This window comes from Pseudophryne corroboree, chromosome 5, assembly GCF_028390025.1.
Source record: "Pseudophryne corroboree isolate aPseCor3 chromosome 5, aPseCor3.hap2, whole genome shotgun sequence".
Taxonomy (NCBI): Eukaryota; Metazoa; Chordata; class Amphibia; order Anura; family Myobatrachidae; genus Pseudophryne; species Pseudophryne corroboree.
The window spans coordinates 642473972-642546060 of NC_086448.1; the positions used below are offsets into that span (position 1 = coordinate 642473972).

At 40.4% G+C, this 72089-nt stretch overlaps 1 protein-coding gene and 1 long non-coding RNA gene across 3 annotated transcripts; one reads left to right on the forward strand and one right to left on the reverse strand.

The window, feature by feature from the left end:
- Positions 1–10917: 10917 nt before the first annotated feature.
- Positions 10918–14659, forward strand: LOC134928188 (uncharacterized). The gene is made up of 3 exons (XR_010177849.1): positions 10918–11008; positions 13432–13524; positions 14285–14659. It is a non-coding gene; the product is annotated as an uncharacterized LOC134928188 (long non-coding RNA).
- On the reverse strand, positions 13249–17566 carry LOC134928187 (serine-rich adhesin for platelets-like). 2 transcript variants are annotated; one of them, XM_063923641.1, is made up of 4 exons: positions 17153–17566; positions 16862–17050; positions 14771–16698; positions 13249–13504 (listed from the first exon to the last, which is right to left on the reverse strand). In XM_063923641.1, the coding sequence occupies exons 1-3, from the start codon at positions 17562–17564 to the stop codon at positions 14780–14782; spliced, it is 2520 nt and encodes an 839-aa protein (XP_063779711.1). In that variant the 5' UTR covers positions 17565–17566; the 3' UTR covers positions 13249–13504; positions 14771–14779. The 2 variants fall into 2 exon arrangements, with proteins under 2 accessions (XP_063779711.1, XP_063779710.1); XM_063923640.1 differs by lacking the exon at positions 13249–13504 and having other exon boundaries at positions 14709–16698.
- Between the last annotated feature and the right edge of the window lie 54523 nt (positions 17567–72089).

Consider the following 72089-nt stretch of genomic DNA (forward strand, 5'->3'; position numbering starts at 1 on the left):
GGGGGTGGCCAGTCTGTGTGTGTGTAATCAGTGTGTGTGGGATGTACTAATGGCCATTTACCGAAGAGAGATATGTATTAAACCACGGGCACTGAGATGCCCTTCTCACTCACCATCCAGCTGGGTGGGCGAGCCGGGCGGGTGGAAAGCCAGCAGGGTATCCGGACGGCTTATCGAACCAGCAAAGACCGACAACCAAGAGATCGACAACCTAAAATCGAACTTAACTTGATCGACAACACTTAAAGGTCGACAAACATTACATCGACAACAACAATAGGTCGACAACAGCATGTCCGACAACAAAACAACACCGACAAACACAACATAGACACATGACAACATCGACAACATGTTCACAGACAAAAGAAAACATAGAACGGAAATATCACAGACATCACAATCATCGACAACAAACATATAGACATTCAAACTGATCGACACTAAACATATATACAAACCAATAGTTCGATAATACACTCATCGACAAACACAAACCTAGACAACAAGAAACATAGACAACAAATAGATCGACAAAAAAAACATCGACACAACAACAATAGACCTCACGTGAATCAGACACAACGTAAGATAGACAAACATAAAGGTCGACAACATTAAAACAGACAACAAACAGATCGACACAACATTAATAGACATCACATGGATCAGACACACCGTAAGATAGACAAACATAAAGGTCGACAACATTAAAACAGACAACAAACAGATCGACACAACATTAATAGACATCACATGGATCAGACACACCGTAAGATAGACAAACATAAAGGTCGACAACATTAAACCAGACAACAAACAGATCGACACAACATTAATAGACATCACATGGATCAGACACACCGTAAGATAGACAAACATAAAGGTCGACAACATTAAACCAGACAACAAACAGATCGACACAACATTAATAGACATCACATGGATCAGACACACCGTAAGATAGACAAACATAAAGGTCGACAACATTAAAACAGACAACAAACAGATCGACAAAATATACATCGACATAACAATAATAGACCTACCAATATTTCTACAATACTGTGATGACCCCCCCTGCAACCCTTCCAAATTCCTCCTGAATCAGACGTTACCCCCGCTAATAGATTCAGCCGCCCGACTTTCCTCTTATGCGTGGAACTACAAGTACAAGGCTGCCCGCCAATCTCCCACAAGCCTTTACCCACTGCCGTCAATCATTCCCTGCATGGTACACTAGCCCCCCCCCATCCCTGCGCACCCCTCTATTTCTGGACGTACACTCCTATGTGTTCTCTTCACACCCCACCCCCCTGCACCCCATCAGGCGTCTTGCATTAGACGCTACCCCCGTTGATAGCTTCAGCCGCCCGACTCTCCTCTTATGCCTGGAACTACAAGTCCAAGGCTGACCGCCAAGCTCCCACAAGCCTTTACCCACTGCCGTCAATCATTCCCTGCATGGTACACTAGCCCCCCCCCCATCCCTGCGCACCCCTCTATTTCTGGACGTACACTCCTATGTGTTCTCTTCACACCCCACCCCCCTGCACCCCATCAGGCGTCTTGCATTAGACGCTACCCCCGTTGATAGCTTCAGCCGCCCGACTCTCCTCTTATGCCTGGAACTACAAGTCCAAGGCTGACCGCCAAGCTCCCACAAGCCTTTACCCACTGCCGTCAATCATTCCCTGCATGGTACACTAGCCCCCCCATCCCTGCGCACCCCATCAGGCGTCTTGCATTAGACGCTACTCCCGCTAATAGATTCAGCCGCCCGACTTTCCTCTTATGCGTGGAACTACAAGTCCAAGGCTGACCGCCAATCTCCATCAAGCCTTTACCCACTGCCGTCAATCATTCCCTGCATGGTACACTAGCCCCCCCCCCATCCCTGCGCACCCCTCTATTTCTGGACGTACACTCCTATGTGTTCTCTTCACACCCCACCCCCCTGCACCCCATCAGGCGTCTTGCATTAGACGCTACCCCCGTTGATAGCTTCAGCCGCCCGACTCTCCTCTTATGCCTGGAACTACAAGTCCAAGGCTGACCGCCAAGCTCCCACAAGCCTTTACCCACTGCCGTCAATCATTCCCTGCATGGTACACTAGCCCCCCCCATCCCTGCGCATCCCATCAGGCGTCTTGCATTAGACGCTACTCCCGCTAATAGATTCAGCCGCCCGACTTTCCTCTTATGCGTGGAACTACAAGTCCAAGGCTGACCGCCAATCTCCATCAAGCCTTTACCCACTGCCGTCAATCATTCCCTGCATGGTACACTAGCCCCCCCCATCCCTGCGCACCCCATCAGGCGTCTTGCATTAGACGCTACTCCCGCTAATAGATTCAGCCGCCCGACTTTCCTCTTATGCGTGGAACTACAAGTCCAAGGCTGACCGCCAATCTCCATCAAGCCTTTACCCACTGCCGTCAATCATTCCCTGCATGGTACACTAGCCCCCCCCCCCCATCCCTGCGCACCCCTCTATTTCTGGACGTACACTCCTATGTGTTCTCTTCACACCCCACCCCCCTGCACCCCATCAGGCGTCTTGCATTAGACGCTACCCCCCCGTTGATAGCTTCAGCCGCCCGACTCTCCTCTTATGCCTGGAACTACAAGTCCAAGGCTGACCGCCAAGCTCCCACAAGCCTTTACCCACTGCCGTCAATCATTCCCTGCATGGTACACTAGCCCCCCCCATCCCTGCGCATCCCATCAGGCGTCTTGCATTAGACGCTACTCCCGCTAATAGATTAAGCCGCCCGACTTTCCTCTTATGCGTGGAACTACAAGTCCAAGGCTGACCGCCAATCTCCATCAAGCCTTTACCCACTGCCGTCAATCATTCCCTGCATGGTACACTAGCCCCCCCCATCCCTGCGCACCCCATCAGGCGTCTTGCATTAGACGCTACTCCCGCTAATAGATTCAGCCGCCCGACTTTCCTCTTATGCGTGGAACTACAAGTCCAAGGCTGACCGCCAATCTCCATCAAGCCTTTACCCACTGCCGTCAATCATTCCCTGCATGGTACACTAGCCCCCCCCCCATCCCTGCGCACCCCTCTATTTCTGGACGTACACTCCTATGTGTTCTCTTCACACCCCACCCCCCTGCACCCCATCAGGCATCTTGCATTAGACGCTACCCCCGTTGATAGCTTCAGCCGCCCGACTCTCCTCTTATGCCTGGAACTACAAGTCCAAGGCTGACCGCCAAGCTCCCACAAGCCTTTACCCACTGCCGTCAATCATTCCCTGCATGGTACACTAGCCCCCCCCCCCATCCCTGCGCATCCCATCAGGCGTCTTGCATTAGACGCTACTCCCGCTAATAGATTCAGCCGCCCGACTTTCCTCTTATGCGTGGAACTACAAGTCCAAGGCTGACCGCCAATCTCCATCAAGCCTTTACCCACTGCCGTCAATCATTCCCTGCATGGTACACTAGCCCCCCCCATCCCTGCGCACCCCATCAGGCGTCTTGCATTAGACGCTACTCCCGCTAATAGATTCAGCCGCCCGACTTTCCTCTTATGCGTGGAACTACAAGTCCAAGGCTGACCGCCAATCTCCATCAAGCCTTTACCCACTGCCGTCAATCATTCCCTGCATGGTACACTAGCCCCCCCCATCCCTGCGCACCCCATCAGGCGTCTTGCATTAGACGCTACTCCCGCTAATAGATTCAGCCGCCCGACTTTCCTCTTATGCGTGGAACTACAAGTCCAAGGCTGACCGCCAATCTCCATCAAGCCTTTACCCACTGCCGTCAATCATTCCCTGCATGGTACACTAGCCCCCCCCATCCCTGCGCACCCCATCAGGCGTCTTGCATTAGACGCTACTCCCGCTAATAGATTCAGCCGCCCGACTTTCCTCTTATGCGTGGAACTACAAGTCCAAGGCTGACCGCCAATCTCCATCAAGCCTTTACCCACTGCCGTCAATCATTCCCTGCATGGTACACTAGCCCCCCCCCCCCATCCCTGCGCACCCCTCTATTTCTGGACGTACACTCCTATGTGTTCTCTTCACACCCCACCCCCCTGCACCCCATCAGGCGTCTTGCATTAGACGCTACCCCCGTTGATAGCTTCAGCCGCCCGACTCTCCTCTTATGCCTGGAACTACAAGTCCAAGGCTGACCGCCAAGCTCCCACAAGCCTTTACCCACTGCCGTCAATCATTCCCTGCATGGTACACTAGCCCCCCCCATCCCTGCGCATCCCATCAGGCGTCTTGCATTAGACGCTACCCCCGCTAATAGATTCAGCCGCCCGACTTTCCTCTTATGCGTGGAACTACAAGTACAAGGCTGACCGCCAATCTCCATCAAGCCTTTACCCACTGCCGTCAATCATTCCCTGCATGGTACACTAGCCCCCCCCATCCCTGCGCACCCCATCAGGCGTCTTGCATTAGACGCTACTCCCGCTAATAGATTCAGCCGCCCGACTTTCCTCTTATGCGTGGAACTACAAGTACAAGGCTGCCCGACAATCTCCCACAAGCCTTTACCCACTGCCGTCAATCATTCCCTGCATGGTACACTATCCCCCCCCCCTCCCTGCGCACCCATACTAAACAAATTAAATCATGTTTATGTCTCCCGTACACCCCTATCTGTAGACTCCAAGTCTCTTACATACAAACACCATACTAATCCGAGTCACATAAAGTTCACCACTTATCTTATTGTCTCCTCCAGACCCCATGTCTCTCCTGTCAAAACCTTTGAATGATCACGCACCCAAGAACATGTTGGGTGCGTGTTGTTTTCAAACTCCAAATAATAACCCCCCCCCCCAGACTATTCTATGCACCCTCATTGAAGTCATCACCCTTCCCAAATTTACACCCCCCCCAATCCATCCAAAATGAAAAGCTTCCTCAGCTAATTTCCAAATCAAATACCCTCCTCTAAAGCATTGAACTACAAGTCCAAGGCTGCCCGCCAATCTCCCACAAGCCTTTACCCACTGCCGCCAATCATTCCCTGCATGGTACACTAGCCCCCCCCATCCCTGCGCACCCCATCAGGCGTCTTGCATTAGACGCTACCCCCGCTAATAGATTCAGCCGCCCGACTTTCCTCTTATGCGTGGAACTACAAGTACAAGGCTGCCCGACAATCTCCCACAAGCCTTTACCCACTGCCGTCAATCATTCCCTGCATGGTACACTATCCCCCCCCCCTCCCTGCGCACCCATACTAAACAAATTAAATCATGTTTATGTCTCCCGTACACCCCTATCTGTAGACTCCAAGTCTCTTACATACAAACACCATACTAATCCGAGTCACATAAAGTTCACCACTTATCTTATTGTCTCCTCCAGACCCCATGTCTCTCCTGTCAAAACCTTTGAATGATCACGCACCCAAGAACATGTTGGGTGCGTGTTGTTTTCAAACTCCAAATAATAAACCCCCCCCCCCAGACTATTCTATGCACCCTCATTGAAGTCATCACCCTTCCCAAATTTACACCCCCCCCAATCCATCCAAAATGAAAAGCTTCCTCCGCTAATTTCCAAATCAAATACCCTCCTCTAAAGCATTGAACTACAAGTCCAAGGCTGCCCGCCAATCTCCCACAAGCCTTTACCCACTGCCGCCAATCATTCCCTGCATGGTACACTAGCCCCCCCCATCCCTGCGCACCCCATCAGGCGTCTTGCATTAGACGCTACCCACGCTAATAGATTCAGCCGCCCGACTTTCCTCTTATGCGTGGAACTACAAGTACAAGGCTGCCCGACAATCTCCCACAAGCCTTTACCCACTGCCGTCAATCATTCCCTGCATGGTACACTATCCCCCCCCCCCTCCCTGCGCACCCATACTAAACAAATTAAATCATGTTTATGTCTCCCGTACACCCCTATCTGTAGACTCCAAGTCTCTTACATACAAACACCATACTAATCCGAGTCACATAAAGTTCACCACTTATCTTATTGTCTCCTCCAGACCCCATGTCTCTCCTGTCAAAACCTTTGAATGATCACGCACCCAAGAACATGTTGGGTGCGTGTTGTTTTCAAACTCCAAATAATAAACCCCCCCCCCCAGACTATTCTACGCACCCTCATTGAAGTCATCACCCTTCCCAAATTTACACCCCCCCCAATCCATCCAAAATGAAAAGCTTCCTCCGCTAATTTCCAAATCAAATACCCTCCTCTAAAGCATTGAACTACAAGTCCAAGGCTGCCCGCCAATCTCCCACAAGCCTTTACCCACTGCCGCCAATCATTCCCTGCATGGTACACTAGCCCCCCCCATCCCTGCGCACCCCATCAGGCGTCTTGCATTAGACGCTACCCCCGCTAATAGATTCAGCCGCCCGACTTTCCTCTTATGCGTGGAACTACAAGTCCAAGGCTGACCGCCAATCTCCCACAAGCCTTTACCCACTACCGTCAATCATTCCCTGCATGGTACACTAGCCCCCCCTCCCTGCGCACCCCTCTATTTCTGGACGTACACTCCCATTCTTCTCATACCTCCCCCTGTACCCCTTTATGTGCCTCTAATGAGACTCTGGCACCCACAAAGTTATTTTTATTGCGTGTCGCTACAAGTCTCATTCCAGACCATGAACAATCGTATGACGGCACTCTCCATATATTATTGACAAACCTCTCTAAGTATACATTTTTTATATTTTATACTAGTATAGGTATGTATCCTAATAAAAGTTTTTTATTTAAATCCAATCAATATCCCAACGTTTTACCATAAAAAAATATTTGTTAATTTTAACCCTCCCACTTATTTAAATTTAAAGTTTTGGTCATTGGTTACATTTGAATATATTTTAACTCTCCTCCCTCTTCAAAATGCTATAAAGAGTTACTCTTTGCTCAGGTCTACATAATCGACATTCATCCAGCCTTCTGATCAAGTACTCATTCGTATTTCAACTATGGCTGATGAACCTTCATGTCGTTTGGTTCCTTCTACAAGAGGAATGCTCTTAAACATAGACGGATATCTTTTGGCAAAAAACAAGCAGCGTGGTGATGTCGTCTATTGGCACTGCACAGAGAGGAAGACCGGCCCTTGTTCATGTTTTGCAAAGACGACCATTGTTGCAGGACAGCACCAACTTAATACTCATGGAGAACATACTCATACTCCGAAGGCTGAAAAAACAGATGTTGCCATTGCCAAGGCATCAATAAAGCAACGTGCAAGGGATACCAATGATCCACCATCTGTAATAATTCAAGCGGTTACTGCCCAAATGCCGTCTACCAGTGCTGCCTGTCTTCCTAACAGTGAATCCCTCCGTAAACTTGTGAAAAGGGTAAGGAGAGCGGATTGCCCACCTGAGCCAACCACACTCGATGATATTGATATCCCACATAATTTGGAATACATTGATGGGATAAAATTTCTTGGAAAGGACAGTACTTTCCACAACGAAAGGACACTATTATTCAGTACAGAAGCTAACTTGCGGAAGCTTCATGAGGCACCGTATTGGGTAATGGATGGCACTTTCAAAACGTGTCCAACCCTATTTAGACAAATATACTCAATTCATGCTATGGTTGGCACAGATGACAGTACGCAACGCTTCGTCCCACTGGTCTATGGATTGCTTAGTAGCAAAAGTGAGGTTTGTTATATCCGTTTTTTAGAAGACCTACAGGATTATGCACAGGAATATGATATTCTATTTTCTCCTCTTTACATTTTGACAGATTTTGAGAATGCTGCAATACAAGCAGCTAAACAAGTTTTTCCGAGTAGCACACATAAGTGTTGCTTGTTTCATTTAGGTCAAAATATTTGGCGAAAAATTCAATCATGTGGCTTATCTGTACAATATGGACGTGATCATGCATTTGCTATGAAACTTAGGAACCTTCAGGCACTTTCCTTCCTCCCAGCAGACGAAATCCCAGCTGCATTTGAACAATTAAAATCAGAAATGCCTCCTAATGCTGCTACATTAGTAACTTATTTTGAGGAGACATATATATTGGGCCGGCTTAGAGAACGAACCAGAAGTCAAAACAGATCTCCCCCACTGTTTCCACCATGCATGTGGTCAGTGCATGACAATATGGTTGGTGGGATTCCAAGGACCCAAAATAAGTTGGAAGGATGGCACAGGAGATGGAATATTCTCCTGGGAGAGAAAAAGTTTGGAGTCTACAAACTTATCTCCTATCTTCACAAGGAGCAACAAATGACCACCAAGCTCATTGAAAAAGTAACCTTTAATGTTGCCCGAACACCAACCAAACGTGAAAATACTGCTCGAGAAGATGCACTACAGAAATGTTTTGCCCAACTTGGTTTCATAGATTTGATGGAATTTCTAAATGCCATTGCCTTCCATCTCAAGTTGGAGTAACTTTAAAACTAATTATAAACATTGTTATTTTTTCATTTTAAAGTTAAGTTTCATATTTCCTATGGTTTATTTTTCATTAGTTGACTTTCAATCATTTAAAATACCATAAAAAAAAAAAACACTTTTCACATATTGAATTTTGGGATGCTATCATTACTGGTAAGTAGAATTTTTATAATTATAGAAATTAACTATTATTCAAGTATTTTCTACATTATGTTTTCCATTCTAAAATATACATCAATCAAAAATCTCTAGCTATATTTTAAAGATTTAAAATATAATGGTTTCTCATTTCAGTTTAGCACAGTTGTACCCATGTAATGTTTTTGATAAAGTTTCCCTTCATTAATTTTAACATAAATTTTATTAATATTCTTCAATTAAAACAATTATATTGTTTATCAAACAGATTTACAATATTTTCTATATGAAAACAAATATATATATATATTTGGTTGCACCATTTTGGCAATCCTATTTTTACTGCAACGGTTAGATTTTTTTATTTGCCTAATTCATGGTGGACATGCTGTGGTTCTCCATTTGCTGTTGAAATAAACATCCCAGCATGCACTCTCACAGGTTTGCTTTTATTATATTTAAACATGTTGTCCATGCTTGCTGGGAGGTGTATTTAAAATGCCGAAGGAAACCATGGACTAGGTAATGGTTAGGCAACCTTTGTCTCACCAACTTCTGTGTAACTAAACTACCCAGCATGCACTGCCACAGTGTTGGCATCACTATACTAAAAAAAAAAGTTTAAAGGCATGCTGTATGCTGTGGTTCCATAACTCATTTAGACACATGCTGTGTTATCCTGGCCTTATCCTTATGAAATAACTGTTTTTAACACAATGAGATAAATTCTAATTTATGTATAAACTGTAAAAATGCAAAACACTGATAGGTATTAATTAAATTTTTAATGTTTTCTTGTGCATGTAACATACTAAATATTATGATTGGTTAATAACAATCTTACATTGTTACACCTCATTTCTCAAACAAGCAATACCCCCTTCCCTTAAATTTGATTATTTTTTTAAATTATAAAGAATTTATTAGCACACAAATGTCAATATAGTATAGTAGACACTAACTCTAAATTGATGTAACTGTAATGGTCTGCATGCAGGCTCAATCTAGCAGCAGCGATAGCGATGTTCGTCACCGCGCATCGCTATCGCAGAGGGGGCTACACACGAGTGATATGTGCAGAAAATCTAATCAATCTAGTCAGATTGATTAGATTTTAGCCATGGATCTCTCCATGAGTACCCCCCTTAATATTGCTCTCTAAATTGTATACAATTTCAAAGTGCATATCAACTATTCTAAACATTTGCTAACTTTTCTGCAGTGCTAATATATTTACTCAATTTTTTTAAATTAGTTTACTGTTCTGACCTCCCAATCATCATCTGCAAGCCAAAGAAGATTTTTTCTCCTTATTACTTTCCAGGTAATATGCATTTTCAAACAATTTGATGTAGATAATTTGTCTTCTATTTATGTACCTTAATCATCTGTTCTAATGTAATAGTTTAATATTGACATTGTTAATTATATTTTTTTTTAACCTAAACTAGTTATCTTGTTTGCCCTTCCAATCAACTGCAATCCGCTGATTAGGACTCCTCATTATTTGGTTTTGCGGTAACTATACCTATTGAAACAGTTTTTAGCATTTTTATATTTAGCCTGTTTACGTACTTTAATCAGCTCTTAACAAAACATATTACATACATTAAATAATATTTTTAATTTATTTCTTACATAATCTTGTTAACTGTTATGACCTTTGAAATGTCTGATATCCATATCTTCATTTTTAGATTCATTCCTTTTTTTTTAATTTAATTATAATTCTAAACTAAATTGTATTTCTAACATGAATCCTGGAATCATGTACCTTTAAAAATATTAACATATCTAAAATGAACATATTTGCTTTACCTATACACTAATATATATATTACTACACAGGACCATATCTCTAACTTTGGAAATGCCTAGTAAGGATCCACTCTCTATTGTTAATATTACATAACAATAAAATATTATTCAACTGAATATATTTATTTGAAAAAATATCATATTTAACTATATTGTTATGACAGCAATATATTTAACATTTTCCTATTGAATTATTTGAAACAATAACAAAAATAAAATGTTCTTAATTTTTATCCATCATTAATATAAACACTGTCAGATTCGGATGGCAATAGTATTTCCACATCTTCTTCAGAAACTGTGTATATTTACCAAAATATAGTACAATAAGAAAATTATACAATACGAATGAAACAGTGTAATATCTCTCAATGTTTGGGTATTAAAGTTGACAGATTTTTTCCCTTAATGTAAAATAAAAAACGATTACTCTTAGATTAACAAATATGACAAAAAAAAGTTTTGGTTTTTTTTACATTATTATATAGAAAACACGTAAAAAAAGTTCATTTTTTTAATTTTTTTATTGAATCATCATTGTTTGTGCACACAGTGTATGACTATTTTTTCAATACAGGAAAAGAAACTTGATCCACAATGAATCCACAACAAAGAATATGAAAACCATCTTGATCCTACATAACATAATCTGATGCGGTGATATTATTCTTATTAATCTTTATTATAGAAACATATACAATATATTTTTTTCAAGATTTATTTATAAATCTATTACCAGTTATAATATGTTAACCTGTTCAAAGTTCACACTTTAGAAAATAAAAGTTTTATTCATTGAAAATACTATGTTAACTTATTTTTTTTTTTATTATTCCTCATACTTACAGCACCCTAAAACTTAAATGATGCAATATGTGGGAAATACATACGCGTGTATGTATTTGAGGGAAACATGGGAAATGATGATAGCGTCAATTGGCTAGATGGTTTACGCCATCAAAGAACCATATATATTTGCTAATCTGATCCCATCCTTACCTTCATAATTTTAATTTTGAAATCCAATTTTTTATATATCAATATTAAAAATTTACTATTTTGCGAGTTTGGAAGCAAAATTGTGTAATGTGTACATTAAACACACAAATATGTTCCGATTGGTAATCTATTCAAATATTATTGCAAATACAATTAGAATATATAAATAGTGGGAGCGCAGAATGAATCCAATATATTGTTTTATTTAAAATATTAATATGTCATCCACATAAAAATGCAGTACATAAACTAGCCTAAGAATAAACAATTGATATTATATAAATGTAAACGAGACTGCCATATCTCCTGAACAAATATGAATAAAAAACCTTTAATAAACCCTAGTTAGGGCTGCATTAATGCTTCATGAAAATCAGCCGTGCGTCCACGAGCTGAAATGATTGTAAAAAGGAGACTGATAAAAAGTGCCTCTGTTATAAGTCACTGTCCTCCTTATACACAATAGAATCTCATTGGTAGAGAGTGTCCCAGTACTGGACTTGCGGACAACCGTGCTGTAGTATTATGTGGCAAATGGATAGTGATGGTCAAATTCAATTTGTGGTATATCACCTGATGTAGAAGCCTCTCCGTCAAAGGCGCTGTACTGAGCCGGGTTTGCTGCGGCTCTGTGCAGTGAACGTACAGCTGGTCTCGTCACCGGTGTACCATCCAGATGAACACGGTTGTTTAATTCTGCTGAAGGATGCTGTACCAGTCTGGATATGCAACAGTGTAAAAATACTGGAGCAGCAGATTCTCCGTCCGCTGGTGGAAAAATCTGTATTAATTGCGGCTACGGTCCACTGGATGCATGCGGCTCACAGGGTGTCAGGAGAATATAGCAGTCCAAATGAGGTCCTTCAAAGGAGTACCTTAACGCGTTTCTCGGCCCACAACGCTGGCCGTTTCATCAGAAGGAAATGAATTTCATTTCATTTCAAAGGTACTCCTTTGAAGGACCTCATTTGGACTGCTATATTCTCCTGACACCCTGTGAGCCGCATGCATCGAGTGGACCGTAGCCGCAATTAATACGGATTTTTCCACCAGCGGCCGGAGAATCTGCTGCTCCAGTCTTTTTACACTGTTGCATATCCAGACTGGTACAGCATCCTTCAGCAGAATTAAACAACCGTGTTCATCTGGATGGTACACCGGTGACGAGACCAGCTGTACGTTCACTGCACAGAGCCGCTGCAAACCCGGCTCAGTACAGCGCCTTTGACGGAGAGGCTTCTACATCAGGTGATATACCACAAATTGAATTTGACCATCACTATCCATTTGCCACATAATACTACAGCACGGTTGTCCGCAAGTCCAGTACTGGGACACTCTCTACCAATGAGATTCTATTGTGTATAAGGAGGACAGTGACTTATAACAGAGGCACTTTTTATCAGTCTCCTTTTTACAATCATTTCAGCTCGTGGACGCACGGCTGATTTTCATGAAGCATTAATGCAGCCCTAACTAGGGTTTATTAAAGGTTTTTTATTCATATTTGTTCAGGAGATATGGCAGTCTCGTTTACATTTATATAATATCAATTGTTTGTTCTTAGGCTAGTTCATGTACTGCATTTTTATGTGGATGACATATTAATATTTTAAATAAAACAATATATTGTATTCATTCTGCGCTCCCACTCTTTCTTTTTTCACACTCACTTTGATCCATTGTTGGGGCAGCCCGCCCACAACTGGTGAGCAGCCGCCTGAATCCAACCACATATAGTGTGTGTATTGTAGAGCGCCAATCTTTTGTATATATTTTTAGAATATATAAATGCATTGTTAAGCAAATGCAAATTATTAACAATACAAAACTTGCATTAATTTTTTGGGGATATTATTAGAATATAATATATATATATATGCATGAACAATCACTGTAATATGGAATATGTGTCTGTACATATATTTTCTCTATTTTTATCTTGAACATATTAGTATGTGAACCCCCCCAACATGAACAAACCAAAACAAAACAAAATAAATTTAGAACATTTTCAGGAATGCACGACTTGAAGTATCTCAGAAAGTATATTCCTATTATCGATTTGTCTTTTCAAACAGGACACATGGATGACTCTGTATCCCTCTGTCTTCAGTTCCTTCACCCTGGCTCGCAAGACCGTTTGTGACATATCTAAAAATGAAGTAAAACAGGTAAGTTCTTGAAAGTTAATTTCCATACTTTTGTCCACCTTATCTTTAACTGTAGTCTTCATTTTAAAAGAAATGCAAGGTTTAAAGGTAACAACCCTAATTATAATAAAATATTACAATATATATTTCTCATTGTGACTCTAGATCAGTAGTGCACCGAAGATTTTTCCATCATTGGTATTAACAATGGTTAAGTTAAAGATATACAAGCACTATAGTAATGGGTTCCATCATAAATTATGTTTCACGGCACAGACAAAATTATCATGTCCAAACAACCAACCCCAAAATATTCCAAAAATACCCATTCAATGGAAGCACTACTGACTAATAAAATACATTCTGAAAGAATGCATTTCTTTGACAAAGCAATGCCGTATTTCTGAGTTTAATTTATTAGTCTGCGGTGCCGATGTTTGATGTATGTATATATATATATATATATATATATAGTGTCAGTTTGTACTGTGCTTCAAACAATAAATACAATATGCTGCAGTGACCTCCTCGTCAGCTTGGCATAAGATGACTATGTAGATGAAAGGTAATCGGCTGCACTCACACTGCCGTATTCAATGATGCAAAAAGTGTCCCTTTATTGCCTACATGTTTTGTTAAAAATCCCCTTCTTCAGGGACAGATTTCTGTCCAAATAACTTAAAAATATCTACATATATTTAAAAGTTTATTATATCCTGTTTAACACTCTTCTTCCTTATGTCTTTACTCTTTTTTTATTTGTTTTCCTTTTATATTTCAGGCAACTTTGTCTACATGTGTGTTTCCAGAGCTCTGGTCCTCTACATAAAACAAATATATTTGTATGCTACATGCCAGCATTTTGCTTATACTCCACTCTTGTGATGTCTAAACTTGTAGCCTATAACACTCTGCTAAGACTGTATCCAAAGTAAATCAAATGATGTTTTTTTTTTGAAAAATTTACAAACCATACACAAAATTACAATAGAAAATCAATGTAGGATTAACTTAGTTTCCTATTGAGTTTGGTGATTCAAACTCGCAATTTGAATAAGAAGCCTATGGCTAAAACTAATTAAAAATAATAAATGTTAGTGTTATATGTAGGATTTTTTAAGTGCAGGATGATGATCGTTGAGTAGGGCACATTTGTTATCTTGAAGAAACACATTTTTTAAGTTACGTTTTTCAAAAAAAGCATAGCACATATGTCTCACCATATTTAGTTATCTGATAATGCAATCTATATACATTTATTCATTACCTTTAATATTTAAGCTTCATCCTCATCGTTAGCTTCCTGTCTCTTCCAATGTTGAATTTGAATATTTGCACGCTCTAATCTTACTCGAAGATCCATATTCTCATCATAGCTTGAGCTAGGTCGATAAGCCAATTGCAATCTTGAATGCACTTCTGATGCTACAGCTATGCTTCTCAAATTTGTGTTTTCAGTGCTGTATTCAGAGGGTACAGGTGCAGCGGTGGATTTATACTTTCCTGGTGCAGCGGTGGATTCTGAGGGTCCTGAGTCAGCGGGGGATTCTGAGGCAATTTGTCCAGTAGTGGATTCTGAGTGTCCTGGTTTTGGCTTCAATAAATAGGGCCCTGGTGCAGTGGTGGATACATAGAGGCCTCTATCAGCAGTGGATACATAGTCTCCATGTAAGGTGTTGTATACATAGGGTCCTGGTAAAGTGGAGGATACATAGGGTCCTGTAAAAGTAGTGGATACATAGGGTCTTGGTGCAGGGATGGATACATAGGGTTCTGCTAAAGCTGAGGATACATAGTGTCCTGTTACAGTAGTGGATACATAGGGTTCTGTTGCAGTGGTGGATACATAGGGTCCTGCTAAAGTGGAGGATACATAGGGTCCTGTAAAAGTAGTGGATACATAGGGTCTTGATGCAGGGATGGATACATAGGGTTCTGCTAAAATTGAGGATACATAGTGTCCTGTTACAGTCGTGGATACATAGGGTTCTGTTGCAGTGGTGGATACATAGGGTCTTGCTAAAGTGGAGGATACATAGGGTCCTGTAAAAGTAGTGGATACATAGGGTCTTGATGCAGGGATGGATACATAGGGTTCTGCTAAAGTTGAGGATACATAGTGTCCTGTTACAGTCGTGCATACATAGGGTTCTGTTGCAGTGGTGGATACATAGGGTCTTGGTGCAGGGATGGATGCATAGGGTCCTGCAAAAGTGGAGGATACACAGGGTCCTGTTTCACGTATGGATACATAGGGTCCTGATAATGTCGAGGATACATAGGGTCCTGTTAAAGTAGTGGATACATAGGGTCTTGGTGCAGGGATGGATACATAGGGTCCCGCAAAAGTGGAGGATACACAGGGTCCTGTTGCAGGTATGGATACATAGGGTCCTGATAATGTCGAGGATACATAGGGTCCTGTTAAAGTAGTGGATAGATAGGGTCCTGCTGCAGTGGTGGATACATAGGGTCCTGGTAAAGTGTAGGATACATATGGTCCTGTTAAAGTGGTGGAAACATTGGTACTTGCTGCAGCAGTGGATACAGAGTATACTGGTAAAGTGGTGGATACATAGGTTACTGTTGCAGTGGTGGATACATAGGTTACTGTTGCAGTGGTGGATACATAGGGTCCTGGTAAAGTGGTGGATACATCTGTTCCTGCTGCAGGGGTGGATACAGATTCTCCTGGTAAAGTGGTGTATAGATAGTTTCCAGGTGCAGCGCTCGTTGCATACTCTCTGTGTGTAGAGCTTGTTACATAGTCTCCACGTGTACAGCTGGATACAAAGGTTCCTGCTGTAGCATTGGATATACAATAAGGATTATCTGATCTGGACATTCTTTGTCTTTCTTCTGTCAACAGTTGCATGAAAGTGGAAATCATGCGTGTGATGGTAATAGTCTCATACTGCCATGCTAGCATTTGATTTATACTGTGCTGCATCTGTTGGTAGTTGATTGCTGCCACATTCTGTGATGAAACAAGATGATCGTAAAAATTTGCAAGAGTGACAAGTGCTTGATTCTGTTGTCTTTGTGTTGTGTTGAGAATCTGTATATTATTATTCAGCTGATTTATTTGATGTTCAATTCTTTTCATTTCTTCATTTCTATTCCTCTCAATTAGCTGCATGGCTTCCTTTAAAGAATCCTGTTGGCTAATGGTTTGTGATCTGCTAACTTCACATTCTGTGTGTATAAAAAGTTCTAGGTACAGTTAATACATCAATTTACAGACAATTTATTAAGTATAGTTAGAAGAACCAAAAAATCAAGTTATAAAAAAAACCAGTATCTATTAATGATAGTGGATCTCATTAAAATCTATGTTTTATACATTAAAAAAATTTACCTTGATTTGTAGAGTCCAGGAATTGGTCTTGAAGACCATGGTCAATTACACTAGAATGTGCAGTCTCTGCATTCAATTCCACCTGGTTGGTATCTTCTGTATCAATATTACTTTTCTGGCTGTGCAATACAGGCTCCTCATTAATGTTATCCTGTGTCTGTGTGGCAGTCACCATGTTGCTTTCTATGGCTTAAAACATAATAGATAAATACCATTCATCTTAAACATAGTTTTTAACCATATTGAATATCAATGATAGTAAATTTTATTTATATTGATTAAAATAAATACCTTTATCTAACATTAAAGGGTTTAGCATGGTTGAATTTTCATCCTCCGTGAAAGGATCATCCATTGTTGATTGTTCTTGCCTCATGGATGTTTCATTTACCGTGGAAGTCTCTACCGTAGTGGAACTGTGAACCACAGAAGAATATTCTTGCATCATTGATGTTTGGTCCACCGTGGAATGATCATCCACTCTTGCCGAATGTTTCAGCATTGATGGTTCGGCCACAAAGGAAGTATCATCCACTGTCGAAGTATGTTGCAGCATTGATGGTTGGTCCAACATGGTAGCATGGTCCGCTGTTGCATCATGATGCAGCATTGATGGTTCGTCCACCATGGAAGGATTGTCCAATGTTAAAATATGTGGCATCACTGATGGTTCATCCGCAGTTGAAGGAAAATTGTCTGTCATAACTGTTTTTGTTTCTGAAAAAGAAACTTTCCTTGAAATTGTTGTAAAGGAACCTAAAATAAATAATAGGTATAATTAACATTTCATACATATAAATACATAATATTTTATAGACATTACAATATTTCTAGCATTATAAAACTGTGTAAAGCATACCTCCAAAATGTATTTACTTATATTTTTATAGTAATATTTTTTAATACATATAATATTTTATTATATTTATTATTATTATTTTATTAGAACAGAAAAAAGCCTTTTTGGCTCAATAATATTGCTTATAATCCAATTTTTGAATTATTTCTACAACATAGGGTAAAACATTATAGCTAGCACAATATTATTTTACAGTAGGAGGGCATGTTTATAAAATTAGAATAAGATGCTAGATAGCATGTGTGTATGTTTTTAGGTTCAACGCTAACTCAGGAAAGTAGGTAGCAATTTACAACACACTGTGGAAATATTTGACTAAAAATCTGTAAAAAAATAATGTGATTCTAATACAAAGCTCTAACACTTATCTGTGTGGCCGGTAAGGGGGTGACAGGTAAAAATCATTACTTGTCGGCCTTGCATGGATGAATAGTGACAAGACATAAGTGTATGGAGAAGGGTTGTCGGTAATTAGTTATATAGTAAAAAATTTCAACATGGGTTTTTAATTCTGTTTTTGTTCTCACATTCCTCGTTAAGTGATGTGTTGTGTAAGGTGCCTAGCTCAGCTACCGCTGTATTATTTGCAGGTTCCCATTCCCAATTGTTGTCCAAGTTGATCGTTAAATAGGAAGAAAAATAACTAATTAAATTAAAAAAGGTTGGACTCAGGTCTACTTATTTCTCATGTCAATCTAATGACCATGTCTACATAATAAATGTTGACTTTTAGTAGCCCAATCAATGTTTATCTACCTAATGACCTCCTACATTAAAAAATTAAGTTCGGATATCTTACATATATAACATAGTGAGGGTTGCCTGTAGTCCACACATTTAAAGCATTTAGAAGAGTAGCATCAGCAGCAGGATTGGGCTGATAAAGAATGGCATAATTCTCCTTTGCGCCTGCAATTTTAACCATTGGCGGCAGCAGCGTTCGTAGAATGTCCTTTATAAGTGTAATTATTGATAATCAATTACAAAGTAATCAGTTAACTTTTGGTATATCTCGTTGATAAAACGAGAGACATAAGTAAGAGATTTTAATTTAATTAACTTATTTTGATTATACTAGCATTTACTTAGCAATGAACTATTTTTTCAGCTAATAATTATATATGTATTTAAAAAAAAAAATTACATTGATTTTTAATTATGACCAAAGTATTTATTTTGGCTCAATAGAACAAAGAAATTAACAGTATATGTTTTCATATGCACTATATTTTGAAATATCTTACATAAACTATTTATTATCTAACTCACGATATAACATCATACAATATTGCAAACATCATTTACTGTTTAGTTGTAACGTTTTTACTTTTGTTGTAAATTTTTTACCAGACTGTTGCTCTTCCAAATTCTTCTGCTTTTTCTTATGTGTTTTCTTTTGATTTTTTTCTTGAGCAACCTTAAGTTCTTTATCCAATATAAAAAATAAAATAAAAATATTACAGTTATTAAACATTTTAATATCACACACACACACACACACACACACACACACACACACACACACTGAGTATACCTTATCCTAAATGATGGGTTCAGGTACTATTTTGGATATACAATTTGAAAGTATTTGTACTAACTGCATATCATAATGAGATCGCATGGCGATGGTGTCCAAATTGAAGCACAGAGTGCATTTATGTTTAATATACACATTATACACAAACCCGTAAGGTCATTTTATACAATTTTTTAACATACTTTGTGCATTAAACAAAGTGTGTGTATATTTACACAATTAATTTGTTTCATATACACATTATACAAACAGCCTGAAGGTCAATTTATGTAATTTTCTTTATAATGTTGTGTATTAAAATAAATATTTTCACATTTGCCATCATAAAACAAATTTTTCACTATCTTACTCTCCCATTAAAATATATGGGTTAAAATTTTTTCTTTTATTGATTGATATTGGGATATGGCATACTCCACCTATGTTTGTGTGTATATAGATATAGACACACACACATCTGGTGGATTGATATTTTTCATGGACAATACGCTAATATATCTATCTATCTATCTATCTATCTAGATATAGTTATATACATATTTATAGTTTGTCAAATAGTTACCCTGGGAACCAGTGGTTGGACTCTCGTCATCTTGTACCATTCTAAAGTGCTCTTCTAGTTTTTTCTCCCAAACCTTTTGGAGTTTTCTTCTACACTTTATTTTATGATTTGTCTTCCTCTTACAGTCACGTAGTCTCTTTTTGCAGCTTTCAGGAGTTCGATGTATATCTCGAGCTGTAGACACAGATTTTGCTATTTCTTCCCAAGTATTATTTTTAAATTTCTGGTGTACATTAAAAGCTTCGGGACCAAATAGCTGACATGTATGATGAATAACTTGGTCAATGAGGGTGTCTGTTTCATCATCTGTGAACTTTGGGGCCCTGTGGATGCTTCCTTCATCAGGAGATTCATATTCATCATGAGAAGCATCACTGTGACTCTTCTGACTGTGAGATGTTTCAGCTTCATCTTGAGTAAGTGAGGTTCGTTTTCTGCTACCACCCTCTGCCATTTTTTAAAACTAATACAATATAAATAAAGACAAAGATTTACTAAATAATTCTATATATATGTTCTATAATTTTTTTCAATTAATCATTTATTAATTAAGAATTATGTTTTCAATTTATCTGGAGCCATGCACTGATACTTAGATGCCAAATAATTCACTAGCCTTGAAACATCCATCGATGGTAGTAAACCATCTGTTTCTCCCCATCAATGTTAAAATTATTCAAACCTGATATAGACCTTGAAAAAGGGACAGCATAGTCCAGAAACGCGTTGGTTTGCCATGCTGTGCCTTATTCCATAATCAAGACGGACAATCTCTGCATGCTTTGGGTAACATTTTTGAATCTAAACTCTGGAGCCTACAGCAGGGCTTTTCCCGGGGTAATCTGCTTTCTCAACACCTGCGGCTCACACCAAATATAAGGGTACGATCACTTTCCTGCCTTCATTGTGAATCACAACGTGTTTGAGATTTTTTTTTTCTTTCATATTTTTTTTCTTTTATGAAATATTTTACATTATACATTATACATTATACATAGCAGCGGATTGGTTGCCATGGCCAACTTCTCCACTGGCTCACTTTAACACACTTTTCAATGCTTCATGAATAGATCACTATGGGAGAGACGTCATGAGATCTCTGCCATAGCAGCGCCGTACAGACACTAGAGGTCAGTAATGACCTCTAGTATCTGTCACTGGAGACGGCTACAGCGGACGCCCACACAGTCCACGGCGTCTGCTGCAGACGGGGAGCGTGCAGGCGGCGGTGACTGCGGACACAGGACGCAGCGCACTGGGCGTATGCACTGCTTGAATGCACCAATAACCGCTCATGGCAATACCAAATCAATATCAGCAGCATAACTATTTCTCAGTAAGTGTTTTAAGTGGGATGGCCATGGGTGTGTTCAGCTGCGATGTGAAAAGTGTGAGTGGACAAATATGGTCACTAAAGGGTCTATTCATACAGAAAACGAAAACATAATTGCTACTTATCACTACACATCGCATTGCTTTGATGCGATGTATAGCTGTGATAAGTAGCAATTAATGTATACTTACCCTTAAGACGATGCGCTGCGGTGTCTAGGGCTATTGCGGTGAGGTCTGCTCCAGCGGTCCTTCCCAGCGATGCGCGGGGTACAGCGGAGGGTCACTTTGCGCATGCGCAGGGTGTTTACCTCCCGTCAGCCCGCAGTAGTTGCTGTGAGGTCGGGGGGCAGAGCCAGCGCGAGGTCCAGAGCAGTGATCGGGGAAGCATTGAGCTTCCCTGATGTCTCCGCACTACAGTTCAGGTTACGGCGTCCTGAGATGGCGAACCTGGACTCCATGGAGAAGCGGAAAGCAGAGCTTTCCACACCTTCATGAATCGCACTCACCATACAAAGGTATGGTGATGCGATTCAGGCAGAGAGCGGGGGTACAGCTGGAGAAGTCAGAGACTTCTACACGGTAACCCGCTCTGTGAATTGCAGTAGGCAGAGAAAAGCCCTGTTTACCGCCAAAAAGGGCTTTTCAATGCTACATGAATAGACCCCTAACTGTGCTATGGGAGACCATATATGGTTTCAGTCATAGATGGCCATCCCAGCTTTCCATGAAAGACCCGCTGACCAATCAAAGATCAGGGGTGGTGAGTCACGGGTGCTGTGGTCTAAACTACGATCGTTATAAAAAAAAATATATATATATATATATTTTTATAACATACATAAATATTGGTTTAGGCTGAGACAGTGATGTACAGAAAACATAGGTTCTCCACCATCGCTGGGAAAAGTATTCTACATCGGTCATAAACCTTGAATTAATTTGATTCATAGATGAACGATAGTCATCCCTAGTGTATTTATCTATGTGGGATAGCACAAATGTATGTTGTGACAAGAATCCTTCCTCACATCCAAGACACAGTTGCCACACCCTGCTGGGCTCTGCAATGTGATAAGGGTTGGGTGACATAGCTGTGTATCTGTGCAGTGATGCTAGATGTCTTTAGCATGATGAACAGGCAGCCAAGCATGGAGTTTAATCGGCGCCATTTTGTAATTGGGAACGTACTGTCAGTCACTCTGACTGCAAAACGGCAATAAAACACAGCTATGTTATCACAAAACCAGATAAGTTTACAAAGCCAGATAAAACTGTTCCAGTAACTGTAGTACGATTGTTTGTAATGGATGCAGGGCCGAGGTGTGGTATGGTTAGCAGAGGGTATCTTTAAGATGGATGTAACACATTAATGTAGATTGCTGCATTTGACTGTCAGAAGGAGTTAATCTAAAAAAACCTAGCAGGTAGTGATAGTGAACTCGGTATTATGTAGATCTTGAGGAGGAAACATTTATAAAGAGTGTGTGTGTTTTGTATTTGTCTGAAACGACCTATATTTTGTTCTAACTGCGAAGAATAGAATTAGATGAAAGTTTGAAATTTACCTTAACAGGAAATACAATTATCTTATTGTAAAAAATCAATAGAATACAGCATACCCGGTTTAGTGGTCTCTGACGCAGTGGGTAAATACAGATTACTTACGCTGACACTCATGAGCGCTGTTCTCAAAATGGCGCCTAAGCAAGGGTCGATCTTGGCTTTTATAATCAATGTGAAACAAACCATCCTACTGCCTAATATTCTAAGTTTCTCATTGGTTCAGCTGTGTGGTAAGATAATGCATCATCTGACATATATCATATCCAACCAATTGGATATCGGAAGCTGAATAATGGGTTTGGTTTGAGGGGGTAGGGCGTTGGACTTTTTAATTATTGGCATGAGTTATTTTTTTTTTTTTTGGGAAATATAAACCTTTTGAAAAGTTTAAGGACTAGTGTTAGCTTAACATAAAGCATCCAGCAAGGTCTCATGAATGCCAGGGTGACAAGGGCTGTCATGAATGGCTGTCAAGAGACACACACACACACACACACACACACACACACACACACACACACACACTCACTACCACACACTCACTACTTGTCCAACCCATGCAGCCAGGCAGGGATAGCTTGAAGACCTTGGGGCTGTCAGGGATGTGAGAGGGCAGCCTGGGACATGTAGTGCCATGCCTTGTGGGGGAGGACTAGGAGCGTCCCGTTTAGCGGCTAGCCATGGGCGTCTCATCAGTGAAGGCTTGCCGCTGTGCCTTGATGAGGGCGCCCTGTCATCGCGGGGTGCAGGACACACACACACACACACACAGACACACACACACACACTCACTCACTCACTCCCACACACTCACTACTTGTCCAACCCATGCTGCCAGGCAGGGATAGCTTGAAGACCTTGGGGCTGTCAGGGATGTGAGAGGGCAGCCTGGGACATGTAGTGCCATGCCTTGTGGGGGAGGACTAGGGGCGTCCCGTTTAGCGGCTAGCCATGGGCGTCTCATCAGTGAAGGCTTGCCGCTGTGCCTTGATGAGGGCGCCCTGTCATCGCGGGGTGCAGGACACACACACAGACACACACACACACTCACTCACTCACTCCCACACACTCACTACTTGTCCAACCCATGCAGCCAGGCAGGGATAGCTTGAAGACCTTGGGGCTGTCAGGGATGTGAGAGGGCAGCCTGGGACATGTAGTGCCATGCCTTGTGGGGGAGGACTAGGAGCGTCCCGTTTAGCGGCTAGCCATGGGCGTCTCATCAGTGAAGGCTTGCCGCTGTGCCTTGATGAGGGCGCCCTGTCATCGCGGGGTGCAGGACACACACACACACACACACACACACACAGACACAGACACACACACACACTCACTCACTCACTCCCACACACTCACTACTTGTCCAACCCATGCTGCCAGGCAGGGATAGCTTGAAGACCTTGGGGCTGTCAGGGATGTGAGAGGGCAGCCTGGGACATGTAGTGCCATGCCTTGTGGGGGAGGACTAGGAGCGTCCCGTTTAGCGGCTAGCCATGGGCGTCTCATCAGTGAAGGCTTGTCGCTGTGCCTTGATGAGGGCGCCCTGTCATCGCGGGGTGCAGGACACACACACACAGACACACACACACACACACACACACTCACTCACTCACTCACTCCCACACACTCACTACTTGTCCAACCCATGCAGCCAGGCAGGGATAGCTTGAAGACCTTGGGGCTGTCAGGGATGTGAGAGGGCAGCCTGGGACATGTAGTGCCATGCCTTGTGGGGGAGGACTAGGAGCGTCCCGTTTAGCGGCTAGCCATGGGCGTCTCATCAGTGAAGGCTTGCCGCTGTGCCTTGATGAGGGCGCCCTGTCATCGCGGGGTGCAGGACACACATACACACACACACACACACACAGACACACACACACACACACACACACACACACACACTCACTCACTCCCACACACTCACTACTTGTCCAACCCATGCAGCCAGGCAGGGATAGCTTGAAGACCTTGGGGCTGTCAGGGATGTGAGAGGGCAGCCTGGGACATGTAGTGCCATGCCTTGTGGGGGAGGACTAGGAGCGTCCCGTTTAGCGGCTAGCCATGGGCGTCTCATCAGTGAAGGCTTGCCGCTGTGCCTTGATGAGGGCGCCCTGTCATCGCGGGGTGCAGGACACACACACACACACACACACACACTCACTCACTCACTCACTCACTAGCTTTGTTAATTTCGTCTAGCTTTGTTAATTTCGATATGATAAATTTCTAACATTTACCTGTCGACCTATTAACTGTCTAGCTTAATTTAAGTCGATGTTCTAAGAGTCGACCTTTTATTTGTCGATCTAATATCTGTCTAGCTTTGTTAATTTCGATATGTTAAATTTCTAACATTTACCTGTCGACCTATTAACTGTCTAGCTTAATTTAAGTCGATGTTCTAAGAGTCGACCTTTTATTTGTCGATCTAATATCTGTCTAGCTTTGTTATTTTCGATATGTTAAATTTCTAACATTTACCTGTCGACCTATTAACTGTCTAGCTTAATTTAAGTCGATGTTCTAAGAGTCGACCTTTTATTTGTCGATCTAATATCTGTCTAGCTTTGTTATTTTCGATATGTTAAATTTCTAACATTTACCTGTCGACCTATTAACTGTCTAGCTTAATTTAAGTCGATGCTATAATCGTTCGATCTTTTAGTTGTCATACTATTTATATTGTCGGACTTCTCAATGTCGATATATGTTCCGTCTAGGATGCGTATGCCGAACACAATGGTATGTCTAACTTTATGAATCGATTAGTTACTCGTCGTACTAATGTGTTTGTCGACTAAAATGACATCGACTTTAAACCCAAGTCTATCTTGTACATGTCGACCTAAACAGTCTGTCTATCTAGCGCTGCCGATCAAAGTGCTGTCTGCCAACACTACATCGATACCGCGTCCCAGACCCGCCAGCAGCAGGGGCAGCATGCCGGATATCAGCAGCCGAGGGTGGGGGCTGTAATGCACATGCGGAGCCCAAAGCCGGAGATCAGCAGCATGCTGACCGGCAATACGCAGCTTCTGCTTCCGCGTTCAACATGCTGCTGATCTCCGGCTTTGGGCCTCGCAGGGTTCGGGGGATGGGTGTCCTCTGCCGGTGTACTGCAGCTCCGGGGGTGTGGGCTCCGGAGGCTTTCAGCACTGTTGAATATCCAGCTGCCTCAAGTATGTACAGCCCGCACCCTCTGCTGCTGATATCCGGCATGCTGCTGCTGGCTGTCCCCCCGCCCGGCTCGGCCACACAGCTGTATGGTGAGAAGGGCATCTCAGTTCCTGAGGTTTAACACATATGCCTCAGAAAATGGCCTCTGCGGTAAACGATACTAATGCTTACCGTGACAGTAACAGCGGGGAGGAAGGCGCACATCGGGATCCTGCAGCATGAAACAAGAACCCCTTCGGAGCGCAGCAGACCACACTGAAAAGGGTGCATACCCGGTGCGGTGCTCTGCATCCCGGGTGGTGCCGAAGATGTGGAGTGTCGGAGGTGGCAGAAGCGCCGCAGCTTGGGGTGAGAAACCGCTGCAGCCCTTCCGCTGCTAAACTCTGCAATTAGTCTATTAAGAGGGTGGGCTCCCCTCATCATAGTGCCCCACAGGCCATGTTAATTCTGGGTGTAGGATCCCCTAACTCTATAATGGGAATTTTGGCTCATATCATGTGCTGTAACGTGAATTTTGGCTAATACCGTGTGCTATAATTTGAATTTCGGCTCATACTATGTGGGGTAATGTGAATTTTGGCTCATTCCGTGTGCTGTAATGTGAATTTCGGCTCATACCGTGTGCTGTAATGTGAATTTCGGCTCATACCATGTGGGGAAATGTGAATTTTGGCTCATACCATGTGGAGTAATGTGAATTTTGGCTCATACCGTGTGCTATAATGTGAATTTCGGCTCATACCATGTGCTATAATGTGAATTTTGGCTCATACCATGTGGGGTAATGTGAATTTCGGCTCATACTGTGTGCTATAATGTGAATTTCGGCTCATGCCGTATGGGGCAATGTGAATTTCGGCTCATACTGTGTGCTATAATGTGAATTTCGGCTCATACCGTGTGCTATAATGTGAAAGGGGCACCAGTACTAGATAGTATAAGGGGTCCTACTACACTGAAGGACACGCCCCTTTCGAGTGACCGCGCCCCTTTTCCGGAGCGCGCGCGCCTTCGGCGGGCGCATAATTGCTATCTGCACTTTTTCATTCCACCTTCAAAAATTCAACTTCGACCACTGCACCTACATACACATACATACACACCCTGACATCTTTATATGCAGTGACACCGGTGGCGTCTGCACATACTTTCCTTTTGTATTTTTTTTTTATTATCATTTTATTAATTTATTATTTTTTATTAAGAAAAAATTATTATTATTATTATTATTTTTTTTGGGGGGGCGCCATTATTGATCTTGCCCTGGGCTCCAAAAACCCTAGTTATGCCTCTGCTGGGGTTTTGGCTGATGCGGCTTCGCTGTAAGGGCATTTATACTTACTGTCATCAGCTTATCCCCCTGTGACTCCCTGTGCTTAATGATGGTACAATCGTGCTCGATAGCGGATTCTCTTAATGCAGCCACCGAGATACCTCTCCAGTTAGGTAGAGAGGTTTGTACCCTTGTTCTTAGTGTCTCTTTTAACCCGTCCATTAATACTGACACAGCTACCTCCCTGTGATGTACATATTCCTTAATGTCCTCAACCCCAGTGTATCTAGCCATTTCCTGCAGTGCTCGGTGGAAATATTCAGATGCCGTGTCACCTTCTTTTTGTCTTATGGAAAAGATTTTATTCCATTTGACAACAGTAGGGAAATATACTCCTAATTGCAGATTGATCTGTCGTACATTCTCCTGAGTGTACTCATCAGTGAGAGGTACTTCTGCGTCTAATTTACAATCAGTAATTAATTTCACGGGGTCAATATTGGAGGGCAAACATGCCCGTAGCACTGTTCGCCAATCTTTGTTTGTGGGTTCGGTGGCATTACCTAATTCTTTAATAAACCTCTGGCATGCGACTAGATCCTTTCAGGGATCGGGAAATTCAGACATAATTGTACTCAATTCTGTCCGGGACCAAGGACAATGCATAGCAATGTTCCTGATGGGAGTGACTCCCTGAGCGTCAGTCTTCCCATTGGGGACTGTGATCACCCTGACAGGATTTAATTCAATTACATCATTCTGAGTTGACTCCACAATCTGAGGTGCTATTGTCTCTGCATAATGTATGGTACCGTACTTACCTGTGGACACGACCTCACTTATCCCTCCGCTAGGGGGCCTTACAACTGATCTTACTGGTTGGGCCGTGCCCACATGAGTGTTCTGTATGGTGGCTGCTAGAGAGAGTGCCGATATCGTGCTGGGTTCATCTTCTTGCTCACAGTCCTGAGGAAAGTTTAAAATGGGATACAACTTGCACGGGTTAGCATTAGTACATTTATCAACTATACTTTTATCAGATACCAATATGCCATTGCCTGAAGCCACTTTCTCCCCTACAATAGACGGTGGTGGTGGTGGTGCGGTTGCCATAATTTTCCTGCTAGGTTTGGAACCTGCTGCGTGAGCTAGTTCCCTCTGCATATCGCCCTCTTGCTGCCATAAATTTAAACAGTTTGTGTGTCTGACCCTTTGCTTTCGGGATTTTATCAGACATATCCTAACCCTTAAATTCTGCAATACCTCTGGTTCAAAACTGCCTACCTTAGGGAATGGTTCCCTATCTTCCGCAGTCATACGTTCCCATTCATTGCACAAAATGTCTGCGTGTGGTCCATGCTCCTCACACATTATGAACCTCGCTGACCCTTTGGGTCGTGGTATGTCAACCTGAACCCTGGTTGCACGTGCCTTACTTGAGCAACTGGCCCCCATATTTTGCAGGTATTGCCGTCCCGGCTAATCCTACAAAAAAACAAAATACTCAATATAAGGCAACGGTGAAAGTTCTCTGAGTGCTTTCACCCACTCACCGCCCACGTTGGCCAATACTACCATACACTGTCGTTAGCGAAGGTACGTACCCAACCTAGGGCTCTGTGTAACCTCTATTCACTGGAAGTTTCTGGGAGTGACTTACCCTTTCCAGTAAATATTGATCGTTGGAGAGTTCCTGAGTGAGACCAGCAAAAACTCCCTTAACCTTTATTATACACAAATCACGCTTGCGTATGCTATATCCAGCGCTAATGATCCCGCGATTTTACGCAAAGCTCGTAAAAAGGCTATCACATTGCGCTAAGTATTGCACCCACGAACACGCGGTCCAATCTCACAGCATATAGGTAATTGTTACTTATCCGCCGTACGACCAATGGAATCGTTTTTTCAGGCTGCGAAACCTCAGCTAGAGCGTATCAATCTAAAACTAAATGGGTATCTTCGCTAACCCCCTGGGCTGCGGTACTCTAAAACCTCGCTGACCTTTGGTCTGCGGTACTCTAAAACCTTCGCTGACCTTCTGGCCTGCGGTACTCTGCTACCTTGCTCCTTTGTACTTCAATTTATATTAACGTGAGCCAGCTATTCTCACGCCACCAAGTCTCCACTCACCTGGGGCAATATTTACTAATATTCGTGTTTGAGTCGGTTTGTGTAGTGTTTAAACCCGTGTTGTATCGGGTGCATTTTCATGCAACTTTTTGAATCCATATACGCAAAGTTACGAAGCAGTCGACTTTATGGTTTTCGTGTTTTCCGATGTCGATGCCAGTCGGGTTTTTTTGGCACATTTACGGCCGTCATTGTCGTTTGCGTTCGTGTTTTTGTTGGATTTGCTGGTTTCTTCACCAAGGTAAACGCGGCAGGGTTTTTTTTCCCGCGGCCACATTTTCACTTTCAGTTTCGATTTTCATCCCCATTCGTGATTGGTTGTGTTTCAGATGGTAGGAGTGTCTGTGCGCAACCATATAAATACGCCCCAAACCGTCCGCACCTCGTGGGTTTAGTTAGTGGTGAGGAGGAGGGAGGTTGTGCTGTGGAGGTAGGTGATTTTGTGGTTTGAAGAGGAGTGTTGGCAGCGATTTCTGAGTGTGGTATTGTGTTTGAAAGTCGTCTTGTCATTCTTGTTGTCTTGTATTTTGTGGTTTTGTCTCATTTTTAGTCCAAGTTATTTTTCTTTATAGTCCCTTGTCAGTGTGAGGTTGCTGCAGCAGCCTCAAGTGACAGTGACAGTCAGAGTGCTCCGCAGCCACGCACCACTACTAAGACTGGGTGGAATGTTAAGTTTAGTTTTGCTTAAAATGTGGCATTGGTGCGTGAGCTGATGAAGTATCAGAGGCAGCTATTTGGCCCTGAGTCCGCCAAGGTGCCAACACGGAGGAAGACGGTGTTGTTGTCGAAAGTTGTTGCTGCTGTCAATAGTGAGGGGGTGGTCAAGCGGACGGAGGACACATGCCGCAAACGGTACTATGACATAAAGCAACATGTCAAGTCCAAAATGGCCAAGGAGGCCAAGTCAGCTCGGAAAACCGGTGGTGGGCAGCCCTATATTGCAAGACATCTGGAGTATGAGGAGCCCATGCGGAGTGTCATACCTCCTGAAGTTGTCTCTGCAACCCATGTCCGGGATTCAGATAGGCCAAGGAAGAATGGTGAGCATGTGTTTTTTTTTATTTTTATTATAAGTAGTATTTTGTAATCTGTGTCATGTGACGTTGCATATTACTCCCATCTTCAAGTGTGTGTTTGCAAATACATTGTTCTGGGTCATGTGTTAGCTAAAAGCCAATGTAACATCTAACTTTATTGTTTGTCATGTGTTTTTCAGACAGATATTTAGCATGTGTAGTTTGGACTTGTTGTGTCTCTGATTTGTCCTGCAATAATGATTTCCTTTTGGCTGTTTTTTACGTTCAAAATTATGACTATGTTTTATATATAAGTGAACCATGTTTTTTGGAATTAAACTAAGTCGTTGTCATGTTAGAGGCTGGAGTACTGGAAAGTGGTTTGTAAACCACTTACATGTGTAATGTCATCTTAACAAAATGTTTTTGTTTTTTTTAAATGTATTTACAAATTTTTTTTTGCTTCTATTTGTACCGTGACACCATACTGCATTTTTTGAAAACTTTACTTTTGCTTGTTTTTTTGTGTGGTCATATAGTGGTAATGTGTATTTAGAGTGCCACATCACAGAGCCAATTAGATATTGCATCTGTATTATTTTTATAAACAATACAAAATTAATTTGTGTTTTTTTATAAAATTAAAAAACCCATTCCTTTAACTTGTTGCCTATGTCAGTGTCCTGTACGTGTTTGCCTGTCTTGATGTTGCCATAGTGCATTTTTTTTTTGTGTGTGTTTTTTTTTTGTGGTATTTCTGGTCCTTGTGTTTTTTTGAATTAAAAACCAAGCATTTCTAAAGGAAAAAATGTTTATAAGCATAATGGGTGGATGTATACACAATAGCATGATTTATGAATATATCTCATTTTATACAGTGTCTGAAAAAAGCAGTACTACTCGTCGGCCAGTAAATCCTAACACATCTGATGATGATGACGCTGCAGAAGCAGGTAAAGTGTCCATTGTAGTATAGGGTATGCTTGTAAAGGAATGGGCATAACAAAATTGCACTTTCATTAAAAGGTCCATCAAAAGAAGTATAGAGCAGCAGAAGTGGCTCTTCTGTTAGACATCACCACAAGAAACCTGTGGCCGAAAAGAAAGCAAGGTCGTCTGTCCCGCCACAAACACAGCAGGCTACCCCGCCACATAGATTATCGTCCGTATGTTCTGTCCCCCCACTCCAAATTTTGGACACACCTCCAAGACATCATCCACACTCCCCTCATCTTGATTGTGAGTATCAAACTGTAAAAAAAGTGTAAAATGTCAGAACATAATCATAATCAGTCATAACCGCATTAAGTCCAAACACATCCAAAACAAAAATACTTACCGCAGTAAGTAAAAGCTGAAATGGAATCCAAACTAAATGGCCTTGTCCACATCCAGTAAAGATATGTATGTCCACTTGAGTCATACAGTATGACATTGGGTCTAAGATGCTGCAACAAAAAAGCATGTTGGTTTGTTTGTAAAAAGTAAGTTTGTTTTTCCAAAAATCTCATGTGTGCTTAAGGTAACATTGCAAAATACCTACAAAAACATTACTATGTTTGTTTGAACAAAGCTATAAGGTAACACATTATGTATTTCAATGTTTCTTTTATGCTGGAGTATGTGTGAGCTAAAATAAAACTAAAGTGTTTGCTTTCACAATTAAGTAACCTGACACATTTGCCACAAACAGGCATATGTATGTATTTAAGCTGAGTGATGATGTTGCTAGGCAGAATAGTTTAAAGCAACAGTGAATGACATGTGTTCCATGTCTAGTGTTTTTTTATCATTTCCCAACCATATGGATAGCTAACGGAGATATGTTTAACATTTCAGCTTCGAGTCCTGGGAACAGCATCCCTCCGCAACAACACCAACACAGTGACATGGAGGAGACAAACATCTTAGAAATACAGCCATTAATGCAAGGAATAAGCCCCCCAGCACCTGTGAGTACACCACCACAGCAAAGCACACCACCACCACCACAACACAGCCCAACAACACCAGGAACACAAGGCACTGATCCGGTGTTTTGGACTATTTGGGCTAGACAGCAGGCCACTAATGAAGATTGCCTGCGTAAGCAGACACAAATGTTTGCAAGCCTACCATCTCACCTCAGTAGAATCTCAAGAAATCTGAGTCGACAAAATGAGCAAACAACCAGAATAGGCAATACCATGGAACTCATGCGTACAGACATTACACAGGTCATGGGCAACTTACAGCGCATAATGGAAGAACAGCGCAGACTAATGGAAGAACAGCACAGACTAATGGAAGAACAGCACAGACAACAGCAAAGTTATATGAGCATTTTTCAAAACAGTCAAAAGATTAATGAAAGTTTATTCAGAATAGTAGACAATCAAAATGCTGCTACACGTGAACTCAATGCCACCCTCACTAACCAGAATGAAACACTCAGATGCATGCACCAACAGCAAACAACCAGCAGTTCTGGTACGACTACTCCAAATATCACGCCAGTCTCATCACCACCAAGACGGTCCACCAGAGCACGCCAACATGACAGTGCTGAAGGCAAAGGGCAGGACAAGCAGCCACCAAAAAAAACATAACAAAAAGAAGTTAGACATTGGTGATAAGTAAAGTTAGCAAGTGTTTTTGATGCTTTACAAAATAGCACACTAAGCTCCTTGCCCCTTTTTTAACATCATTAATTATAAGTGCACCAAATTAAGTGTAAAAAATAGTTCACACATTTATTCCTTGTCATTTTTTTGGGGTATTGGAGGAGGAAAATGTTGATGGAGCCACACATACATGTTAGCAGGAAGTAAAGTGACCACTTGATTTTTTTCTAATCATTACTCTTTCTAGATTCCAATCATTCTCTTTGCCTGCAGATACAATAATTGCCAGCCAGGCAGAATGTCTTTAGCAGGAAGTAAAGTGACCACTTGATTTTTTTCTAATCATTACTCTTTATAGATTCCAATCATTCTCTTTGCCTGCAGATACAATAATTGCCAGCCAGGCAGAATGTCTTTAGCAGGAAGTAAAGTGACCACTTGATTTTTTTCTAATCATTACTCTTTCTAGATTCCAATCATTCTCTTTGCCTGCAGACAATCCAAATTACAATGTTAGTGATACATATCTTAGCTAGCTTATCTATACAACATTACAAGATGAACACAATTGAGTTGCGTAAAAAGCTTGCAATATGTTGCCTTTGTTTTGTTTTTAAAACATTGTCCAAATGAATGTCAGTATTGTTGGGCCAGGTTTGTGTGTGCTAAAAATTATTAAGCATGTTTTTACACATGATGCTGAAACAAACAAATATGTACTTTAACAAAATTATAAAAAAACTGGTTATAATAATGTATATGTGTGGCAAACTGTGTATTTACTTACACATCATCAAGTTTACAGCATCAAATATGAGGAAATAAATTATTCCTGATTACAGTAAGTTTGTGAGTCTTAAATATGATGGTGCATCACACATAGGGACACATGTATTCCTCAAGGCAAACAAATTATATGTTGAGGAGTGTTTTTTGGGAACACAGGTTCTCAAACTCGGCCATCAGGAACCCACACAGTGCATGTTTTGTAGGTCTACTCACAGAATCACAAGTGACATAATTAGCTCCACCTGTGAACATTTTTACATATGTCTGTGAGTAATTCATACACCTGTGCTTCTACTGGGTTACGAGAAAAACATGCACTGTGTGTGGTCCTGGGGGCCGAGTTTGTGAACCTGTGCATTAGGACATTACATACAACGATAAAGTGAAATAATAAATGGATGATGTGGGCTTGTAAGAAATTAGCACTGTAAGATTTCGAACACTTATCCAGACTTAATGCATGCCACTCATAATCTGTTGTTTTGATATTAAAAAGACACACAATACACATGCAACATTTGTTGATCATATAGTGAGGGTATGTTTGTATGTGTCAAGGAGACAGACACATTCTGAGTAATGGTTTTTGATCAAAAAAACAAAACATCTATTTATGAAGACACAAAAAATGAAATAAGCAAACCAAGCTTACCTTAGAAATAGCTATTGATGATGTGTTGCCTAACCTGCCTCTCTACATCAGTACTCCAAGTATCACCAGATGTCTCTAATTCCTCTGCTTGCTGGCTGCTTTCTTCCTCCTCCTCCTCCTCCTCCTCAACATGTGGCAGATGTTGTTGCAAACACATGTTATGAAGAAAGCAGCAGCAGAACACAATTTGAGTCACCTTGGAGGGACTATACAACAAAAGGCCACCAGACTTATCCAGACTCCGAAACCTAGATTTCAGCACACCAAAACATATTTCTATCACATTCCACGTGGACTTATGTGCATGATTGTAATTGTGTTCAGCAGGGGTATCAGGTCGGGACAATGGAGTTAGAAGCCAAGAGAAACAGCCATATCCTCCATCACCTAAAAGACAGATATAGTAACGTGATTCATGTGAAGATACAGCAACGCATAAGTAACACACTGTGGGGCAGATGTATTAACCTGTAGAAGGCATAAGGAAGTGAAAAACCAGTGATATGTGCAAGGTAATAAAGGCAGCAGACAATCTGATCCTAAATGTTAATTTACATATTGGAGCAGATTGGCTGGTGCCTTTAACACCTTGCACAGATCACTGGTTTCTCACTTCCTTATGCCTTCTATAGGTTAATACATCTGCACCTGTATTTGGGCAAAGTCTACGCAGGCCTACACATATCAAATTACATACCCAGCAGCCATCCATCTGGCATTTGTCCATCCTCAAACTTATCAAAAAGGGATGACTGACTGAGGATGAAGGAGTCATGGCAGCCCCCAGGGTAACCAGCAACAACACTCATTATTTTGAGATTTGCATCACAAACCACCTGCACATTTGTGGAGTGTTCAAAATGGCGGTTTGTATATATGTGCTGCCTGCCCCTAGGTGGTCTCAGCTGAATGTGTGTGCAATCTATGGCTCCAAGCACATTGGACATGCCAGCCAGCTCATAGAAATCTACCCTGACGGCATGCCACTGAGACTCCTGGGTAGGGAAGCAGATTAAGGCTTTGATGTGTGGCTGCAAAACAGCCAAAACCTGTGTGAACAATTTAAAGAACAATAAACTTGAGATTTTAGGACAGAACTGGCCACCGAGAAATTAAAACAAACACAAAACAGAAGAGGTTGTTAGGTATACATCACCTGTGTTAAGATTCTGGAAAATGTGGGCTGTGAGATTCCTATGACATCCCCAGACACAGCCTGAAAGCTGCCAGTAGCCATAAAGTGCAACACAGCCAGGAGTTTGTGCAGGCCTGAGACAGGGCGAGAGCGTGCTGTCTCAGGGTCTAGGCCCAGTTTGACAAGGTCATACAGACGGAAAATGTTGTTACGATTTAGACGGAACATCTGTATGACCTTATCATCGGACAATGCGTTCAAGTTTAAATGCCCCCTAAAAAAACGAGGCCTGCGCAGCCTCCGCGGAACCTGTACAACCTGCTAACCATGTTCAGTTTCTTGGCCCTGGGTACTTACAGGCTGATGTCTGAGTCTGAGGAATCCCACAGCACACAAAAGATCACTGGCCCACAGTCCTGCTGCCATTTCTGAATGTAGGTGTATTGAAATGGGCCTAACATCCTTTTATAGGCATCCTAATTCAGGTGTGAGTGATTTTTTATTTGCAACACATGTAAACACGACTGAAAAAAGCAGGTCTATTTTTTTGCCGCTTTTTTAAACGAATCGCAAAAAAATACGACCGCATTTGAGCCCACAGAGACTAACACCCAAATACGAATGAATAGTGAATTCCCGTATTCTATGAAATAACAGCCGCGTTTGACCGATGGTCTATTCATTCGTATTTCGGAACGTTGTCATTCAAACCATTACGAATAGACCAGACACTGCCGAGATTGGTGCTTAGTGAATTCCCGGATTGGGACTTAGAAAAAAAAACACAAATCGACCAAACTCGGATTTTTTGTAAATACTGGCCCTGGTGTGGTCTCCTACGAGATCCCGAATTCCCTGGGTCCACAAAAACCTTTATTATATTTGCTCACTCACGCTCGTTCACTCAAATACACTTTGGTTTTTCTGTACAGAAAATTAACTTTCATTCAGATAAACAGCCTTAGTACCAGAGGTAATACAGTAAAAAAGGTTTTATTTAAACTAAATCTTGGAAACTGAACAATTTGTGCTATTGCCGCGTGGCTACCGTCCCGCGCCTAAACTAAACAATGCTATTGTGTAATTTGTACTTAGCGGCCGTACCCTTACACACGTTGCGTAAACACGCAACTGCGCGTATGTCTTTACGCTGCGTACGCAGTCCCGTACTTTGTCCGAGACACGTGTACAAAGACGGTACATCCGCAGTAGTACAAATCCCACACTTCTATAAATGTAAGCGATATTACCTATAATCGTTTACTTAACATAACACAGTATCTTTCTGTATAAACCTGCTTAACTAGGCCAGACTGTATTTGTGTTTTACATTTACTTCCTTAATATTTAGTCTATGTTTTAACTAAATAGCAACAAATTTCTCAGTACATGTCTAAATGAATCTAGCAATCAGTACTTATGGCAACAATGCGAGCAGGTATACAAATACAAAAAACAGGTGTATGCTTGTGTTGTGTGCGCATTTGGCGCCAAAATAGAAATTCACAGACTTTTAAAATAGCTTTGTATATTTACCTTACGGATCCCACCAGCATCCCTACAAACCATGCAGAGCAGACGCCATCTTATCAGCAATGAGATAGGGTTTACCAGTGTATCCACCAACCAGGAGAAGGCTTACGTGGGATACCTGTCTGCCCTTTGCTGATAGATAAAGTCTGAGTTAACCTGCTAGGCTGCAGGAATGAGGAAAAACCGGACGATGTCCCCAATTGATAATGTCGATATTATCTTAAACCATGAAGCTATACCTTTAAACACACTTTTACCATGGAGCCGCTGCGGCCGCTAGACTTAATACACACGCTACGTACTTTGTACGCTATTTGCATACAGAGTCCCATACCTTATACAGACTTAGCGTACAAACGCCGCGCTGGGGGTACACAGTACACACAGCGCGCACACACTCTTGATATACTTTAAACCTTATTAGAAATGCGATGCAATGATATTATTACACTCTAAACCTTATGCAGCAAAGCACTGCAATGATGTTACACTTTAAACCTTATGCAGCGCTGACGGTATAAAGTACCCGCAGTGCGTACACACCTTATCAATACACTCTTAAACCTTATACAGTTAGGTAATGTAATACGCTTTAAACCCTAGCAGGGAAAAAAGGACACAACACCGATGTGTAGTTAAACACTGGGCTCCGACACCTCAGCATATATATCTGGAAGGGGATAACAATACAATTTATACACTACAATATACAACAGAGTAAATGGCTACAGTCAATGTACATACGTGAGAATATTCGCTTGCGCAACCTGGTCCAGTCCTCCGCTAATCAGGTAGATAGCGTTCAGAGTCTTCTAACCGGCCAGGCAGCAACAGGCTTTTTATACATTACTTCCAAAAGCAATACAATGGATACTGTAATCCCTTTGTCCATTGGACACAGAGATGCATCTTTACATTACAGGAGAGGTCATAGGTTGATTTGAAAAGGTGGGCGATGTCTTTCTCAACTGCTCTTGTGGGTGGTCTCCTCTGGATTCCCGCCGCATACATAATATACAGTAAATACAGTTTATATCTATATTCTACTTCTGCACATAACTATACGCAGGAACATGCGATTTTCCTCTAACCAACACCGGAATGTTACCCTTAAAATACCCTACAGCTGGATACTAGACATCACCTTATAACCTTAGTCTGTCCCTTCCTATCATGCAAAGGTGAATCCCTTAGTCCTGGAATCATTTAACTGTCGATACTTGCTGATGTGGTGCAGGGGGGCTATGTGTACAATGTGCACTATTTGGATTAAATATGTAATGTTTTGATAATCCCCTATGCGCTCACAAACTCCGCCGTAAATACCCATACCACGCGCAGGACCGCTGGAGCAATCATACGCAAATTGCGGATATGTGCACACACGGCGGAACAAGTGCACGCGCAGCGGGCATGTGTGTGTGGTTAGTACGTGCTGTGTGTACTACAATATTTTTCGACTTTGACAGCAGCAGAGGACACCAACACTGTGACTGGCTTGACTGATGCAGCACAATACCCTGACTACACTGGACTGGACTGAGCAGCACAACACAGCACAACACTCACCAACCCACTTTCCCGACCCCACACAGACACTGAACACTGAGGACACGTCCTCTCACTACACTCTCCGAGACTGGAGTGAAAATGGACGCGACGCACGGCTCCTTATATGGAATCCAAATCCCGCGAGAATCCGTCAGTGGGATGATGACGTTTTGCTGCGTTCAGGTTTCCGAGTCAGGCGGGAAAACCCGAGCCTGGCTCGGAACCGAACTCGGAAGGCAAAGTCCAGTAGGGTTCGGTTCTCTGAGATCCGAACCCACTCATCTCTAATTATATACAGATTTGATTTGCAAAATAGCACCACTTACACTCTTCCAGTAATTTCTGCAGCACTTTGCAGAAAGGTATGTAAAGTCAAGGGTACAGGGTGTTTAATTTGAGCCCCCCTGGCACCTTAACCCATTGTAGATAGAACTATAAACATAAATGAAATATGACTAGAGTTGCACTGTAATTTTGCTGGCAAACATTTTTAACTTTCTATTATAGTACAACTTTGCATATGCATATCTGGGATATGTATAGAACAATACTTCTTTATGCTTATGTTAACTTTTTATTTCTTAGTACTGTACAGTATGTGTGCTTTTTTGCATTTATTGACACTGTCTCTAGGATTGCCGAATAATCCTATTTAAAACTGTTAGACTTTTACAGCTTTTATTTGTAATGCATGCTTTAAGTCTTTAATTTCCTGCTTTAATAAAATATGTATTGCAAAGTGCACCGAGATCTGTATTGGATGGTAAGAAACAACAATAAAAAAAACATGTAGGGCTGTAATAGAATTTAAAAGTTGTTCTCAGTATAGTCATGGAATTGCATCAGTAAAGAAGTCATTTCGGCAAAGGGTCTGAAATGGGGAGGATGCAGTTTCTATTACATGGTGAAACTCAGCTACTTCTATAGCTGTATAAGGAATTAATTTATGTTATCAAAGCCATTCAATTTCTTTGTTACCCGCTATTAGGCTGTATGCTTACATAAATGTGCACTGACTGTCAATCACTCTGCATCTACATTTTCTCTGCAACTGCTGTTGGTAACTACATTTTTCGGTAACTGTGGAACTACTGCTCCCAGCAAACTCTATTGCATTTGTTCAAAAGCACAACATGAATAGCATAACTGCATATTTTTAGGTAAATGTAGAATAATTGTTACCTGTTTTATTGTAAAAAAAAATTGGGAAACTGTAATGGTATCCTCCCCTCTCACCATTTGTTTGTTTTAGATTGCTCACCTTGTTTAATCAATGTGCTTACAAACTAGTGATGAGCGGGTCCGGTTCTCCAAGAACCAGACACACCAGAACTTTTCAATACTATTCCTGATCAGAGTACAGCTCTGGACTTCCCACCTTACACGGATCCCAAAGCAAAACTGAACATCACCTTCCTGCTGTCGGATGCTCGCAGGTTTTGGACTTTATAAAGGTCCCCGGTGATCGGCGCCATCTTTACTTTGGCTGTGGAGAGTGTACTGGACGCACGTGTCCGTCAGTACTGTTTTATTTTGGCATGGTTGCAAGAAAAAATCCCGCACCTGGATCTACAATAATTGTGAATTTTAATGTTAGGGATTATATATTCGCTTATTAGTGTATCTAATACCCATATATATGTGAATATCGGTGCTACCCACTGATCTAGAAATAGATATGAAAAAGAGAAATTGCAACAGAGATCAGTTTCCTTGGGTGCACTCCATCCCATTTACAAGTGATTTAGTAATTCCATAAACTCATTATTGGATACATGTCCTCCAGCAAAAGTAGCCAATATCCACGTGGAATATTCCTAGCTTGTGTTCCACATGTGATATTATTATGGCCTTATTATTCGGCCATACTAAAGCGAAATATTTAAAATTAATAGAAATAGAAAAACGTGAAGAAAGAAAAAATCTTTATTAGACAGATTTCTGTCTTGTGTGAAAATAAAAATATTTAAAACCAAATTGTGTGCCGCCTATTGATACTTCTATATTCTCAATATACTCTTATGATGAGTACAATGTATAGCCTTGATTATTCATGTGTATATCCACTATAGATAATAGTATAATCCCATCCTTGTCCTGGATTTCTGTGTGTAATATATACTTGCACCTATACCCAAATAATATTCTGCTTGTTATATATCTTTATATTGTGTATTGGTCCCACGGATTAACCACATAAAATGGAAGAATAACCCTCAATTTAACATTTAGATCACAGCCTTTGTGCTTATAATGTGTCCATTCACTTTCTTATTCTGGTAACTCTTGTTTTTTCAGTGTAATATTGCCAAGTATGTAAGAAATGACAACAACTGTTTAGTAACAGCCTTGGTATTTCTGCTGTATCAATTCAGCATCATCTGCAACAAATGTTGCCATGTGGGTTGTATTTCAAGTTCTTAACATCCTGCCCCTATTAATATGCTTGGAACACTCGTACAGACTTAACACATACAGGTTTATTAGTTGTGCCTTAATTTTAATGTCCCTATTGTTTTCTGTGTATATAATTACGTAACATAGGTGCATATAATTAAACACCTGTGATTGCTGACACTATTCCACAAACAGAAAAATACGTTCCAGATTGTAATTCACCCTATTTATATCAATAATGTTAAATATCCCAGTGTGTTTTCTTCACATCTGATCCTGTGCTTATCTGCACAATACTCTATAATTCCTCATGGATCATGTGCATTCTGGACACTGATTACTGAAGGGACTGCTGTTTATTCCTGGTACACACAAACTATAATAGTATTTGCAGGAGTCAGAGATTTTTTTATATATACGTAAATATTTATATTGGCACTCCACACAGGGATTACTGTTTGTTACTACAGTTTGTTACTGATATACACAAGCTGTGGTGGCATTTGCATGAATCTAAAGTTTATATGTGTATCTTTATTAACACACCACACACTGTTTATTCCGGGGACTGCTGTTTTGTTGCTAGTGCATACACACGATGTTAAGGTCCACAGAAGTCAGTAAGTAATCTCCATATATTTACTGGTGATGATATTTATAATCAAGATACACCTATAATTACTGATATCGTCCCTAACTCCTTCTAAATGTTCCCCTACACTTCCAAATGCTTGTGATCTTATGTACCTAAGCACCACATTTAGTGATGTAATATGTACAAGAGTTAAATAACCTGCATGAATTCATATACAGTTGTGCTGCAGAACAGATTATGCTGACCCTGTTTGCAGTGGCTCTCTATTATCGTGCATAGCCTTTCGTTCTGAATGGTGAATGGACATTGAACAGATTCTAGTATACACACACAGCTTAGATTTCTATAATAGGGTCTCCTTCCTATACTCTATAGTATAAAGATATACAGTGCAAGTAAGTGATTATAAGGCTAAACATTCAATGAGCATCGACGGCACACAGCTAACCTATGCGCATTTCGCTCTATGTTAGAGCTTCCTCTGGGCTCTAGCGTGCGGCGCCCGCCTCCTGCCGGTATTTTGTACGCTGAAGGGACCAATAATTTTCCCCCTCCTACGTACATCTTACTTTCATTGGCGGGCGGGGGATTTTCAAACCTCCCGTCCGTTACCCTTTTCAAAGCATCGGAGAGTGATCTTTCCTACTCACTTTATCCGTGACAGGTGAATATAATGAAGCCGTCCTCCAGTGTTGTATTATACTCATCATGCTCGGATGCCCCATAACATGTATATTGATGGTTTTTAGGTGTTAGTAACTGCAGAATTAATGCTGTACACACGTTCTCACATATTCCCATTACCCAAATGGGTCACAAAGAAAAGGGAAAAAAGGCAACAGAGGATTATGAGTCCCTAATTTATATCCAAATAAAGGGTTATAAGGTGTGCAGATCTTTCTGTGTAAACAATACTCCTTCTGAGTTGCCAGTAATATCTTCAATATGCATGTATTATTATTTAAAATTTTCTTCTTTTTCCTGAAAATACGTGCTATGATTTTAATTCGAAATCTATATGAAATAATAATAAAATAAATAAAAATAAAAAAAATTAAAAAAAAATTTATAAATTTTTTTTTGTGCCATGTGTTTTTGTTTTTAATGTATTCAAATAAAATTTCTCAAAATAATATAACCATATTGGTATGTGTCTTTAATCTTCCATCCTATGTTATTTCCATCCAACATGTACTCATGAAATAAATGTGTTTACCGTGCTTGATAACAAGTGCTTATCTCCCATATTGTGGATATGCCACAATTTAGTGCCATAATTAAAGGAATATAAATAATTTTTTTTTTATATATTTGTAAAAGTTTTAATGTGTATATGAAATTAAATGTGATTCTGTGAATAAAATGTTTGCATTGTGTCAACAAATATCCCCACTACATTCAAATGTGAAGATTATGTGCAAAAATAGTGTCACATCTCAAACTAAAATAAACTAAAAAACAAAAAGTGTAACCCAACATGCCAAACAGAAAAATGTACTGGATCATTGATAATTTCCTTGACGTAATTACACTTGATGTTGTTCACACACCTTAAGTTATTTATCATCTATCTTATGTAATTATATCCATGGTACACTTCCTCCCGTGTACAGTAATCGTTTCTTTCCCTTTCAACATTATGTATGGTTTTATCCACGTTATGTTCTTTCCTTGATAACACCTATGCCCATATATGGGGCTACCTGTAATATACTATATAGGCTTCAGCATATCCTCTGTTCAAAGTTACTTTGCACCCCCTTCCCTAGATATCCTTCCTTATATGTATTTCCCAACAGTTCTTTTTATATGTTATTCTTAGCATATTAGCATATGTCAACATGTTATTTGCATATTGATCATCCCTAATCTTGTAGGGTGACTATGTTGCACCTAAATGCTCAGATGCATCCAATCCCCCTACGTGCGAGTCCACAGTCATCCCTATTCCTGTGGGGTGACTGTGTCACATCTAATTGCTCAGATACATCCTATCCCTCTACGTATGAGTCCAAGTACATACTTCACATATATGAAGAATGTACAGTAAATTGTTCTAATGTTATTTTGATTTATACTCTACATGGATCCCACGAATTTGTTCAATATTTCCATATAGAATGGACACAGAGGATGGTATTATGCTCTATTACTGTAGATTACATGTAAGAATGTTACAATATAAACTCCACATTCATACTGCCAATGGACGTGAAATAAAGGATATATAAAAATACATATTAGTTCTTAATATGGGAAGCATCATATGTATCCTTGTTGGTACGTATTTATGTCAGGGTTCTACATTCAGATGGCATTATCATAGGTACACTTTATCAATTAATAGTTCCAAAGAGATAATATATGGACATTACCTCTTCCTCATTTAAAAGAAAAAACCTAATACAGTTAAACAATAACACAGGTAGTGATTCTCATTATGTTTGAGCTTAAAGAAATGCCGAGTATTGTATCTCCTCATTCAGTCCATATGAAGTCAGACTATTCATGAGGAATATCTGTCTTGATTCCCTCTTGAGGAGTTCCTTCATTATATTTCCTCCTCTCAATCCCAATTCAACTCTTTCAAGGCCAAAAACTCTCATCTGACTTGGATCACTGGCATGTTTCCTCATGAAGTGCCTAGCCACACTAGTGAGCTTTTTCATATTGGTGTGGTCCCTCCTTGCATGGTTGATGTTACCAACGTGTTCTAAGATCCGTTGTTTAAATTGCCTTTTAGTCATCCCTATATAATTCAAACCACAGGGACACGTGAGGCAGTAAATGACTCCTTGAGTCGTACAGTTAATGTAACCTCGGATTTTAACCAATTTGTTGTACCTGTTGGTATATTCTTTGATTACTTTTACGTATCGACATGCCTTACACTTGCCACAAATGTGGCATCCCTGAACTAATGGCTCTCGTTTTTTCTTTCTAATAAAATGACTGTGGACTAATTTATTATGCAGGTTGGGTGATTTTCTCCAACTCGTGAGGATCCTCTCACCAATTTCCTTCTGTAGATCCTCATCGGTTTTTAATATATGATGATGTTTCTGCAATGCCTTGTTAATATCTCTCCATTGTCTACAGTATGTGCTGATGAACCTGGTGGATACATCCGCCTTCCTTTTGTTTTTGGGATTGAGTAAATTGGCTCTAGGGATGCTCTTAGTCTCCTTATAGGCTTTTCGTAGCACTTTCTCACTGTAGCCTCTCTTCTTCAAACGATTTTGCAGTTCATTGGCTCTTTTCTTGAAGGTCGCCTCATCCGAACAGTTACGTCTGATTCTAATATATTCTCCTTTGGGGATTCCTTTTAGTGTGGCTGGGAGATGTGAGCTACTATGATGTAATATACTATTCGTCGCCGTTTTTTTACGGAACACATCAGTGGCAAGTTTACCTGATATCAGATGTTAATTTCAGGTTGAATTCGTTATCATTGAGGATAGATATGAATTCCTCTAGTTCCTCCTTTCCTCCTTCCCAGATGATCAAAATATCATCTATAAACCTATGCCAGCTGATGATGTGTTCCGTATACTTGGCATTGATGTCATTAAAAACCCACTCCTTCTCCCACCATCCTAGGTATATATTTGCATATGTCGGGGCACAGGTGCTCCCCATAGCGGTGCCCCGCACCTGGAGAAAGTATTTGTCATCAAATAGGAAAAAGTTATTTGTCAATACAAACTTCAACAGCTGTAGGAGAAAGTCATCAAAGTCTTCATGTCTACCCATGCTCAAAAAGTACTTCACCGCTCTTATACCTATATCATGGCTAATGCTCGTGTATAATGCCTCCACATCACACGTGCACAGCCACGTATTGGGTTGTAAATGGATGTTTTCAAGCTTATTCAACACATCCATGGAGTCTCGTGTATAAGAAGGTAGTTCTAATACAAAGCGTCTCAAGTTTAGGTCTATAAAGATGCTGACTTTTTCAGTCATGTTATCAATACCTGATATAATCGGTCTTCCAGGTGGTCGTTCTTTACATTTATGCACTTTAGGTAGCATGTAGTAGGTGGGTACTTTTGAGTCTTTTACTTGAAGATATTCAACCTCGGTTTTAGTGATGATCTTATCCTGTAATGCATTGCTGATGAGAGTATTGTATTCCTTCAAAAAGTTTGCTGTAGGATTAAATATCCGTCTTTTATACGTTGAAGAATCAGAGAGTCGCCTAAAAGCCTCCTCCAGATATAGTTCCTTACTCCAAATGACGATGTTTCCCCCTTTATCCGAGGGTTTTATGATGACATCGTCCCAAGAGCCTATCTCCCTGAGGGCTTCCTGCTCCTCTTTAGTGATGTTATTAGTCCGACTCGTCCTTCCCTTCTTAAAAATTTCATCAAATTCTTTTGACATCAATTCTACAAATACATGTACCTGCGGACAAATGTGTGAGTTAGGAAAAAAGGTGGATTTCTTTTTGACTGAAGGTCTGGTATGGCTCATATTTTGTCCCTCAATGGTGACATATTCTCCTGCTAGTTCTTCTAACATAATTAGAGCCTCTTTCTCTTCTTCGCTCAAAGAGGACAGATCCTCATCTATGCCCTCCTCCAGAGCATTAAGTTCTTTACTTCTGTTGCTGTGAAATTTACAAAGAAGTAATTTTCTGGCAAATAAATGGAGATAATGAGTTCATAACGTGCACTTCAAGAAACGTGATCTATTATTTGGGATGTAGTTGTGACTTATTCTATATCGGCAGGACCAGTAGAAATTTAAAAACAAGATTCACAGAGCATCTACGCAATATAAGAAATGGCGTTGAGACACATGCACTCTCATCCCATTTTAAAAAAATCCACGGCCAGGACAGTAAACAGTTAAAAGTATTCGGAGCATTAAGACAAATAAAGGGAAATTGGAGATGTAATAATGTAGCTGCAACTCTAGCAAGAACGGAGATGCAATATATTTATTCACTAAAAACTCTAATCCCAGGTGCCCTGAATAAAGATTTCGAGGTAAAATGGTTCCTTGGCTAGGTGGGATGTTGAAGCTAAAATATGAAGCGATTTTTCTATAGCCCATTTTCTCGCAATAACTGGGGGATTATGAATTGTTTACACTGGAGTTCTCTAAAAAATTCTCTATAAGAATGTTTTCACCGGATGTGACCATTTGCTATAAAAGAAAGAAAACCCTTTTTTCGCCAGGAAACAATATGGCGATATAGATACTTCCGCACCTCTATATCCTTAATATTGAATTAGTGAGGAGATGTGCTGTAAAATCCCCCTTCCTTGAGCTCTTCTAACAAATAGCCGCTGTGAAACTTCTGGCAGTGGGGTTTCACGTGATTGGGTTCCCTAGCTAGGTGGGATGCTGTATTAATCAGAACATCAAGTGATTTCCCTATAGCCCTTTCTTTTTAGTAATTGGGGGATTATGGAATATGTATATTGAAGTTTTTTAGAATATGTCCTGTAAGATTGTTTTACCAGATGTAATTATATGTTATGAAAATAAAAGAAATTTCTTCTTTCCAGGAAGCAATATGGCGGTGTACACATTTCCGCCCTTATATACCTATAACATTATAGTAATGAGGAGACGTACGGTTAAATCCCCTCTTTGGAGTTTTAAAAATGGCCGCAGAGGAACTTCCGGCTGTGACGTGTCACGTGATCGGACACATCTCCGGGACAAATACGAGATATATTAATGTGGACCGCAGCGATCACGTGACGGAACGACCACGTGACGGGGTATGACGCTGAGGTAGAAGGATGGGATTCCTTTCTTCCGCTATGTGGAACTCTTATTACAGTACAGACGGAAGTTGATCGTGTTCACACAGGACACTTCCGGTTGGCGAAATTTTATGTTTTATGTGTTTATCTCATTTTTTAAGTGGGGTGGTGTTCTTTAATCTACAATATATGGATATTACACCATTTTTTAGAGTAGTACATTGATGTTAGAATAGCTTGTGATGATTTAATGAATGTAAAAACGCCATTAATTGTGAGTGGGAGTGGCTCCTCCCAGCAATTAGGAGTATTGATTCATAGGGGTATAAAGAGCTGGAAGAGGAGGCCATCAGAATTATGCCTTGATAAAGATCAGCGAATTTGATCGAAACGCGTTGGCTGACGGTGAGGATCTGTGACGGACATACCAGACGAGGAAAGGACGGGGTGCTGACCATCGAAGCTGGTTTTCCCTGGGGCTGCTGAGACATCTGCACAGCTTTTTTATAAGCACTTCAAAATTCCCAAATCTGGTAGGAAGCCACCCTCACATATTATTGGATGTAAAAGTGGACATGTGTCATATATCAATGTGACTGAAGCATATTGTATAATTGGAACTTTTTTAGTATTAAAAAATCGTATTTTATATATACGTGTGGATCACACTTATTATTGATCTGAATGCATAGATCCATGTTGTGTTTTTAATCCAATGAAGGGATTTGTATGATGGTAATACACTAGATTGTGTTTTATTTTCTCTTTCATGGATTATGGTTGGACCTTTTTGAATATTACCATCTATTAATACTCGTAATAAAATCTAACGAGAAGAAGGTGGGACGTGTGAAAACAATATCGACCACCTAAGATAAGTAGAGGTTTAATCCTTTCTTTACATATCCATACACTTGGGGAGCGCAGTGGATAGGAGATCCAAATTCTTTTTTTTAGCTGGTTAACTTCATTGGGGTGAAGGTAACGCCACTTTTTTTTGGATTACCATTCCTCTGCTGCTTTAAAGCGCTTTTTCATACAGGTGCACTTTTTTCTTTTTATACATTGTATGCTGTCCTTTTACATACAATATATCTTGGGCGATCCCAGCCATGCCTGCGGCGTCTGACATATCACAAGTGCAGCACGTTCAATCTGGAGGATCCGATCCGATGCTCACGGGGCTGTGCATCAGATCTGATTGGATCAGATACACAGCCAAAATGTCCAATTTCACTCAATATGTCGGCATAATCGTTCTAGTGTATGGGGCCCTTAAATCAAGTGAGTTCTGGATCATATGGGATGGGCAGGAGGTCCAGTGGGAGAGACCAAGTGACGATGTAAGGTTAAGGAGTTTATAGGCAGGGTACTTTGTGGGGGTGTCAATATGTCTGTTGAAATCACCTAAGATAATGAAGGGAATTTTTGAGGAGAGGAAGTAAGGAAGTCAAGAAGCAAATGTGGGCAAGATGGGAACAGACAAAAGGAGAGAGATAACACAGGAGATGGCAGGGGATAGGGTCAAGGTGAGTGGTGAAATGGGAGAGTACTGGATGAGGACCATGACTTCATCTCAAGCTACAGAAGAGAAAGACATCAGAGTTGGTAAGCTGTATGTTGAGGGGTATCCTGGGAAAGAAGATGGTGGGGTTCTGAGGGTCTGGTGGGTTGTGGTGTCCTGATGTATGGAGGTAATTTTAGATGTGAAGTGGGTGGCAACATCTAAGGCAGAGAGTGAGGATGGTAGGCAAGGAGGGGGAGGACAGATGAGGGAATTCAAAGAGGCAAAGAGATTACATGGTTTTGAGGGCTGTGAGATATGATTCTTGAAATAACTGTTTAGAGAGGGAGAGGGCAGCACTGTAGGTTGAGAGCATACATTTTAAATGGGGGAAGTCTGCCTTGGAGCATGATTTCCTCCACTATTGTTCAGCGGCTTGCGGACACTTTTGCAGGTATCTGGTGTATTTGGAATGCCAGGGTTGAGGTGTAGCTCTCCGAGGGGGTAAGTAGTGAGTCAAGAACAGAAACAAGCGATCATGTGCGGATAAGGAGTTTAGATGGGAGAGATGTGAATGAGAAAATCAGGGCTGCTGTAGCATCGATTAGCCATTTTGTTGGAGACTGTGCAGTAGTCCACTCCACTTGTAACATATAAGAGACCCCTGCAAAACATTTCATACAGTTTTTGATTCAAATATTAGTTATTCATTGAAAATAAATAAGTTTGTGAAAGTCACACTGAAATAGTTTAAGTAATTTGTAACAAAAGTATCTAAAAATAATTTGTGAGGCTACTATAAAAAGAAAATTATGTACAGTAATAATAATAAACTGTATAAAAAATATCAAAAGCCGCTTTTTAGTATATACCAATTTTAAATTCTATAAGGTTCTCACAATAGAATTGCATTTACTTTGACTGAGTCCAAGCAAAATAAATGTCATTATACAGCCAACATATGACATCTTGTGAATTGTCTCTGTAGAGATGTCATGGCTTGCATGTGTTTCTGAAATTAAAATGTTAAATATGAAATGCAGATTGCATAAAATCATTTTGATGAGTGGATAAAGGCAAAGGTTTAAGTGGATAAATGAAGAAAATGTTAACACACATCACATATGATATAATAAGTGGAACTACCAACTCTACTATGTCAGTGTATCATTTTGGTGACACTAGTATTTAATTGCAAGAATATATAAATTAACTGTTTCGTGGTGTAGAGCCCACAAAGCCCATTGGAATGGGGACAAATACAGAACAAATATTTGTGTCCTTTAATTTAATTTAGAAAGTTCCATATAAAATTGCTCTGGCAGTTTTCGAAATACATATTCACTGTGTTTTCCTCTTTGATAAATTCTGCCCAAATCTTGTATATTTGTAACTTGTATATTTGTAATTTGCAATTTGTACCTACCTTTTGGGCTTTGGCACACAGGTGCATAACTATATACCTATAGTAAGTGCACTTCAAAAAATGGAAGAAAACTTAAAACAAAAAGTGTATACTGTATGATAAATACAGAGCAGATGTCTATTTACTTTTCATGAATAATTGCTACATAAATGAGCATAAGACAAGCTTTATTTTAAGAGTGAAAAGAATAGCAGGTTTATTTTAGTGGGTGGTTCTTTTTAGTGGCTGGTACTTAGATGTTATGGTGCCCATACACTTATGAAATAATCGGTGCTATCCTTCGATTTCGACCACATCTGTAAGAGAAATCGAAGAATTGTATGCACATTTTAGGTACCTTGAGACGCAATGCGCGGGCACGCCGGTCGAATATCGTGTCTCAAGATATTATGTGCTGCACTTAATATTTCTCGCATCGCAGTGCGATCGCATGTAGTTTTAAGCCCACATGAGATATATCGCACTGCGATGTGCGATGGGCACCCGCCGGGAGTGGCCAGAGGCTGCTCCTACTCGGCGGTGATGTGCCCATCACATCATTACCATGCGATTTATCGCATGATCACATGGTAATCATTTTGGCAGTTCAGGTGTGATTTCATCGCACCTGAACTGCCGGTGCGATGCCCTGCGATGTCGCATCGCAGGGCATCGCACAAGTGTATGGCCAGCATTAGTGGTTTGGACTTTAAAATAGGTTTCACTCATTCTACCATGGGTATTTTTGGTGTATGTGGAAAGCTAGATGGATATAGATTTTACATGCTAAGGGAGGAGGGAGGGTACAAGGGCCAATCATTTGATGTATATCTTGAAAAGCACAAGCAGACGAGTACAGTAGGATTACATGTGTAAATAAAGTGTACCGACCCTCGTCCTTTTGTTTTGGATCTGTATTCATCTTCGTGTTTTTCGTGTTTTGTAAAACCACCATATATATTTTGGTTTTGGATTTGTTTTGTTTTTTTAAATAGCTAAAAATAGCTAAAGTCGTGTAATTTGGGCCTGGTTTTGTTTGTACAGTAGTATTAACCTCAATTTCATTAATTTCCTGTAATTTGGTATGCACCATCATTTGGTATGCACCTGATGAAAAGGGCAGCAGGTCTTGAAACATTGTGAATAAAAAGCACAGCTTGAATTTTCCTGCACAAAAATGGAGGAGTGCTGCTTTTTTGTCATTACTGGGATATTTGCATGGTATCTATCTATCTATCTATCTATCTATCTATCTATATATATATATATATATATATATATATATATATATAGTAACACAAGCACTATAAATAAGGACTCTCAGGCAGGATTTCCGGTTACCACCACAAAGTCTTTACTGGCATCAAACACTGTAGTGCAGCATACACAGGCTTGGGCCTGGTCACACAGGTACAAACAGAAAATAAAAAACAAACATCAAAGGTCCTAGGACTTCTCGTCCTCAAAAGTCATTCTGCTGCAGTGCCACACATGCCATGCTCTCCTGGCATGTCCAATGTCCATAGTCTCTGGTGCTATAAACTGGACACTGCTCATTGGCCCCTAATAGGCATCAGCACAATGCATTGTGGGTGTTTGAGAGTTTTAAACCCCTCTCTTGCACTTGACTTCCTGTTGTCTCTGGGTGAGCTGGAAAATCTGGACTTCTGTTTCTACAGCTGCAGCTGTGCAATTCAGAAAGCCTGAAATTATAAACCTCCACTACAGGTGTAGAATGTGTAGGCTTTGTTCTCTTCTCCCTTGGAGGGAGCTGATCCCACCAGAATGTGAACAAATCAGGTGAGAGACCAGCCTCTCATCACAATATACAGTATACTGTATATAAATTAGGGGTGTGAGCCAGCCCATTTTTGGGGGGTTTTGGTTTTGGATCGGTATCTCCTTCATGCTTTGGATCTGTATCGGTTTTGCCAAAACCGCTTTTGCGGGTATTGGTTTTGGATCTGGATTTTTTTTTTAAATCATAAAAACAGCTAAAATAAGAGAATTTGGGGGTGTTTTTGTTCCCATGATATTATTGACCTCAATAACATTCATTCCCACTCATTTCCAGTCTATTTTGAACACCTCATAGCTCACAATATTGTTTTCATCCAGTTTAGGCCAAAAAAATGTGCACCGAGGTAGCTGGTTGACTAAGCTAAGCGACAGAAGTGGGCAGCACAAACACTGGGCACATCTAGGAGTGGCACTGCAGTGGCAGGCAGAATATCAGTTTTATAATTTATGTAAAAAAAATGTTCTTTAGAGCACATAATGTAATGAAAAGATTGTTCTTGGACACTCCCACCCACCCTTATGTTGTATATTAAATCATTTCAGAGACTGGGACTGTCACTTGTGGCTGAAATAATTAGTTTGTTTGGACCCCCACAAAACAATCTGGCAAAGGGCAGTGCACAAACTGGCTTTAGTACTTTAAATAGACACAATGTCATCATCAGCATCCCATTCCTCAACCCCATCAGTGTTTACATTACAGACTATTATTTCATCCCCGCTGGAATCCACCATCACAACGCCCTCTATACATTTTGGAGGTAATTGCTGGTAAAGGTCTTCCTCATAGAATTTGAAATTTATTTTGATGAACATCATCTTTTCCACATTTTGGGCAAGCAACCTCCTTGCTGACAAGGGTCCCGCCTGCGCTAAAAATTCTTTCTGAGTATACACTGGAGGGTTGACAAGTTAAGTAAAACAAAACCAGCTTGTGCATGGACCTCCAAATTGCCTCTTTTCCCTGCCAGTATTGAATTTGACTGTCTGACATGCCTATTTGGATGCTATCATTGAAATAATCATGAACCATTCTTTCAATGGAGACAGCATCATATGCAGTGACAGTAGACATGTCAGACCAGACAAGATGTCAAAACTTGTTCCTGCTTGTTCTGCATTACCGGAAGTGGGTCTCTTTGGAAAATTTAGTTTTAGCTAGCAGCCGCAGTTGCTGGAGAAAATGAAGGAGGAGATGTTGCCATGTCACGTTCCACTTGAGCTGACAATTTTCTCACCAACATCTCTTTGCATCTCTGCAGATTTGTGGCCGTTGGAAAGAAAGACACAACATATGAATTAAACCTAGGATCAAGTACACTCGCCAAAATATAGTGATCTGATTTAAAGAGATTGATGACCCTTGAATAGTGGCAATGTGAATGAAGGGCTTGATTTTCAAGTCTGACATACTTAACAGAATCACTTCATTTCAGCTCCTCCTTCACTTGCTCCAGCTGCTTTTTCAAAAGCTTGATGAGGGAAATCACCTGACTGAAGCTGGCAGTGTCTTAATTAACTTCACATGTAGTAACTTCAAAGGGTTTTAAAATCTTGCACAACACGGAAATTAACGCGCTTAACTCAGGTGCATTCCTGCTCCTTTCCCTATGTCATAGGCAGATGTGTAAGCTTGAATGGCCTTTTGCTGCTCCTCCATCTGCTGAAGCATATAAAGGGTAAAATTACACCTTGTTACTACCTCTTGCTTCAGATGATGGCAGGGAAAATTCAAGAGTGTTTCCTGGCACTCCAGTCTTCGACATACAGTTGCTGAATGTTAAAAATGTCCTGAGATCTCCTGCACACCCCGTCATTTAAAACAAAAATCTGCACCACCAAATTAATTGTGTGATCAAAACATGGGAAGTGTTGGAATTCACCCAGATGCAATGCTCTCTTAATATTGGTGGCATTGTCAGATATCACAAATCCCAAGGAGAGTCCAAGTGGGGTAAGCCATTGCGCAATGATTTCCTTGAGTTTTTATAAGAGGTTCTCAGCAGTGTGCCTCTTACTGAAACCAGTGATACACAGTGTAGCCTGCCTCTGAATGAGTTGGCATTTGTAAGATGCTGCTGGTGCTGCTGCTGTTGGAGCTGTGTAAGGCATTACATCTACCCAGTGGGCTGTCACAGTCATGTAGTCTTTAGTTTACTCTGTTCCACTTGTCCACATATCAATGGTTAAGTGGAGAGTAGGTACAGGTTGGGTATGTTTTACCGCCAGATGGGATCCTGGCTGCAAAATGCCGGCGGGGGAGCGAGTGCAATGATGCCACTTGCAGGCTCGGTGGTGATCTATGCTTGCCACAGGTTCTGTTCCCACTCTATGCTTGTTGTGGACACCCACAAATGTGAATAGTCGCTTTTAGTTAGCATGCTGACTGTCAGATTTTTGAGTCTTCGAGATGTAGGGGGAGGTATTGTGACCAGCGGTCTCCTGATCGCCGGTCACATAATTATATCCTGTGGGTACAACACAATTTCTGAGGACACTAATAACACATTTTTAATGTCCTTGTATAGGCTGGGAATTGCTTGTCTAGTGAAGTGGAATCTAGATGGGATTTGGTACCAAGGACACAGTACATCAATCAACTGTCTATATCCCCCTGCATTAATGGCTGATACTGAATGCACATCTAACACCAGCATAGTTGCTATGGCCTCAGTAATCCGATTTGCAACTTGGGGACTGCTGTCATACTTCATCTTCCTTGCAAAGGACTGTTGAACAGTCAATTCAAATCTACAAGTAGTCTTCCTTGTCCCCTCTGGGATGAAGATCAACTCCCAGCAGCAACAGCAGCAGCAGTAGTAGTAGTAGGCATAGCACTCAAGGATCCTATGAATCCTGAATGGGAGAGGAGTCAGTCATGCCTATAAAAATTGGATACAGAACTACTTCCAATCCTGATTGATGAGGAAATTGACGATTAGGGTATTGGTGGCGGGAAATGCAGGCACTTGGATCCAACAGAGAAAAGGGAGCTTGGTGTTGCTGGACTGGTTACATTCTTAGCCAAAGTTTCTGAATGTGTCAACAACTTGTGAAGTATACGCTTCAGGTGGTGTAACAGGGAGGAGGTTCCTAGGTGGTTAAGGTCCCTACCTCTACTTACAATGGCTTTACAAAGGCTACAGATGGCTAGACAGTTATTGTCAAGGTTTGTGAAGAAATAATTCCACTCAGAAAAGTTTAATTTTTTTGTATTTTGCCCAGGCATGACAATGGGCAACAACTGTCTCCACTGGTGCCTTATTTAAACAAACCACATCCCCATCATTAAAATCCTCATTGTTAATAGTCTCATTAGTGTCAGCCACACCAATATCCTCCTCATCCTGGTGTACTTCTACAGTGACATCCTCAATCTCAATGTCAGCACGTTGACTGGTGCTGCTACTCCCAACACTTTCAGAGGGTGTGCAAAAGTGGAAGAAGCCTCCTCCTCCCATACAGTATTGGAAAGGTCAGGCTTATACATGCAACCGCAGACACAATTGGACTCTCCTTGAAGATTGGTGATATTTCTGAATGCACAGTTGGTTCCTGTGCCTTAAAAAGTTAAATTTGTTTAAACCTTCTACAGGGAGGAAGGCTTACATCATCATTATGAGATGCAGAACTTGGGGGGGGGGGGCAGTGAGCAGAGCCCCCTGACAGATCAGCACTGAGCCCCTAAATCACCCCTAAAACACAGCAGGCATATGGATGACAGAGCACAAATGACAGGAGAGCAAACTTTTATATATATATATATATATATATATATATATTAATTTTGGGGGGCAGTAGAACCCCCTGACAGATCAGCAGAGCCCTAGAATCACCCATACAACAGCAGGCTTATGGATGACAGAGCACATAGGAGAACACAGACCACATGGGTGGACACAAAGCACAAGCCATCAAGGACATGTCCATGCAGTACACTTTCCAATGTCAGAGTGAAGATTGCACCAATGCATGGAAACTTATAAGGAATCCTAAACCTGTGAGAATCCGACAGCGGGATGATGATATTTTGCCTCGCATTCAGATCCAAGGCTGGCAGGAAAACTCAATGTTTGGGTGGGTTTGGTTGTCCGAGAAAAAAAAAAAAAAAATATATATATATATATATATATATATATATACTTGTGCTGTAGCCCGGCACTCACCCCTTGTTCTCACTGATCACTTGCTCCGGTGCCATCCACGGTGTAGTCACCTGTATAGAACGGTTTGTAAGGCGGCACTCAGGAGACTGAATAGAATGCAAAAAGTTTCTTTATTGCGTCACAGTCCGATGCACGTTTCGGGACACAGCCCGTTGTCAGGGACAATATATATATATATCTTGTCAGGAATCAGTCTTTAAAATTCAAATTCCTTATCACCGATGCTTCAAAGTTAAACTTCAACCTGATGTTTACAGATTGGTGCACATACAGGGTCTGTACTGCTCATGTACCAATCTGTGTTTGCAAAATCAGTCACAGTGCCACAAAAGCTTCCATTTGGGGGTAGCGACATGGCCCATTTTTCAAATGGGGCATTATCACCCTTGTTTTGTAGGCGCGCCAAAGAGCAGGGTCTGCATCTTCTGGCGCAGACTACCTGGCCCTGCAGATGAGTTCTGTTGCCCATTCTGGGTAATCTTAGACTTATTCAGATGGGTGATGACTATGACCAATGGTTGCAATCGTAATCCAATGCCACTTCTTCGGATGAAGCACTCAGATCCATGATGCCGGCAAAAGTTGTCTTTTTTCTTCAAATATCTCCTGCAGATTTAACATATTTTCACATGGCTGCTGCATCCAAAGACACAGCAGCGATGCAAATACCATCTACCTATGATTCAAGCCCATAAAATATAGATGTATCCTATTCCAATGTTGCTGATGGCATGGCAAATGCGCACATGCATTGCAGAGTGCTAACGCATGCAACATTATGCCCCGCTGCAGCAGCATTTGCAAATGCGATCCTATGGGGCTGCGCGTGCGAATACAGTGCATGTTCCCACTAAAATTGTACATTTTGTATTTAGAATTAGGCCCCTATGTCTTAAATTATGAGAATAAGGGTATATCAGGCCAGAAACTATTATACCTTTTTAAAGTTTTGATTACAGTATATTGGTATAAGTGTATACAAGTATAAATGTGGACTACCACATAAATGTTATCTAGATCTGTTCCATATAATGTATAGTATCATACAGAGACCAGTCATTGCTACTTTAGGAGATGTACCATAACCAGTGGCCAACCTTGTTAATGAGGAACATTTCCCACAATGCAGTATCTATATTCTTTGAACTTCATTAGTAAAGGCTAATTTAGCATCACATATATAATCCATTATTATCTATGTATAACTTTTACACATTTAAATACATGTGTCCTATATGTGGTTCTAGTGTATACATTTTCATTGTTTTTATTGTGTTGTAACATAATACTAAAATGAACTTGGGTTTACTCTTTGGTCTCCTTTGTAAAAATTTTTTTTTCAAAGTTCAATTATTTTGGAATAAGATAACTAATCCCTACAGCTAAAATCTGTGATTTGCGGTTATGCTATTCCTTTGTAGGAGTTAAAATTACACAAAATGTGCACTAATGCATATTTTTTTAAATTATACTAGATTTCTAAACTTTCAGTTTTTTTTATGTTAGTTACGCTTTGGTCTTTATCATATAATTATACAAAGGATAATTTAATTAACCTTGCTGTTAAAATTACAAAGGAAAAGACCTAATTCAGTTATATGACAAAATGCTATTTTTCAAGGCCAATGTAGTTAACATTCAAAAGCTTAACCAATTCATATGAATGAAATACATTTACAAATAAAGTTACAGTAACATATTAAATAAAGTAGAAAAAATAATTAAAGCAAATATATCTGAAGAAAAAGTAAGTAGTTATTGCGGGTATTAATTCCTTGTTGAAACATATTTAAACTAGTATTTTTGACCTGTCGTTTGCTAGCTGTATATATGTTTGTGCTATAGCCCAGTGCACTATACAATTATTTTTCTGTGACACTGCCAGCCAGACCACAGTGTATCATACATATATTGTGTGACACTGTAGATGGTACATTCCCAGGGGTGCCGTGTTGTCCTTTCAGGAGTGCTCTGCCAAACTAGCGGTGCGACCCCAGTGTAAAAAACAAATTAAAGCCACAAATAGAATTGGAAATATATATATATATTTATATTTATTATTGTGTTATACCCCAGTGTACTATACTAATTTTTTTGTGTGACACTGCCAGTCAGACTACAGTGTATCTTACACGTATTGTGTGACAATTATACACTAAACTTATCAAGGAGCGCCGAAACCAGATATATAATAAAAATAAATATACAGCTTTATTGAAATATAATCCACATATATATCCACATTTAAAAGTTATTAAAATGTATACAGTTGCTTGAATCCTGTGCCTTTGACTCAGTGTAAATGGTCGTTAAGACTTTCGTATGAATCCATCCATAAATGCATTGTAGTAAGTTTGTATCAACATCTTATAGATACAGTGTACATCCAAGTTAGTAAAGTCTCTGTAATCTCTGTTTCTGATGTAACACACATGCACGTGTATCCACGGGGGAGAACGCTGTGTTAGTTAAATGTCCCCAGCAGTATGCTACGACCCCGGAATGTTACAGCCGCAATGTGAGCTAGTGAATACTCACGGCCGTCGCGGCTTGTATTAGACGGGGAGCGGACCTCCTTAGCCAGGTCACGCTTCAGCTGTATCCCCGGTCATACAAAAGTCTTAACGGACATTTACACTGAGTCAAAGGCACAGGATTCAAGCAACTGTATACATTTTAATAACTTTTAAATGTGGATATATATGTGGATTATATTTCAATAAAGCTGTATATTTATTTTTATTATATATCTGGTTTCGGCGCTCCTTGATAAGTTTAGTGTATAATTGTTAGTATTTAATTGGTGGAACAGTACCACCATTAGGACCTGCAAAAACTGGATATTAAAAAATAGTGGTTATCAATTGATAAGTATATGGATTTTTTGGTGGTTTTGTAAGCGCTGTGTTTTTATAAGGATTATTGGTAGTGTGGTTTTTTGTACTGGTTGTTCATAGCAGCTTACGTAGATCTTTATATTAAGGATTAAATAAAAAATTTTTAAACAAATTACTATATTTTTAAAATGGCTTCATTTAGAAGCATATCGGATAGACTGACCAGGAGACAATTGTTGATGAATAATAATGTGGATGATGTTGATGTTTCAGTAGGAACCCCAGAAATAGGGAAATTATTTAATGAATTAGAATCTCTATTAAAGGCAGAAACACGCCATTGGTGGGATCAAGAAACCCTCAGTAAATATTTGGACGGAAAGATAATTCCAAGAGGGTTACGGGTGTTTAAATCTTGCTCATTTAAGGATGACCAGGATTTAACTAACCAATGGAATGAGATTCTAGATGGTAGTTCTTTCTCTCTGATAAAATTATTAATTATATATAGGAAAGAAAAAGTTCAAAAAATTTCAGGGGAGATAGAAAGGATACAAGAATTATTAAAACCTCATGAGAATAGTAAAGAATTTAAGGAGCGGGATGAAATACTTAATAACAGGATTAATGAGTTTGAACATTCACTTATTCAATTTAAAAAGAAAAAACTAGAAAGAGACAATAATGATTATAGAACAGACAGAGTAAGATCGTATAATAAAAGAGCAGAGAGTAATAGTTACCGCTATTCTAATAGAAATAGATCAATGAGTACTCATAATAAGTATCATAATTATCAAATTGTGAGAAGAGAAAGGACACTGTTCTCTAGAGATACCTTTGTAGACAGAAGAGATAATCATGACAGACAAGGAGAATATTCTAAGAGTTTTTCACATTATGAGAACTACAGGAATCAGAAAGTGGATTTAGATGACCAGTATGAAAAGAAACTTGTAAAAGTGAGCTCAGGTAATCACTACACGAATTACAAGGGGAACAATATGGGTCCCACTATGAGAGAGAGGAATGGTTATGAAAATAGAGGGGCTAGGCCTAAAGAGAGGTCTAAGAATGAGAGAGACACTTTATTCAAAAGTAAAGAAGGGATATCTCAAGTTTTTTTAGGGCAAAGAGAGAGACAGAAGTGGGGGACACACAACAGATTCGAACAGGGTCAAGTCACTTCCATCACCCCAAAAAGATCAAGAGAAGAAATAGAGGATGCAGAGGAGGACATAGGGTTCAATGCCAAAAATGGAAGACTAGGATAAGAAATAGGGGTATTTATAATTTATCGACTAGGACTTTAAGTGAACATGAGAAAGCGGTAATCGCAAAAGGTTTGAAGTTTGCGCCTTCGACAAAACCTGATATCTTTGAACTATTTGTAGCACTTAATAAATTCACAAGAGATCTGTGCCGTAAAAGATATTTTACCAATAAAACCCTCAAAAATAAAGAAATTGAAGGAGTACCAATAGTATTGAATGAGGCAGATGACAATGGTCTATCTATATTGAATTCCCTGTTATCAGAAAATGGGGAAGGAGGTTGTCTTACAAATAACCAGTCAATTAAGATATTTGATATAGCACAGAACGTAGGAATGAATATTAACAATAAAAAATTCCATAAAAAATCTGAGTTTTACCCAATGCAACATAGGAGTGCCTATATTGAGACGTTTTATACGTCAACATTAAATGATTTTCGCCTCCTATGCGACAAACAGAAAAATAATAAAAAAATTAAGAGGGATAATCTAAATAAGAATGAACGCCGAGCACTAATTTCTTTAAAGAAGGATAATAACATCATTATTAAAAGTGCCGACAAGGGTGGGGGAGTCATAATACAAGATAGGTCAGCCTATATAGAGGAAGCAGAGAGACAACTATATAATAAAGAATATTATCTAAAATTGGGTATGAATCCCACTGAGAAATTTCTACAAGAATTTAGGAGTCTCTTAGATAAGGCCCTGATGGAGAGAGCAATCACCAAAGATGAATTCATGTTTTTGTTTAACCCCTATCCTATTATCCCCACTTATTATCACCTCCCCAAAATCCACAAATCTTTGGTAGCACCTCCAGGACGTCCCATAATTTCGGGTGTCGGGTCCCTCACTTCTAACCTATCAGCTTTTGTTGACTCCTTTCTACAGACTCACGTCGTGGGCCTTCGATCCTACATCAGGGATACCACCCACTTTTTAAATCTGGTGGGTGGGATTAAGTGGCGACATGATTATGTTTTTTTGACATGTGATGTCGAATCTCTTTATACCAACATCCCACACCATGAGGGTGTGGAGGCCTGTCGTCACTTTCTCAATACTGATGGCCATTTGTGGCCCGAACGACGTGAGTTTGTATTGGAGTCAATAAAATATATTTTGGCACATAACTATTTTTTATTTAATTCACAGTTTTTTCTCCAAGTGCACGGTACCGCTATGGGCACGAGGTTCGCCCCAAGTTTTGCTAATCTGTATATGGGCCTCTTCGAAGAAGAATACATCTGGGGGGGGCCCTTTGGGGTGAACCTGGTGCTGTATGGTTGGTACATAGATGATCTTTTTATTATTTGGGATGGGGTCTCTTCTGTTTCTTCTTTTATATCTTATATCAATTCTAACACTTTTGGGCTTAAGTTTACACACTCTTGTCACCCTACTCACATCAATTATCTTGATGTGGTTCTCTCCGTCAGGGAGGATAAGATAATAATGGGTACCTTTAGAAAGGAAGTTGACTGCAATAGTTATTTGAACTATAACAGTTGCCACCACCAAAAGTGGAAAGACAACATTCCAGTGGGACAATACTTGAGGATGAAGAGGAACTGCACAGAGTTAAATGAATTTCATAAACATACTGCTATACTCACAGAGGCTTTTCTGGACCAAGGGTACCCTTTAGAATTATTAAATAAATCATTGGAAAAAGTAGAGAATAGAGATAGAGGTTCCCTTCTGACTAAAATAGAGAGAAGAGAGGTATCTAAGAACAAAGATGATGGAGAAATCCTTCCATTTATTACTAAATATAATATATGTTCCAATGAAATTAGAAGCATATTAAATAAGAACTTTGATATTCTAAAATTGGATACAACCTTAAAACCCTCTTTGGGGGAAACAGCGAAAGTGGTCTTTCGTAAAGCTAAGAATATTAAGAATTTTATTTCCCCGAGCTACTTTCAGGTACAGAAAGAAGATATTTCCAAAACTAAGAACTGGTTAACAACCTTGAGAGGTTGCTATAAATGTGGAAGAAAAAACTGTCTCACATGTCCCTTTATGATCAATAGAAGTACAAGTTTTAAATCTTTCAATTTGGGTCTTTTATTTGACATAAAGACTGTTATCAATTGTCAACAGACTTATGTTATTTATTTAGTGAGCTGTAGATGTGGAAAGCAGTATGTGGGTAGGACCACAAGGACCCTAAATACCAGGTTCCTTGAACATAGAAGGAACGTAATGAAGAAAAATCTCAAACATAGCCTCTCAAGACATGTAGTACACCAACATGGAGGAGATATTGAAGTACTAACGGTCCAAGGGATTGAGTATGTAGCCCCCACATCGAGAGGTGGGGACAGACTTAATCGTCTGTGTACCAGAGAGGCTTTTTGGATATTTTCTTTGGGCACACTTGTCCCTGGTGGTCTGAATGAGAACGTTGAATTAAATAACATTGGAAGCTGTTAATTTGATGTTTATAATCCCTGTCTTGTTATGTTAAAATAACATCTTAATAATAAATATAACAAATTAAATAACCAATAATAATAATTAAAACTTAAAAAAATAAAAAAATAAAAAATAAAAATATAAAAAAGTCTTAGATTATCACTATATATATATGGATATTTAATTGGTATTATATGTATCTGTATGATATGATTGAATTTATCAACTAATACAGGGAATGGGTGTTCCTTCTCTTTCCCCTTCCTCCCCATCTTTTCCTTCCCTATTGTCTCGGTTTGATGTGCATAAATATTCTATTAATTATAATTATACCAAACTATTGACTGTTAGAATTGATGATAAGTTCAAAATTTGGATCATGTATGGATTTGAACCTGGCACTCTGGGTGTTGTGTGCATTGAATAAATCCTCTGAGCTATCGAAGCTGTATTAAGCTGTAGAGAGTTTCTTCTCTCTTTATATTTGATACTATTGTTGATGATATGTATTTTAGTCTCCTGGTCAGTTCTACTAGCGATTAAATAAAATGATAAAATGATAAAATAGATGTATAAAATTCTCTATAGTGTATTAATAAATTTAAACCAACAAATAATCTATTACAGACAATTTAGTATGTTATATTGGAGTAGCAGTAATTAATATACGGCTGTGTGAAAAAGCAGTGATTTCATGTGCTGAGTAGAGATAGCAGCAAGCCACATATATTGATCTGAACAACTGTATATGATTAAGTTAATCAGCAGGGTGATTAGTTGGTCCCAGTTTAAAAAGGAACCAACAACACTGTTAGGATAAACCTCTGACGAAACCGCTTGCCCTACTGGCGGAGAAACACGTAAGGAGGGCACTTTCACTTGAATCCTGTTGGTCGGCGACTCTCCATCTCTCTCTGTGACTGCACAATAGGCCGGCGAGCCGTAAACCGGGGATACAGCTGAAGCATGACCTGGCTAAGGAGGTCCGCTCCCCGTCTAATACAAGCCGCGACGGCCGTGAGTATTCACTAGCTCACATTGCGGCTGTAACATTCCGGGGTCGTAGCATACCGCTGGGGACATCTAACTAACACAGCGTTCTCCCCTGTGGATACACGTGCATGTGTGTTACATCAGAAACAGAGATTACAGAGACTTTACTAACTTGGATGTACACTGTATCTATGAGATGTTGATACAAACTTACTAAAATGCATTTATGGATGGATCATACGAAAGTCTTAACGGACATTTACACTGAGTCAAAGGCACAGGATTCAAGCAACTGTATACATTTTAATAACTTTTAAATGTGGATATATATGTGGATTATATTTCAATAAAGCTGTATATTTATTTTTATTATATATCTGGTTTCGGCGCTCCTTGATAAGTTTAGTGTATAATTGTTAGTATTTAATTGGTGGAACAGTACCACCATTAGGAGCTGCAAAAACTGGATATTAAATAATAGTGGTTATCAATTGATAAGTATATGGATTTTTTGGTGGTTTTGTAAGCGCTGTGTTTTTATAAGGATTATACGTATTGTGTGACACTGTATGTGGAAGTGAACTGCAGTGATAGATTATTATTTCTGATTCATACACATATTGTGTGACACTGTAGGTGAAAGTAAATCACAGTGTTAGATTATTATTCCTGTCTCACATATGTATTGTGTGACACTGTAGGTGAAAGTAAACTGCAGTGTTAGATTATTATTTCTGACTCATACACATATTGTGACACTGTAGGTGGTACATGTTTTGTACAAATTGTGGTGTATGCTGTACCCCACTTTATTCATGTTTGTTGATAGATATGGAGGATGAACAATTGAGAGGAGAGCAGGAAGCACATAGCACATAGTAGTGCTGCCACCAGTCTGTCAACATCATCTACTAAGGCTGATGACCAGGTACATAAAGGATTATTTCACAGCATGTAAAATAAAAGAAGCTATTTAGTTTTACACTGGTAAAGTAACAGCATCAAAAAGAAAGTTAGCTGCAGAAAAACATGAAATTGACAATATGCCATTCACCACACGAAGTGATAAGGAATGACTCAGGTCTTGGCCTTTATTTATAAGTGGTGTTTCTGCAACTGTCAGAGAGGCATCTGCTTCTGCATCTCATGATGATGCAAGAAATTTTCACTCAGAGTTTAAAAGAAGTGTCAAAAAAATGAAAACCTCTGAGGCAGTTGAACAAATTGTGCATTCATAACCGCCACACATTCCTGAGGAACGTTTTGGGGTGTCCATGTTAGCTATGTGTGATTCTGACATTTCTCATACTGTTCTCATAAAGTAGACAATTAGGCTTCTTTCCATCATTCCTGCACCATCTGCACCTGTGGAGATCAGTACACGTAAAGATGGTGAAGAGGACATAATAGAAATTGAGGATTCTTGTGTGGAAGTGGAACATCATGAGGGGGATATGTGTGTACTACTACTATCTGACACTGAAGATGAGGATGTTTATGATGTTCTTTGTGTAAATCAGTCACCAATGGCTGCAGTTCTTGCCTGTGATAAAAAGAAAGCCATTGTGATGCCTCGGCATAAGACCAAAAAAGTCACCTCTTAGGTGAAGAATAATTTTTACCCAAATCCTGACAATGTTTAAGAAGGCATCTGATCCATTTCTGAGGCCAAAGTTAGTAGAGTTAGGGATGTTAGCCATCTAGGCACCTCCCCCATGTTATGTCATTTGCAGCGAGTTCATAAAATTTATTTAACAAGATTATGATTAACACCCTCATCATCAACCCCCACATTAGATATCGGAGTTAGTTCTTCCAAAAATATTGTTTTGAGGGGTCCCATACAAAGCAAGCACTTCAGCCTCAAAAGTGCCAGTTTTTGTCACTGAAGTGCTTGGTTTGTTAATCCGTGTATGTCCTTTAAAATATTCATCATAGTGGGGGGTCCCAAAGATAATACCTCTTGCACCACTTTTCTTTTCTGCCACTGCTGTGTGGCAGTGTTTCATAGATGTACTATGAGCTTCCTTGTGTTTGTGACGCTGCTCTGTGGATTAGTAACCATCCAGCTCACTGAAGCCTTTGACCTAAAATGGATTAAAACAATATTGTGAGATGTGAGGTGGTCAAAATTGACTGTAAATTGCTAGAAACAAATGTTATTGAGATTAATAATACTGTCGGACAAAAAACAGGCCTACATTCTTTGATTTTAGATGTTTGTATGAATTTTTATCAAAAATACAGATCCAAAACACACAAGGGCAGTATTGGCAAACCCAAATACAGATCCAAAATGGGAGGGAGAACCAGATCCAACATCCAAACAAAAACCAAGACACGGGGGATGGCGCATATCTCCAGTAATAAGGAGAAGATCACGTGAGCACTACAAATACTGTTCACTGCATTACTGAAATTCACATGAAAAAATTAATTACTTTCAATTATTGTTGCTAAAGGTGGTTCTACAATCTGCAGGGATATTTATCTACTTTTTCAACAATAGTTTATCTATGCTATTTTATCTTTTAATAAATGAATAACATCAAATTAATATTTGTTATTTCATTTTTGCTGGGAATTAAATGATGAGGATTATTGCTAATTATACCATGATGTGTATAAACACATATTGTATTTCATGTAACTATGGGGGTCATTCCGAGTTGATTGCTAGCTGCCGTTGTTCACTGCATAGCAATCATTTATAAAAAAACTGCAAAACTACGCATGCGTATGAGCTGCAATGCGCACGCGCATCGTACGGGTACAAAGAGCATAGCTGTTTTGCACTGCTTCTAATGACGATTCCATTCGCACAGCTGAACGCAAGGAGACTGACAGGAAGAAGGCATTTATGAGTGGCAACTGACCGTTTTCTGGGAGTGTTTTGAAAAATGCAGGCGTGTCCAGGCGTTTTCAGGGCGGGTATCTGACGTCAATTTCCGGGACCTTCGTCGCAGCAATCATCACACAGAATAAGTAACTACAGGGCTGGTCTTGTTTTGCACAAAATATTTTTGTACCGCTCAACTGCACAGGCATTCGCACTCTTACAAAGCAAAAATACACTCCCCCGTGGGCGGCGACTATGCATTTGCATGGCTGCTAAAAGTAGCTAGCGAGCAATCAACTCGGTATGAGGGCCAAAATGCAGTACTATACACTACATTGTTAACAAAGAATAAAGGGTACAAATATTTTTTTTCATTACCTCAATGTTCCTGTCTACTTTACATTTTTCTTTGTATTTTTTGTATAACTGTACAAACTCAATGACTCAATGTCTAAGATTGTTTTGTCATTTTAACATGCAATAAATATCTAGATAAAATTTCTAACTAGAAACTGTTCTAAGAGTACCAGTTTAAAGATCCTGCAGTACAAGTCATTGACAAATGTTTACAACAGTATAATTCTAGCATGCTGTTTGCACCAGATGGTGCAACAATTACTCTGTGTGCCGCAACTGTAGTCTTCAAGTAATAGAATATATATATATATATATATATATATAAAGCTATTTTCTTCTGCAGGTCCACAGGTTATCCACAGGATAAACATTGGGATATGAGGTAGTGACAGTGGATTGGCACCAACAATCAAAGCTTTTGGCCTCCCAGAATGCAACAGGTCAGTTCTCTATATCCCCGACTACTGGCTCAGGCACTTCAGTTTTTTGTTTGGTGCAGCAGGAGCTGGACCATAGTCAAATGGAATAGTTATCATCAGACAATAAAAAGGCAGACTATGGTCCTTCCTCTGGAAGTAAGGATGTCATTAGCCTGGTGGCTACAGACATCTCATCTGGACAAAGGAAGACCCTTTTGGATATCAGATTGGGAAATTCTGACAAAAGATGCCAGTCTTCAGAATTGGGAAGCAGTGTCAGGAAGGAGTTGTTTCCAAGGACAGTGGAAAAAGGTATAAAGTTGCCTGGCAATAAATATATTGGAACTTCAGGTCACCTATATGGCACTCAATCAGGCAAAGGACATTCTTCAGGGGAAACCAGTTCAAATTCACTCGGACAATGCAACAGCATTAGCGTACTTCAATCATCAAAGAGGAACTCACAGCCAAAAAGCAATGAAGGAGATAAGCCACATGTTAAGGTGGGCAGAACTTCATCATCCAGCCTTGTCCACAGTGGTTATTCCTGGATTCCAAAACTGGGAAGCGGATTTTCTCAGTCGACATGCCATTCATGCAAACGAATGGGTTTTATACCCCGAGATCTTCCAGACTCTGGTAGACAAGTGGGGGTTACCGGAGATAGATCTCATCGCTTTCCATCAGAACAACAAAGTTCCTGTGTACAGGTCAAGAACAAAGGATCCCAGAGCAACCTTTGTGGATGCTCTATCAGTGAAATGGGAATTTCGTCTGGCCTATGTGTTTGTGGATCTTAAATGGTTGAATGGTTGACAGCTAAAACTCTCTTTCTACTGGCTATTGCTTCAGGTAGAAGAGTTTCAGATATAGGGGCATTATTATGTTGCCATCCTTTTCTGATTTTTCATCCAGATAGAGCAGTTCTAGAACCAAATCTGGTTATTTTCCTAAGGTAGTGTCTAAATTCCACCTTAACGAAAAAATTGTTGTCCCGGCATTCCAAGGGAAGGACCTTTCTTTGGGACATGCATCATTGGACGTAGTCCATGCCTTACGGATCTACGTGGATCATACCAGTGCCATCAGAAAGAAAGACACTCTCTTTGTTCTCTACGGATTTCACAAGAGAGGATGGCCTGCTGACAAGCAGACACTGGCGAGGTGGCTTTGGATGATGATTTCAGAAGCATATTCTCAAGCTGATCTCTCTATTCCAGCTAATGTCTCTCTTCACTCTACTCGTAAGGTATGTCCGTCATGGGCAGCATAGCATGGTGCTTCAGCTAAACAGATATGTAAGGCAGCCACATAGTCTTGCATTAACACATTTATTAGACATTATGCCTTTGATACCTTTTCCTCTCAGGACGCTAAATTTGGGCAAAGGATTCTCCTGTCCAATCAGGAGCATCTACACTACTAAAATTGCTTTGGGACATCCCAATGTTTATCCTGTGGATAACCTGTGGACCCTGCAGGAGAAATAATAGTTATCGTAGACTTACCATTGATAACTCTATTTCTAACTCTATTTCTCCACAGGGATCCCACCCTGATGCACCTGATTGGAGGATCCTTTCACCTACTAAACTTTTCTTACTTGTTTGGAAGGGTGTGCATGCAGGGATGTGCAGTCAAGGGGAGGCAGAGGAGGTAGTGCCTCCCCTGTCATAATGATTAAAACAATAAAAATAAGATATTTATAACACAGAGTATGTGATAAATATCTTCTTTTATTATTTTAATAATTTCCCTCCTGTGACTATGCCTGCATTTTAGGGTGGGAGGCAGCGGGAGAGGTGCCTCCCACTGATAACATTAAAGTCTGGGCATCAGGGGGTGGGCAGGGGGCAGGGCGAAGCAAAGGGCTGTAAAAGCTTATTAAAAATGTATGGGGAAGCAGCACCTATACTGGAGTCTTAATGACAGGGGTGTGCATTCATACCACATGAATGCACACCTCTATCAGTCCCCCAGATGTGATTGGGCCAGCGGATCCACTGGATCAGCTGGCCAGCGGGCACATGCGGTGGCGCGATGCAGCAGGCATCATGGCGGTGGGACCTGGTGGGGAAAGGGTGGCTGGTGGCAGACCTGGATCCGAGAGGATCCAGCCGCTGCCAGCCATTCTACAGAGTTCAGCAGTGGAGAGCGGCTTCCAAATTCAAAAATGGTGCCTCAGCGTCATTATTGAAATTCAAGATGGCCACCACGAGCCAATCACAGCTCTCCACATCATCGCTCCGCCCCTCAACTGGCTTATATAAGCCAGCGGCGAGGTAGCGGCGGTTAGTCCTGCAGCGGGTTGGGAGCAGTCAAGAGCTCCTGAAGACCGAAGACAAAGATGCTGGAAGCCCTGGGGAGGTGGCGGGCATGCAAAAGAGCTTAAAGGCCGCCGTCCCCCAGGTGAAGATGCCGGAAGTCCTGGAGTGGGGGCGGCCATGCAAAAGAGCTTAAAGGCCGCCTCCCCCAGGTGAAGGTCCTGCACAATAAAATCTTAAAACATCAGGTGTTGTGTTTTTATTTTAATATATTCTTTACAGGCAGACTACGGGTGCCAGCAGGCCCTTAATGTCCGGGCATGCTGGCACTTGTGGTTCTCCAAGTGCCAGCATGCTTGGGCAGGCTTGCTGGGACCTGTAGATCGACTGTAAAGAACAATATTAGTATGCCATGAATCCCGCACCCACCGCCATTCCTGAGGAATTCCAACCCTGGGCTGACTGCTTTGGGGGGTGTTTAATGCTATTGCAGGGGGGACCCCATACTGAGTGTCTCCACTGCTATGGCATTACTCCCCCTGGCTGGTTCAGCCTAGTGCTGGTATTTGGGGGTGGGGTGGGGGGGAAATGCACCAGTGTCTCACTAGTAACTGCCCTCACTGCATGTCACTGTGTGCATGTGTGTTCTTCTCACCTGATTAGGGCTCTCTATGATGTCTCTGCCTTGAGCTTTTGAAAACAACTGAATTGCCTGAGCCAGGAGACAGGGATATAGGGGACTGGCCCGTTGCATTCTTGGAGACCTAAAGCTTTGATAGTTGGTGCCAATCCGCTGTCGGTACCTCATAACCCAATATTTATCCTGTGGATACTGTGGACTTAGGAGAAATAGAGTTATCAATAGTAAGTTTACCATAACTATTATTTTGTGACTTTGGTGCCTATTTATTTATTCAAAGTATTGTTAGTCTAGCAAAAACATTAATAATAATAATGATGATGAAATCCCACCTGTTCCACCATCTTTTAAATATTTAAAAAGAAAATGTAAAAAGAAAAAAGAAACAAATATGACATCTAAGTCTATCTGTGATCCATTCTGCAACAATTTAATAAAATTCATAATCAGTGATTCTGTAATTTTCTTTGCATTTTGAAAGACAGAAGAATTTTGCATAGTGCAACCCAAACCTATGCTATTCATTTTATGTAGCACTTGTTAAGGATTAATATTGTTAAGGATTAATAATGATAAGAATTAATATTGCTACCACTAACCACAGTTAGCAACTCAGGTCACTGCCCCCAAAATCTGCAAATCATTTCTATTTTCTTAAAGTAATTAATTGTAATAAAATAGCTATATTTCATTGTAAAACACACAAATTAGAACTGCATATTTCCAGCTTGACATTTTGTGATTAGAGATTCTTGACAATTTTGTGGCAGACATTATTTTTTTTATAAATGATGATGTCTGTAGTAGACAATGTTGCATCGAACCACTGGTTATATGATCTGCAGTATTATATAAGGAAACTGCTTTAGTCAGTGAGGTATCCTACCACCACAATTTGCTCATCAAATTAAGGACATGTTAGGTTCCCCAAACTAAGCCCTCATAACCCACTTACAGTTTAATATTTAGGGATATTCGACTTGAGCATAAAAGGTTTAATCAAAATGTCTGAGTTACTAATTAAGTCACCTCTAATCAAGTATAGATATCCTTAACACCAGGAGTGTTAGAGGTTTTGAGTATCTAGTTTGGGAAACTGTGCTACAACTATGTTTGTGATAAATGTGCACAACTGAATCTGTGCAAGTGTGGATTCATTGTTGATGCTCTTTTTGGAGGTAACCTCCTGTTGATCCAGCTTTGATACATTGAAGGCCACATAAAATCTTGGAACAGAAATTCTATGAATGATAGACAGACTTGCTTTTCAAGGTAGTATGAAGGAGGGGTCTGGTATGTAATACCAGCGCTCAGGATCCCTGTGGTCAGGAAACTAATGCCAGAATCCGGACATCCGGAAACCCGACATCCAGAAACCCGGCAACAAGCGCAGTGAGTCCCCTTGCTTACTCACTGCACTCACCACGCTTCATGCTCACCACATCATTATATTCCTCCTTGGGTGGTGGCATGGACAACCACCCGAGTGGGAACTCTGGGCTTTGAACGGGATTTCAACCACTGGCATTTTGTTGGCTGTCAGGATTCTGGCTTGGTCTCCTGACTGTCGGGATACTGACAGATGGTAAATTAACTGCATCTCGAATGGAGAAGCTTCTCTCCTCATTCTGGTGTCATCATGCATATAAACATAATTCATATATCTGAATATGTGAACCAGATATGAAAACAAGCATTAACAGTGTTACAAAGTGGATCAATATGAATGCTATAATAATCAATTGTTCAGAATGCTCTTCTGGGTACAGCAGGAGTGTCATGCCTTCAGCGTATATATTTGTTATATCCATTCAATTTCAATATTCACATGTTTTCATGTCAATTACCCCTATCTAGTGGTCAGCCCA

Coding starts and splice junctions, on each gene's coding strand:
- LOC134928187 (XM_063923641.1), bottom strand. CDS start 17,564: ATGACAGACAATTTTCCTTCAACTGCGGATGAACCATCAGTGATGCCA. Junction 17,051..17,152: donor CCCTTTAATGTTAGATAAAG/GTATTTATTTTA, acceptor TTATGTTTTAAG/CCATAGAAAGCAACATGGTG. Junction 16,699..16,861: donor CCTGGACTCTACAAATCAAG/GTAAATTTTTTT, acceptor TTATACACACAG/AATGTGAAGTTAGCAGATCA.